Here is a 72,089-nt window from a genome sequence, read left to right on the forward strand (position 1 = left end):
GGTCCGCGCCGACGAACAGAGGAGCCTCACCTGCGACACCACCGAAGATGAGATGCGGCGCATCGCCACCAGGGCGGAAGAGGCGGCGGCGGCCGCTGCCGCGGGCGAGTTTGGGTTTACCGTGGAGGAGGCAGAGGCAGCCGAGGTGGCAAGCCTTGCCGATCGAGACGAGCTTGCCGGAGAGATTGCCGGCGAGGGAGAGCCTGAAGCCGAATCGAGCGAGCCCGCCGAGGGTGCAAGCGGCCAGCCATCTTCAAGCAACTTGCCGCAAGCAGAGCTCCTAGTGCAGCCCCCAGTTCCACCAAGAAGGCGCCTACGCAGGGCCGGGACGTAGCAGGGCGGCAGACGGGTCAACAGCCGCCGCGCCGCGGGACACGCTCCACCGTGACAAGCACTGTTGCCGTGGGAGCGTCTCATGCCGCCGCGGCAACTGGAGCGGGGTCTTCCCGGACCGCCGGTTCCGATCCTGCCGCTGCCCCCGCCAAGCGGGCGAGGAAGCCTACTCCTTCGCCTCGTCGCGCCGAAAGAGGGCCGGAGTTCGACCTCTCCGCGCTCAGCTTCGACGAGGAAGAAGAAGAGTAAGATTCTTTGCTGTACTTGTAATTCTTCAATTCTTGCTGTTTTTGTCTTGCATCTGATTTGCTTTACTCTGAACTTCTCAGGACCCTGGCCCAGAGAGCAGCGAAGAGGGCCAAGGCTCCGGTGATTATCATCGAGGACGAGCCCACCTCGACAGCAGGGGGCGCGCCCGAGACCACCTTGCCGGACCCGGCAACTACTCCCCGAAGCAGCCCCCAGTGCAGCCCCCAGCGTAAGTATCTGTTTACTTCCTGTTGTTGGGCGCGCATGGGTGCTCTTCATTTGCTGATACCTGTCTATTGATTTGTGTAGGAGCAGAGCAGCCTCACCAGGAGCAACCGGAAGCCGCCCCTGAGATGCTATCTGCTTCAACTACGCCGCCAAGGGAGGATTCCCCGGCAAGGGAGAGGTCTCCGGCAAGGGACAGTTCTCCGGCAAGGGACGGCACCAGCGACCCCCCGGTGGTGGAGCCCATGACTGCAGATCCCAGTACAGGTACCCCTTCTTGCTTGAAAAACTTCCCTTGGGTTCTTCTTCTTCTAATTTTCTTTTTGGGTATTTACTTGACTTTTTCTCCCTCTTCCTGCCTTCAGATCCACTATCCACGGAGCCGATGGAGACCGAGGCCACCGGCGAGGAGAACACGCGCGGTGACACCAGCGACGCCGCTGCCACCAAAGAGAAAGCCGGCGCCGCTGATCCTGCCGACGAGGAGGCTGCCAAGGCTGCCGCCGCAGGAGCTGGCGAGGGGTCTGGCGATCGTACGGACGGCCCCGAGGCCGCAGGAGCGCAAGGCGCTACACCGATCGTCGATCCCTCCGCCGCTGCCGCGGCATTAGGCTCCGAAGAGCCCCAGCCCGGTGCCTATCTCAAGGCCGGCGATGGCGTCTTCATCAAACTCCCCTGGGCTTCGAGCTCCAGGGCGCTGATCGAAGGAGAAGCTTTTGACGGAGAAGTGCTCGCCTCCGCCGGGCTGACACTGGTTGACGCGCTGAGCAGCAGCAGCGGCGAGCCTGAGGAGGAACAGCTGGTGCGGAGGCTGCTGTCACTCTACCGCGCCCGACAAGCCAAGGTAGAATCCCGGGAAGCGCTTGTCGCGCAGGAGGGAGTGGATATCGAGAGGCGCGCGGAGGAGCTCCGGGAACGCAATCAGGAAGCCCTCCGGTCCATTGCAGAGGAGCGGGCGCAGCTTGTCGAGGCGCGGAAGGCCTTCCTCCTCGAGAAGGCTGAAGCCGAAGAGCCACAGCGGCTTGCCGCCGAGGAGCTGTCCGTGCGGGAAGGCGAGTTGACGCAGCGGAAGGTCAATCTGGACAGCTATGAGGAGGAGCTTGCTGCACGCGAGCAAACACTTGGCGGGGCTCTCAAGGAGGCAAAGGATGCTGCCGCAGCTGCCGAGGCCGCCAAGAAGGAGCTGGAGGTGAAGGTGGCGCAGTTAGAGGCCGATCTTAAGGCGAGGAATGAAGGGCTTGCCGCGCTCCAGCGCGAGCGCGAGAAGGACGCCCTTGCCCATGGTGAGCTACAGGGACGTCTCCTCGAGAAGGGCAAAGAGCTAAGCGCCGCCAAGGACTCCAACGCTGATCTTGAGTTGAAGCTGGCTACTTTGACCGAGACGCTGGACGGTGCCAAGGAGCGGGAGGAGGCATTGAAGAAGGAGATCAAGGCCAACGAAGCGCTGCTGACGACGGCCGCCGAAACCCAGAACACCTTCAGGGAGACTGTGGAGCTCTGGACAGAGGGCCTCGTAAACATTGCCACAGTCATCGACGAGGAGCTGGCGCAGCTGGGAATGGAGGGTTTCGGGTACTCCTCCGATGAGAACCTCCAGCCCAGCGCCAAGCTCACTCTGTTCTTCAAGGGCGTGGCGATGGCCCTCCAGCAACTCCGGGAAAGGATCCCGAAGCAGCTGGCCGACGAGTCGCACACAATCTGCACGAGAGTTCTTCAGAAAGTGTTGGTGAAGGTGGCCTTCCGCAATCCAGGCCTCAACCTCACCAACGTCCTCAGGAAGCTGCCTCCGGATGCTGATCTGAAAGAGCTCAAGGCCCTTGTCGCACCCATTGTGGACAAGGTGAATGAAGTCAGGAGGGTTGACGGCGATCGCGTGGATTAGGCCGCCTGTTTTCTCCTTTTCTTGCCACTGCTAGTCATGTTACGAGAACACTTTATTAGATCTTGCGACAAGTTATCTTTGTAACATAACTTTTATTTTGGGTATCGAATGCTATGTTATTTCCTTTACTTGATTCCTTCCTTTCTATGTTTTTGCCCTACGCTTTTAGGGAACTTGCCGGCGTAGGCACCTTTGCCGCGAGCGCTGAGTGCGGAACATCAGCAGCCTGCTGGCGGTGCCGCTACCGACAAGAAACCTTGTCGCAACTAGTCGTAGCACACTTAAGTTGTTGAGCGGACTCGAAACAAAGTAAGGGCGCAACTAGCTACGAGTTGGTTCCTTCGCTCACAGGTTTTCCATACAAAGCACTGTCGTTCGAGGAAAATAACTTAAAATTTTTAAAACTGATTGCTCAAACTTTGGCAACTTAGCTTTTCTATCGTTCGCGTCCCAGCAAGGCGAAACTTTCTTGAACGACGCCTGGTCCACACCATTATCTCCTCCTTCCCCCCCCGGCAAACTTGTGGGCGAGGGAACCTTCCTTTTGAGAAAAAGAAAGAAGAGAAAATAAAGATATGGAGCCTTAAGGCTCGTTATTGCTTACCGGGGGTAAGTGCTGCACAAAGTGTCAGATAACACATGCAAAGAATAGAAAGCATGAAATTGACAAGATGCGCGGAGCATATGAACTTTATTTATGCACGGGGTCTATGCCCGGCTTTGTACAAAGGATTACATGCAACGGCGGCAAGACTTGTACAAAAGGTGGTTGCCGGAACAGGTTCCGGCAACCGCACCTTACGGGTAAAACTTACGAAGATGTTCAATGTTCCAGGAGTTGCTCACCGGAAAGCCATCTTCGGTCTCAAGGGGGACATCGCCGGGCCTAGTGACTCGCTTCACCCGATAAGGGCCTTCCCACTTCGGCGTCAACTTGTTGGAATTCTTGGCGGACTGAACACGCCGAAGAACAAGGTCGCCTTCCTCGAGACTTCTGGCATTAACTTTGCGGCTATGGTAGCGGCGCAAAGCTTGCTGGTATCGAGCAGCTCGTACAGCAGCCTGAAGACGATCCTCCTCAAGGAGCAGCGCGTCATCTTGTCGCAGCTGCTCTTGCTCAAGCTCATCATAAGCGAGCACTTGAGGCGATCCGTATACGAGTTCCATGGGGAGAACTGCCTCTGCTCCATAGACTAGAGCGAAAGGTGTCTGGCCAGTGGCTCGATTTGGTGTCGTCCTGATCAACCAAAGAACCACTGGCAGCTCCTCGATCCAGTTCTTTCCGCACTTGTGCAGCCTGTCGAAAGTCCTGGTCTTGAGCCCGCGCAGCACTTCAGCATTTGCCCTCTCCGCTTGACCGTTGCTTCTCGGGTGAGCAACAGAAGCGAAGCAGACCTTGGCGCCAAGATCTTGGACGTACTGCATGAAGGTGCGGCTCGTGAATTGCATGCCGTTGTCGGTGATGATCCTGTTAGGGTCTCCGAAACGGCAAACAATCGACCTGAAGAACTTGACTGCTGACTGTGTTGTCACCTTCCTCACTGCTTCCACTTCCGGCCACTTTGTGAACTTGTCGATCGCAACGTACAAGTACTCAAAGCCCCCGACATCTCGGGGAAAGGGGCCGAGTATGTCGAGCCCCCAGACCGAAAATGGCCAGGATAAAGGGATTGTCTGGAGAGCTTGAGCTGGCTGGTGTATCTGTTTGGAATGGAACTGGCATGCTTCACACTTGGTTACTTGCGCAGTTGCATCCTGGAGGGCTGTTGGCCAAAAGAAACCTTGCCGGAATGCTTTGCCGGCAAGTGCTCTTGCGCCAATGTGGTGACCACATATGCCTCCATGTATCTCCGCCAACAGCTTCTGTCCGTCTTCCCGGGGAATACACTTCAATTTCACACCGTTGAATCTTCTTCTGTACAGTGTGTCGTCGACAAACTGGTACATACTTGATTGCCGGGTTACTCTTTCCGCTTCTTCTTGCTCTTCGGGAAGTTCTCCTGTCTGAAGGAAACGGACGATCTGCTGTGCCCATGCTGGAGCTTGTGGCTCGACAACAAGGACTAAAGGCACATATGCTGCCGCGGGAACATCCGCTTCTACGGCGAGAACCTGCGGCTCAGCCGGAGCTTGATGTTCCCCGGCAAGCTTGCCGGAGCAAAACTTGTCGGGAGCGTCTTCTTCAACGGAACAAACCCTAGGGCTTGTCGGAGCAGACTGCTCCTCAGCACTCTTGGCGTTGATCTTAGGGACCTTCTTGGCGGCGGCTTCGGGGAGTTCTGCCGGAAAATAGTCACCAGAAATCAACTTCCTCTTCTTGCTCTGTCCAGTTGATGGTGTTACGGATGGTTGAGTCAGCTTGAGCACAAAAATCCCTGGTTCCACAGGTAACTTAAGTGCGGTCTACTTTGACAGGCCATCAGCAATGTCGTTCTGAGCTCTCGGAACATGTTCCATTTGCAGGCTGTCAAAGTGCTCTTCTAACTTTCTCACTTCATCAACGTAAGCTTCCTTCAACGGACTCTGATAATTCTTGTTCACTTGGCGGACGACAAGCTGTGAGTCACCCCTGACAATGAGCTTCTTGATCCCCAGGTCTGCTGCGATCCTGAGACCGGAAAGCAAACCTTCATACTCTGTAGTATTGTTTGTTGCTTGCTCCTTGGGAAAGTGCATCTGGACTACGTACTTGAGGTGCTCTCCGGTGGGTGCAACAAGCAGCACGCCCACACCGGTGCCTTGTAGCGAGAAGGCACCATCAAAGTACATCAGCCACTCTTTTGTTTGCCTCCTTGACGGGGATGCTCGTTTCTGGAGTTTCTTCATCTAGTGTTGGCGTCCATTCTGCTATGAACTCTGCCAATGCTCTGCTTTGGATAGTTGAAGTGCTCTCAAACTTAAGGACAAAGCTTGACAGTTCCAGTGCCCACTCGACAATCCTGCATGTTGCTTCTGGATTCTGCAGTATCCTCTTCAGCGGAAAGCAAGTGACAACTGTGATCTCATGTGCTTGGAAGTAATGGCGCAGCTTTCTCGAGGCCATGAGAAGGCCGAAAAGCAATTTCTGCACACTAGAGTACCTTGACCTAGCCCCCTGTAGAAGGGAACTGACAAAGTAAACTGGGCGCTGCACCATTTTCTTCTGTTTCTCCTCCTGTGCCTGCGCAGACCCATCCTTGTCGGGACCAGAGCTTGTCGGGGAAGCCCCCTGCTTGTCGCTGGATGCACTTGCCATGGTCGCTGGCTCATCATCCGCCTCCCTCTCCGCTACTAACGCAGCACTAACCACTTGATTGGTTGCCGCTAGATACAGCAGCAACTTCTCTTGTGGCTTAGGTGCGACAAGTATTGGAGTGGAGGACAGATATCTCTTCAAGTCCTGCAGCGCAACCTCCGCTTCCGGAGTCCATTTCATTGGACCTGCCTTTTTCAATATTTTGAAAAATGGCAGGGCGCGCTCAGCAGACTTAGAGATAAACCTGCTGAGAGCAGCCACGCAACCGGCAAGCCTTCGTACATCCTTGACGCGCTTCGGTGCTTCAATCTGCTCAATGGCCTTGATCTTATCGGGATTGGCTTCAATTCCCCGCAGAGACACAAAGAACCCGAGAAGCTTGCCGGAGGGGACTCCGAACATGCACTTCTCAGGGTTGAGTTTGAGGTTGATCTTGCACAGATTTGCAAAGGTCTCGTCTAAATCTTGAATCAGAGTTGCTTTGTCCTTGCTCTTGACCACTATGTCATCCATGTAGGCTTCCACATTTCTGTGCAACTGTGGCTCAAAAGCGTCATGGACTACTCTTGCAAACGTTGAACCAGCATTCTTCAAACCGAAGGGCATCCGTACGAAACAGTATGTGCCACATGGAGTGATGAATGCGGTCTTCTCCTCATCCTCTTCTGCCATGAAGATCTGATGATATCCTGAGTATGTGTCAAGAAAAGAAAGCAAATCACATCCGGCCGTGGAGTCAACAATCTGGTCAATGCGCGGCAAGGGAAATGGGTCTTTGGGACAAGCTTTATTAACATCAGTAAAGTCAATACAAAGCCTCCATTTCTGTTTACCTTGCGCACGACTATAGGATTGACCAACCACGTAGGATGGAGCACTCCTCTGACAAGGCCTGCTGCTTCCAACTTCTTGATTTCTTCTGCAATGAATTCTTGGCGCTCCACTGCTTGTTTCCTAACTTTCTGCTTGACGGGCCGCGCGTGAGGACAGACGGCAAGGTGGTGCTCAATTACTTTACTGGGAACACCGGGGATGTCAGACGGTTGCCACGCAAACACGTCGACGTTCGCCCGCAGGAAAGCAACGAGCGCGCTTTCCTATTTGGGGTCGAGAGTGGCACTGATGGTGAAGGTACCACCAGTGCCGTCCTCCTTGGCGGGCACCTTCTTGGTCTCTGGCGGAGCTGCCTTCGTCTTCTGACACTTGCCGGTGGAGCTCGATGGTGCGTCCTCGACGGTAGTGCAGCACTCCGAAGAGGTGCACTTGCCGGAGTGGGCATCAGAGCTCTTGCCGGACTTGTGCTTCTTCTTTCCCCCGGGAGCTTCAGCGGCAAGTGTCTTGCGTTCTGCTGCGGCTGCTGCTTCCCGGTAGATCTTGTCGGTGCAGATAAGAGCATCTTTCTTGTCGCCAGGGACAGAGATGACACTTATCGGACCGGGCATCTTCAGTACGTTGTAGGCATAGTGAGAGGCTGCCATGAACTTGGCGAGCGCTAGACGGCCGAGTATCCCATTGTAAGGTAATGGGAAATCAGCAACGTCAAAAGTGACCCTCTCAGTCCTGAAGTTCAGCTCGCTGCCAAATGTTACCGGCAACGTGATCTTCCCCTTCGGCTTGCTCCTTCCCGGGTTGATTCCTTGGAATGTGCCGGTCTCTTCGAGCTCGCTGTCAGGGATCTGGAGTTTTTGAAGTACCGCGGAGGAGATCAGGTTCAAGCCGGCCCCGCCGTCAACTAGCATCTTAGTGACCTTGAGGTTGCGGATAGTTGGTGAGACCAACATCGGCAAGCACCCGACCGCAGTTATGCGATCAGGGTGGTCCTCAATATCAAAGACGATAGGCGTGCTGGACCATCTCAGAGGCTTGCGTGACTCAACGGGTGGTTCTGCTGCGTTGACTTCCCGCACCCACTGTTTGAGCTGGTGGTGTGAAGTATGCAGAGAAGCGCCGCCGTCAACGCACAGGACCTCTGTGGCTTTCTGAAACTCCTGCTCATCAGCCTCATCATCATCCATATCTTTGTTGTCATCTTCATCTTCATCCTTGTCGCGGCCGCAGAGAGGCCTGTCTCCTTGCCGCTGCATGGCCTTGCCGCGGCGTCCTCCCCGGCCGGGACGCTTCTTGCTGGGTCCTCCAGTACCTTCCTGGGCCTTCTCCTTGTCGCGTCGCTCGTACTCAGCCTTTTGCTCCTCGACAAGCTGCTCGACCTTCTTGCAGCTCTGGAGATCATGACCCTTGGTGCGGTGGATCTTGCAATACTGCTTGTCGGAGCCGCCCTGCTTGTCGGCGGCCGCCACAGCCTTGCCGGAACTACCAGCTTTGGCTTTGTCGGCGCCACCTCCGTTGCCGGACTGCTCAACAACTAGCACGTCTTTGCCTTTCCTCTTCCTGTTGTTCCGCCGCCGGTTTGTCCTTGCCGGGGCGGCATCCTCGCTGTCAGATCCCCCTGCTCCTGTGTTCTCTCCGGGGAGTTTCCTCCCCTCCTCAGCACGTGCACACTTGTCGGCCAGGGCGTATAGCTCACTAACGTCTCTTATCTTGCACATCGCCATCTCCTCCCGCATCCTGCGGTTACGCACGTTCTGATGGAACGCACTGATGACCGCGGCAGGGTGGACGTCTGGGATGTTGCGCTGTACTTGGCTGAATCTCTGAATATACTTGCGCAGAGTCTCTCCTTCCTTCTGGGCGAGCAGATGCAGATCGCTTTCTTGGCCATGAGGCTTGTGGCCGCCTGTGAAGGCGCCAACAAACTGATGGCACAGATCCGCCCATGAGGATATGGAGTTGTCCGGCAAGTGCATGAGCCAGAATCTGACGTTGGGTTTGAGAACCAGCGGGAAGTAGTTGGCAAGGATCTTGTCCTCGCGCCCCCCGACAGCTTGCACCGCGATGGTGTAGATGCTGAGGAACTCCGACGGATGCAACCTGCCGTCATACTTCTCTGGCACATCTGGTTTGAAATTCTTTATGCTGGGCCACTGGACTTGCCGCAGCTCACGAGTGAACGCCGGGCAACCTACCGCGTACGGCAAGTCGCCTGGTTCCCCTGGCGCATGCATGTCGACAGTGGGCCCAGCGCGCTGGTCTAACTGACGCCGCGCTTCTCTTTGACGCTCGATGCGAGTACGGGCGTCCTCTTGCTGTCGTTTTTGAAGAACTTGGCGCTGATCGCGACGAGGTTGTGGATCTGATGACGCTATGGAGTCAGTGTCGAGGTTGACCCGGCGAGTCAGCGATCTTGGCCTTCGGGGTGGAGAGTGCACGGTGGTTGCACCTCCACTAGTCTTGTCGCCATCGGCTCGCGTCCGGCAATCTTGCCGCGGCTGCGACGCATTCGGCTGCCGTGGAGTGTCGCCGTTGGCGAAGCCGATGAGACTCTGAATGGTGGCCCTCCAATCGTCGATCTTGTCCGCCGCTGGAGGGTAATCCAGGAGCAGTTGGGCTCGAGCCGACACTTCTTCTGGGGTCTTCGGTGGCGGTGGCGAACGGTGCGAGGAGCGGGATATGCTCAGACTTCTAACTATGTTAGAAGGAGCAGGATCCCGTCCAGGCGACCGTGTGTTGCTCGTGCCAGCAGGTTGGCGTGCATGCTGGTCTTGAGCACCTCGAGATCCGCCAGCTCGATCTCGGTCCAACGAACGTATGGTACCGCGAGTACCATGACGCTGTTGGCCCCGCACCTCCTGAGACGGGCGCGGTGCGTGTACGGACGCCGAGGTTTGTGCAGCCTTGTCCTTGGACCTGGCGGCAGCGTGAGCTCCCTCGTCGGCGCCCGTTCCTCCGCCGGCGTCTACCCCACCACCCGTTTGCTCCGGTGGCGGTGGGATCAATGTGGACGGAGCAGCCACCTCCGAAGCCTTCTTCTTCGGTGGCATTTCGATGAAGATGATGAAGAAGATGAAGATCTGGCTCGCGTGAACGCCGGATCGGGTTCACACAACCTCGACGCCCCCTACCTGGCGCGCCAAAGATGTCGTGGGAACGAACACCTATGGGACCGGAGCCCCTTTTCGGTCCGGAGAGGGGCGGAGATCGCACGAAGAGCGGATCGAGGCGAGGCACGCGAGCGATTTTACCCAGCTTCGGAGCTCTCCGGAGAGATAATACTCCTACTGCTGCTTTGTGGTTGTATTCGGTTCTTGCTCAAGAGCGTGGGTGTTCTCTGGTTTTGAATGTTCCGAACCCCCTCTACGTTGCACATGGGCCTCCTTTTATATGCTCAAGGGGTCACCGACAGGTGGCAACGTAGGCGAGGGCAAAAATGTAAATGCTGTGGTTGGTAGACCTACTTGTACAGTGTATCCTACCTAACCCTGACGGCAGGGGACAAAGGCATTAAATGCCCGTCTGTGTCGCCCAAACAGTGCAGAAAAGGACCGTTAGGGGCGTCACTGCTCGCCACGATGGCGGTCTTGTCATCGCCGCTTGCCACCTCGCACCGCTGGCTGCACAGCCTCCCGCCACGCACGCCTGGAAAGGTCCCGTGGCGACACGTTGACGGATGCGCTGGAGCGTGAGTACAGAGTGGTGGCCTGCCACGGCAAGCGCCTTGCCGCGGTCGTTGTCTTGTCGCGCGCGGAAGCTTGTCGCTCGCCGGGCCTTGCCGGGACGCGTAGCGTGTCGCGGCAAGTTCCTTGAAATGCCTCGGTTAGCCTTCCCGGCAAGCTCCTCTTGCCGGGGCATTGTCTCCTTCCCGGCAAGCTCCTCTTGCCGGGGCCTTATCTCCTTGACTTGAACACTTTGTTCTTGAATGGCTCCAAAGGAACCACGGAGGACCTTGGCAGGCACCCGGCAAGCCTTGCCACGGGGCGCTGCGACTTCCCGTGCACCAGTTCGGGATACTAGGGTACCCCTACTCTAGTACACCGACACACCACTAGAGGAAAGACAACATACATCTCATCAAAATATCAAACGAATACCAAATTCACATGGCTACTAATAGCAAGACTTCACCCATGTCCTTAGGAACAAACGTAACTACTCACAAAGCATATTCATGTTCAAAATCAGAGGAGTAATAATATGCATAAAGGATCTGAACATATGATCTTCCACCAAGTAAACCAATTAGCATCAACTACAAGGAGTAATCAACACTACTAGCAACCCACAGGTACCAATTTGTGGTTTTGATACAAGATTGGATACAAGAGATGAACTAGGGTTTTGAGAGGAGATGGTGCTGGTGAAGATGTTGATGGAGATTGACCCCCTCTCGATGAGAGGATCGTTGGTGATGACGTTGGTGGTGATTTACCCCTCTCGGAGGGAAGTGTCCCCGGCAGAACAGCTCCGCTAGAGCCCTAGATTGATTCCGCCAAGGTTCCGCCTCGTGGCGGCGGAGTTTCTTCCCGTAAGCTTGCCCATGATTTTTTCCAGGGTAAAAGTGATGATATAGTAGAAGATGGACGCCAGAGGCCCACCAGGGGGCCCGGGAGATAGGGGGCCGGGCCCTACAGGGGGGCGCGCCCTCCTGTCTCCTGGACAGGGTGTGGGCCCCCTGGCCTATTTCTTTCGCTCATAAATTATTATTAAATCCAAAAAGTTGTTTCATGGAGTTTCAGGGCTTTTGGAGTTGTGTAGAATAGGTTTCCAACGTTTGCTCCTTTTCCAGCCAGAATTCCAGCTGTCGGCAATCCCCCTCTTCATGGTAAACCTTGTAAAATAAGAGAGAATAGCCATAAGTATTGAGATATAATGTGTAATAATAGCCCATAATGCAATAAATATTGATATAAAAGTGCTACGTCTTGAGCTTGCGTTGGTTTTCCTCAAAGAGGAGAGGGTGATGCAGCAAAGTGTAGCGTAAGTATTTCCCTCAGTATTGAGAACCAAGGTATCCATCTAGTAGGAGGCTCCTCAAAAGTCCCACGCACCTAGACAAACAAACTGAGAACTCGCAACCAATGCAATAAAGGGGTTGTCAATCCCTTCACGGCCACTTGCGAAAGTGAGATCTAATAAAGATAGTACGATAAGATAAATATATTTTTGGTATTTTATAAGATAGATGCAAAAAGTAAAGATGCAAATAAAGGTAGATTGAAAGCAAATATGATAAGAGATATACCCGAGGGCCATAGGTTTCACTAGAGGCTTCTCTCAAGATAGCATAAGTATTACGGTGGGTGAACAAATTACTGTCGAGCAATTGATAGAAAAGCGCATAGGTATGAGATTATCTAGGCATGATCATGTATATAGGCATCACGTCCATAACAAGTAGACCGACTCCTGTCTGCATCTACTACTATTACTCCACACATCGACCGACTCCTGCCTACATCTAGAGTATTAAGTTTATAAGAACAGAGTAATGCATTAAGCAAGATGACATGATGTAGAGGGATAAACACGTGCAATATGATATAAACCCCATCTGGTTATCCTCGATGGCAACAATACAATACGTGTCTTGCAACCCTTTCTGTCACTGGGTAAGAACAGCGCAACATTGAACCCAAAGCTAAGCACTTCTCCCATGGCAAGAAAGACCAATCTAGTAGGCCAAACCAAACTGATAATTTGAAGAGACTTGCAAAGATAACTCAATCATACATAAAAGAACTCAGAGAAGATTCAAATATTATTCATAGATAAACTTGATCATAAACCCACAATTCATCGGATCTCGACAAACACACCGCAAAAAGAGTTTACATCGAATAGATCTCCACAAGAGAGGGGGAGAACATTGTATTGAGATCCAAAAAGAGAGAATAAGCCATCTAGCTAATAACTATGGACCCGTAGGTCTGTGGTAAACTACTCACAACTCATCGGAGGGGCAAGGATGTTGATGTAGAAGCCCTCCGTGGTTGATTCCCCCTCCGGCAGAGTGCCGGCGAAGGCTCCAAGATGAGATCTCGCGGATACAGAAGGTTACGGCGGTGGAAATTGTGTTTCGTGGTGCCCCTGGATGTTTTCGGGGTACGTAGGTATATATAGGAAGAAGAAGTACGTCGGTGGCCACCCGAGGGGCCCACGAGACAGGGGGCGCGCCCTATAGGGGGGGCGCGGACCCCTATCTCATGGGGCCCCCGGGATCTTCTTGACTTGCACTCCAAGCTCTCTGGATTAGATTTGTTCCAAAAATCACGCTCCCGAAGTTTCATTCCGTTTGGACTCCGTTTGATATTCCTTTTCTTCGAAATAATGAAATAGGCAAAAAAAACAGCAATATGGGTTGGGCCTCCGGTTAGTAGGTTAGTCCCAAAAATGATATAAATGTGTAAAATAAAGCCCATAAACATCTAAAAGGGGTAATATAATAGCATGGATCAATCAAAAATTATAGATACGTTGGAGACATATCAAGCATCCCCAAGCTTAATTCATGCTCATCCTCAAGTAGGTAAATGATAAAAAGAGAATTTTTGATGTGGAATGCTACCTAGCATAATTCATAGTGTAATTTTCTTTATTGTGGCATGCATGTTCAGATCCAAATGAATACAAAATAAAAGTTCATATTGACATAAGAAATAGTAACACTTCAAGCATACTAATCAAAGTAATCATGTCTTCTCAAAATATCATGGCAAAAGAAAGTTCATCCCTACAAAATCATATAGTTAGGTTACGCTTCATTTTCATCACACAAATATGTTCCCAACTTCTCTACCCCGATGACAAGCCAAGCAATTGTTTCATACTTAAATAATCTCAACCTTTTTCAACCTTCACGCAATACATGAGCGTGAGCCATGGATATAGCACTATGGGTGGAATAGAATATGATGATGGGGATTGTGTGGAGAAGACAAAAAAGGAGAAAGTCTCACATTGACGAGTATAATCAAAGGGCTATGGAGATGCCCATCAATTGATGTCAACATGAGGAGTAGGGATTGCCATGCAACGGATGCACTAGAGCTATAAATGAATGCTCAACAAAAGAAAACTAGTGGGTGTGCATCCAACTTGCTTGCTCACGAAGACCTAGGGCATTTGAGGAAGCCCATCATAGGAATATACAAGCCAAGTTCTATAATGAAAAATTCCCACTAGTAAGAAAAAGACAACTTATGAGACTCACTATATGAAAAACATGGTGCTACTTTGAAGCACAATATATGAGACTCACTACATGAAGAACAAGGTGCTACTTTGAAGCACAAGTGTGGAAAAAGAGATAGTAACATTGCCCTTTTTATTTGTTTTCTTTTTTTTCTTTTTTTCTTTTTCTTACTTTTTTTGGGCCTTTCTCTTTTTTTGGCTTTTCTTTTTTTTTCTTTTTTTTCTTTGTGCAATGTTCTAATAATGATGATCATCACACTTCTATTGATTACAACATAGGAATTACAACTCAAAACTAGAACAAGATATGACTCTATATGAATGCCTCCGGCGGTGTACCGGGATGGTGCAATGAATCAAGAGTGACATGTATGAAAAATAATGCTTGGTGGCTTTTCCACAAATACAATGTCAACTACATGATTATGCAATGACAATATGACAAAAGTAAAATATGTCATGAAAATGATGAACGGAACGGTGGAAAGTTGCATGGCAATATATCTCGGAATGGCTATGGAAATGCCATAATAGGTAGATATGGTGGCTGTTTTGAGGAAGATATAAGGAGGTTTATATGTGATAGAGCGTATCGTATCACGGGGTTTGGATGCACCAATGAAGTTTGCACCAACTCTCAAGGTGAGAAATGGCAATGCACGGTACCGAAGAGGCTAGCACAGGTGGAAAGGTAGAAGTGAGTATAATCCATGGACTCAACATTAGTCAAAAGAACTCATATACTTATTGCAAAAATTTAGAAGTCATCAAAAATCAAGTACTCCGCGCATGCTCCTAGGGGGATAGATTGGTAGGAAAAGACCATCGCTCGTCCCCGACCGCCACTCATAAGGATGCACAAGCCAAGTACACTTCATGTTTCAAATTTGTTACACAACTTTAACCATACGTGCATGCTACGGTATTTCCTAACTTCAACACAAGCATTCTTTGAATTCATAATCACCAAACTAGCATGACTTTAATATCACTACCTCCATATCTCAAAACAATTATCAAGTATCAAATTGATCATGGCATCCAATTCACTTTTCTATGATAGTTTTTATTATACCCAACTTTATGACCATAACAAATACCATGCTGTTCTAAAAGACTCTAAAAAAGATATAAGTGAAGCATGAGAGACTAGCAATTTCTTCAAAATTAAGACACCATCGTGCTCTAAAAGATATAAGTGAAGCACTAGAGCAAAAACTATCAAGCTCAAAAGATATAAGTGAAGCACATAGAGTATTCTAGCAAATTCTAATCAAATAGGCTTCTCCCAAAAGGTGTGTACAGCAAGGATGATTGTGGTAAACTAAAAAGCAAATACTAATATAATACACGACGCTCCAAGCAAAATACATATCATGTGGCGAACAAAAATATTGCTCCAAGTAAAGTTACCAATGAACGGAGACGAAAGAGGGGATGCCTTCCCGGGGCATCCCCAAGCTTAGGCTTTTGGCTATTCTTGAATATCTTGGGGTGCCATGGGCATCCCCAAGCTTAGGCTCTTGCCACCCTTTATTCCATAGTCCATAAAAGCTTTACCCAAAACTTGAAAACTTCACAACACAAAACTCAACAGGAAATCTTATAAGCTCCGTTAGTGAAAGAAAACAAAACCACCACATAAGGTACTGCAATGAACTCATTCTTTATTTAATTTGGTGTTAAACCTACTGTATTCCAACTTCTTTATGGTTCATAGACTGAATTACTAGCCATAGATGCATTGAAATAAGCAAACAACACACGAAAAACAGAATCTGTCAAAAACAGAACAGTCTGTAGCAATCTGTAACTAATGCAAACTTCTGGAACTCTAAAAATCCTACCAAAATAGGAAGTCCTGGAAAATTTGTCTATTGAACAGAAGTAAAACGAATCAACGCAAAAGCACGTTCCTGTGATTTAACAAAATTATATTCGTGCGCGCAAAGTTTCTGTTTTTCAGCAAAATCAAATCAACTATTATCATAGGTTATCCTATAGGTTCTACTTGGCACAAACACTAATTAAAAGATAAAAACACATCTAAACATAAGGTAGATGCAAGATTTATTACTAAACAGGAGCAAAAACAAAAAACATAAAGAAAAATTGGGTTGCCTCCCAACTAGCGCTATCGTTTAATGCCCCTAGCTAGGCATAAAAAAGAAGATAGATCTAACGAGTGCCATCCTTGGCACTAAATTCATAAGTAGCATGCATGATAGATTCATAAGGTAATTTGAATTTCTTTCTTGGAAAGTTCTCCATGCCTTTCTTTAAATTAAATTGGAATCTAATGTTCCCTTCCTTCATATCAATAATCGCACCAATCGTTCTAATTAAAGGTCTACCAAGAATAATAGGGAAGAAAGATTGCAATCTATATCAAGAACGATAGAATCTACGGGCACCAAATTTCTATTTTCAACAATAAGAACATCATTGATCCTTCCCATAGGCTTTTTAATGGTGGAATCCGCAAGGTGCAAATTTAAAGAGCAATCATCAAGATCATGGAAACCTAGAATATCACATAAAGTTTTCGGAATCGTGGAAACACTAGCACCCAAATCACACAAAGCAAAACACTCATAATCCTTAATTCTAATCTTTATAGTAGGTTCCCACTCATCATTAAATTTTCTAGGTATAGAAACTTCCAAATTAAGTTTTTCATCATAAGATTGCATCAAGGCATCAACAATATGTTTGGTAAAAGCTTTATTTTGACTATAAGCATGAGGAGAATTAACAACCGATTGCAACAAGGAAATACAACCTTTTAAAGAGCAATTATCATAATCAAATTCCTTGAAATCCGAGATAGTAGATTCAATATTATTAGAAGTTGAGGATTCTCCAATCTCTCTTTTACCAAATTTAACATCAAGATCTAAAGATTCCGAATTTTTGGGACGCTTTCTAGGCAAAGTTGATTCATCATCACTCCCATAATCATCAAAATTCATATTGCAAAACATAGATCTAATCGGAGACACATCAATAACTTTAAGATCCTCATCATTATTTTCATGGAGACTAGAAGAACACACTTTTATAAAGCTTTCTTTTTTAGCACGCAATCTAGCGGTTCTTTCCTTGCACTCGTCAATGGAAATTCTCATTACTTTGAGAGACTCATTGATATCATGCTTAGGAGAAGAAGATCCAAGTTTAAGAGAATTAACATCAAGCAGAAGTCTATCAACGTTCCTAGCCAAATCATCAACTTTGAGCAATTTTTCTTCAAGCAAAGCATTAAAATTCTTTTAAGAAATCATAAATTCTTTCACACTATTCTCAAAATCAGAGGGCATCTTATTAAAATTACGATAAGAATTATTGTAGGAATTTCCATAATTATTAGAGGGATTACTAGGGAACGATCTAGCATTAAAATTTCCTCTATAAGCATTGTTTCCAAAACTATTCCTACCAACAAAATTCACATCCATAGATTTATTATTATTCTCAATCAAGGAAGACAAAGGCATATCATTGGGATCAAGGGGAGTATTTTTAGTAGCAAACATTTTCATAAGTTCATCCATCTTTCCACTCAAAACATTGATTTCTTCTATAGCATGCACTTTTTTACTAGAAGATCTTTCGGTGTGCCATTGAGAATAATTAGACATAATATTATCAAGCAATTTTGTAGCATCTCCTAACATAATTTCCATAAACGTGCCTCCCACGGCCGAATCTAAGAGATTTCTAGAAGCAAAGTTCAATCCGGCATAAAAATTTTGTATGATCATCCATAAATTCAAGCCATGAGTAGGGCAATTACGAAGCATCAATTTCATTCTTTCCCAAGATTGGGCATCATGCTCATGATCAAGTTGTTTAAAATTCATAATATCGTTCCTAAGAGTGATGATCTTAGCGGGAGGAAAATACTTAGAGATAAAAGCATCTTTGCACTTGTTCCAAGAATCAATACTATTTTTAGGAAAAGACGAAAACCAAACTTTAGCACGATCTCTAAGTGAAATCGGAAATAACTTCAATTTGACAATATTGGTATCCGTATCTTTCTTCTTTTGCATATCACACAAATCAACAAAATTGTTTAGATGAGTAGCGGCATCTTCACTAGGAAGGCCGGCGAATTGATCTTTCATAACAAGATTCAGCAAAGCGGTATTGATTTCACAAGACTCAACATCATTAAGAGGAGCAATCGGAGTACTAAAGAAATCATTATTATTGGTGTTCGAGAAGTCACACAATTTGGTATTATCTTGCGCCATGGCAACAAGTAATCCAACACACAAGCAAACAGAAAAACGGCAAATGAAAAAGAGAGGAGGAGGTTGGGAAAGAGAGGGCGAATAAAACGGCAAGGGTGAAGTGGGGGAGAGGAAAACGAGAGGCAAATGGCAAATAATGTAAATGCGAGGGAGATGGGTTTGTGATGGGTACTTGGTATGTCTTGACTTGAGCGGAGACCTCCCCGGCAACGGCGCCAGAAATCCTTCTTGCTATGTCTTGAGCTTGCGTTGGTTTTCCTCAAAGAGGAGAGGGTGATGCAGCAAAGTGTAGCGTAAGTATTTCCCTCAGTTTTGAGAACCAAGGTATCAATCCAGTAGGATGCTCCTCAAAAGTCCCACGCACCTACACAAACAAACTGAGAACTCGGAACCTACACAATAAAGGGGTTGTGAATCCCTTCATGGCCACTTGTGAAAGTGAGATCTAATAAAGATAGTATGATAAGATAAATATATTTTTGGTATTTTATAAGATAGATGCAAAAAGTAAAGATGCAAATAAGGGTAGATTGAAAGCAAATATGATAAGAGATAGACTCGGGTGCCATAGGTTTCACTAGAGGCTTCTCTCAAGATAGCATAAGTATTACGGTGGGTGAACAAATTACTGTCGAGCAATTGATAGAAAAGCGCATAGTTATGAGATTATCTAGGCATGATCATGTATATAGGCATCACATCCATAACAAGTAGACCGACTCCTGCCTGCATCTACTACTATTACTCCACACATCGACTGACTCCTGCCTGCATCTAGAGTATTAAGTTCATAAGAACAGAGTAACACATTAAGCAAGATGACACGATGTAGAGGGATAAACACATGCAACATGATATAAACCCCATCTTGTTATCCTCGATGGCAACAATACAATACGTGTCTTGCAACCCTTTCTGTCACTGGGTAAGAACACCGCAAGATTGAACCCAAAGCTAAGCACTTCTCCAGTGGCAAGAAAGACCAATCTAGTAGGCCAAACCAAACTGATAATTCGAAGAGACTTGCAAAGATAACTCAATCATACATAAAAGAATTCACAGAAGATTCAAATATTATTCATAGATAAACTTGACCATAAACCCACAATTCATCGGATCTCGACAAACACACCGCAAAAAGAGTTTACATTGAATGGATCTCCACAAGAGAGGGGGAGAACATGGTATTGAGATCCAAAAAGAAAGAAGAAGCCATCTAGCTAATAACTATGGACCCATAGGTCTGTGGTAAACTTCTCACAACTCATCGAAGGGGCAAGGATGTTGATGTAGAAGCCCTCCGTCGTTGATTCCCCCTCCGACAGAGTGCCGGCGAAGGCTCCAAGATGAGATCTCGCGGATACAGAAGGTTACGGCAATGGAACTTGTGTTTCGTGGTGCCCCTGGATGTTTTCGGGGTACGTAGGTATATATAGGAAGAAGAAGTACGTCGGTGGCCGCCCGAGGGGCCCACGAGACAGGGGGCGCGCCCTACAGGAGGTGGCGCGGCCCTCTATCTCGTGGGGCCCTCGGGAGCTTCTTGACTTGCACTCTAAGCTCTCCGGATCAGATTTGTTCCAAAAATCACGCTCCCGAAGGTTTCATTCCGTTTGGACTCTGTTTGATATTCCTTTTCTTCGAAATACTGAAATAGGCAAAAAAACAGCAATATGGGCTGGGCCTCCGGTTAGTAGGTTTGTCCCAAAAATGATATAAATGTGTAAAATAAAGCCCATAAACATCTAAAAGGGGTAATATAATAGCATGGAACAATCAAAAATTATAGATACGTAGGAGACGTATCAAAAAGCATGATGCAAAATGGATGTATCAGAGTCCCTCCAAGATTGGATCTGTCTATCTGTCTCTCTCTGTTTCTGCGTTCTTAGATTCTGCCCTTTCACCGTTTCTTATATATCCGGAGATCCGTAACTCCGATTGGGTTGAAACCTTCGCCCAGATTTTTCTCCGAAAATTAGCTTTCTTGCGACCAAAGAAGAGCAGTAACCGCCTTACGGGGTGCCCATGAGGGTCAGGGGCACGCCTGCCCCCCTAGGGCGCGCCCCCTGCCTCGTGGCCCCCTCGGGCACCGACTCGCGTTGATTCTTCTTCCCAAAAATCACAAATATTCCAAAAATATTCTCCGACCGTTTTTATCCCGTTTGGACTCCGTTTGATATGGGGTTTCTGCGAAACATAAAACATGCAACAAACAGGAACTAGCACTGGGCACTGGATCAATATGTTAGTCCCAAAAATAGTATAAAAAGTTGCCAAAAGTATATGAAAGTTGAATAATATTGGCATGTAACAATCAAAAATTATAGATACGACGGAGACGTATCACCCCCCGGGGAAGTAATGGGCCTTATTGGGCCATGAGAGAGAAGAGGAGGCAGGCCAAGGGGAGGTGCCCCCCCCATGGAGTCTGAATTGGACTAGGGGAGGGGGCGGCGCCCCCATGCCCTTTCCTACTCCCTCTCTCTTTCCCTCTTTCCCTCTCTCCTACTTCGAAAAGGAAAGGGGAATCCTACTAGGACAGAACATGGAGGTGCCGTATGTTCCATACTTGGATCGTTTGGATCGTGAAGACATTCGACTACATCAACCGCTTTACTAAACGCTTCCGCTTTCGGTCTATGAGGGTACGTGGACACACTCTCCCCGCTCATTGCTATGCTTCTCCTAGATAGATCTTGCGTGATCGTAGGAAATTTTTTGAATTACTATGTTCCCCAACAGTGGCATCCGAGCCAGGTCTATGCGTAGATGTTATATGCACGAGTAGAACACAATGAGTTGTGGGCGATAATAGTCATACTGCTTACCACCAACGTCTTACTTTGATTTGGCGGTATTATTGGATGAAGCGGCCTGGACCGACATTACATGACCACGTTCATGAGACTGGTTCTACCGATGTGCTTCGCACACAGGTGGCTGGCGGATGTCTGTTTCTCCAACTTTAGTTGAATCAAGTTTGACTACGGTCAATCCTTGTTGTTTAAAACAGCACACTTGACGAAAAATCATTGTGGTTTTGATACGTAGGCATGAACGGTTCTTGCTAGAATCCCATAGCAGGCACGTAAAACTTGCAACAACAAAGTAGAGGACGTCTAACTTGTTTTTGCAGGGCATGTTGTGATGTGATATGGTCAATAGGTGATGAGATATAAATTGTTGTATGAGATGATCATGTTTTGTAGAAGTTATCGGCAACTGGCAGGAGCTTTATGGTTGTCGCTTTATTGTATGAAATGTAATCGCCATGTAATTGCTTTACTTTTTATCACTAAGCGGTACCGATAGTCGTAGAAGCAATAGTTGGTGAGACGACAATGATGCTAAGATGGAGATCAAGGTGTCAAGTCGGTGACGATGGAGATCATGACGGTGCTTTGGAGATGGATATCAAAGGCACAAGATGATGATGGCCATATCATGTCACATATTTTGATTGCATGTGATGTTTGTCTTTTATGCATCTTATTTTGCTTAGTACGATGGTAGCATTATAAGATGATCCCTCACTAAATTTCAAGGTATAAGTGTTATCCCTGGGTATGCACCATTGCGACAGTTCGTCGTGCCGATACACCACGTGATGATCGGGTGTGATAAGCTCTACGTTCACATACAACGGGTGCAAGCTAGTTTTGCACACGCAGAATACTCGGGTTAAACTTGACGAGCCTAGCATATGCAGATATGGCCTCGGAACACTAAGACCAAAAGGTTGAATGTGAATCATATAGTAGATATGATCAACATAGAGATGTTCACCATTGAAAACTACTCCATCTCACGTGATGATTGGACATGGTTTAGTTGATATGGATCACGTGATCATTTAGATTACTAGAGGGATGTCTATCTAAGTGGGAGTTCTTAAGTAATATGATTAATTGAACTTTAATTTATCATGAACTTAGTACCTAATAGTTTTGCATGTCTATGTTGTTGTAGATCAATGGCCCATGCTACCGTTCCCTTGAATTTTAATGCGTTCCTAGAGAAAGCTAAGTTGAAAGATGATGGTAGCAATTACACGGACTGGGTCCGTAACTTGAGGATTATCCTCATTGCCGCACAGAAGAATTATGTCCTGGGAGCACCGCTAGGTGCAAGACCCGCTGCAGGAGCAACTCCGAGCGTTATGCACGTCTGGCAGAGCAAAGCTGATGACTACTCGATAGTTCAGTGTGCCATGCTTTACGGCTTAGAATCGGGACTTCAAAAACATTTTGAACGTCATGGAGCATATGAGATGTTCCAGGAGTTGAAGTTAATATTTCAAGCAAATGCTCGAGTTGAAAGATATGAAGTCTCCAACAAGTTCTATAGCTGTAAAATGGAGGAGAATAGTTTTGTCAGTGAGACATACTCAGAATGTCTGGGTACCATAACTACTTGACTCAGCTGGGAGTTAATCTTCCTGATGATAGTGTCATTGATAGAGTTCTTCAATCACTGCCACCAAGCTATAAAGGCTTCGTGATGAACTATAATATGCAAGGGATGGAAAACACAATTCCCGAGCTCCTCGCAATGCTAAAGGCTGTGGAGGTAGAAATCAAGAAGGAGCATCAAGTGTTGATGGTTAACAAGACCACTAGTTTCAAGAAAAATGGCAAAGGTAAGAAGGGGAGCTTCAAGAAGAATAGCAAACAAGTTGCTACTCCCGGGAAGAAGCCCAAGCTTGGACCTAAGCCTGAAACTTAGTGCTTCTACTGCAAAGGGACTAGTCACTGGAAGCGGAACTGCCCCAAGTATTTGGCGGATAAGAAGGATGGCAAAGTGAAAGGTATATTTGATATACATGTTATTGATGTGTACTTTACTAATGCTCGTAGTTGCGCCTGGGTATTTGATACTGGTTCTGTTGCTCATATTTGCAACTCGAAATAGGGGTTACAGATTAAATGAAGATTGGCTAAGGACAAGGTGACGATGCGCATTGGAAATGGTTCCAAAGTCGATGTGATCGTCGTCGGCACGCTACCTCTACATCTACCGTCGGGATTAGTTTTAGACCTAAATAATTATTATTTGGTGCCAGCGTTGAGCATGAACATTATATCTAGATCTTGTTTGATGCGAGAACGTTATTCATTTAAATAAGAGAATAATGGTTGTTCTATTTATATGAGTAATATCTTTTATGGTCAATGATACGTCTCCAACGTATCTATAATATTTAATTGTTCCATGCTGTTTTATCTTGGATGTTTTATAATCATTTTATATAATTTTTTGGTACTAACCTATTGACATAGTGCCAAGTGCTAGTTGTTGTTTTTTTCCATGTTTTTTACATCGCAAGAAATCAATATCAGACGGAGTCCAAATGCGAGGAAACTTTACGATGATTTTTTATGGACCAAAAGGAAGAAGTTGGGCCCTGGTTGCACCTAGGGGGAGTCCCGAGGAGGGGACAACCCACCAGGGCGCGCCAGGAGGCCCAGGCGCGCCCTGGTGCGTTGTGCCCACCTCGGGTGCCCCCCGGACCACCTCTTTGCTCTATAAATACCCAATATTCCAGAAACCCTAGGGGGGTCGACGAAATATTCATCCAGCCACCGCAGAGTCCAGAACCGCCAGATCCAATCTAGACACCATCTCGGATGGGGTTCACCACCTCCAGTGGTGCCTCTCCAATGATGCGTGAGTAGTTCTTTGTAGACCTTCGGGTCCATAGTTAGTAGCTAGATGGCTTTCTCTCCCTCACTGAATTCTCAATACAATGGTCTCTTGGAGATCCATATGATGTAACTCTTTTTGCGGTGTGTTTGTTGGGATCCGATGAACTTCGAGTTTATGATCAGTTATATCTTTTTATATCCATGAAAGTTATTTGAGTTTCTTTGATCTCTTATATGCATGATCTCTTATAGCCTCGTATTTCTTCTCCGATATTTAGGTTTTGTTTGGCCAACTTGATCTATTTATCTTGCATTGGGAAGAGGTGCCCGGTAGTGGGTTCAATCTTACGGTGCTTGATCCCAGTGACAAAGGGAAACGACACGTATGTATTGTTGCTACTAAGGATAAAAAGACGGGATCTATATCTACACAATAGATAAACGGATCTTGTCTACATCATGTCATCCTTCTTATTGCATTACTCCATTTTTCCATGAACTTGATACACTAGATGCATGCTGGATAGTGGTCAATGTGTGGAGTAATAGTAGTAGATGCAGGCAGGAGTTAGTCTACTAATCTTGGACGTGATGCCTATGTAATGATCATTGCCTGGATATCGTCATAATTATTTGAAGTTCTATCAATTGCCCAATAGTAATTTGTTTACCCACCATTTGCTATTTTTCTCGAGAGAAGCCACTAGCGAAACCTACGACCCCCGGGTCTTCTTTCTCATATATTTGCTTGCAATCTACTTTTCCTTTGCATTTTATTCAGATCTATTAAACCAAAAATACAAAAATACTTTGCTGCACTTTATTTTATTTGCGATCTATTATTTCAATCTATTATAAATTTCTGGCATCGTTACCCAAAAGGGATTGACAACCCCTTTAACACGTCGGGTTGCGAGGTGTTGTTATTTGTGTGTACGTGTTGTTTACGTTGTGTTGCTTGGTTCTCCTACTGGTTCGATAACCTTGGTTTCTTCACTGAGGGAAATACCTACTATCGCTGTGTTGCATCATCCCTTCCTCTTTGGGGAAAAACCGATGTAGTCCTAGCAGACAGGAGCTTTTCTGGCGCTATAGTCAGAGAGCAATCAAAAGGAATTTCTGGCGCCGTTGTCGGGGAGGATCTTCAACATAACCAGGTTCCTAATCATAAATCTTATATCCTCGCAATTTACATTATGTGCCATTTGCCTCTCGTTTTCCTCTCCCCCACTTCACAAAAATTTGCCGTTTTATTTGCCGCCCTTTTTCCGTTCACTGTTTTCTCGTCAGATCTATTCTCTGCTTGCAATCATGAGTGATTTCGGTATGGCACCAACAGATGATGGCCTGACTCCTAAGATTGGACGTATAGGCAATCTGGATGCTAAAACTTTTATCTTGGGGCAAGGGAACATTATGGGAAAAGAACGTATCCAAGAATTTTTCAATTGTGTGGGAAATCTGAGTCTTGATGATGCTCCTATACTTAAAACTACTATATCTTATGTGGATGCTATTTCAACACTAGTTCTGAAACTTGAAAGTAAATTTATCCGCACTCATCCTACCTTGCAAAGATTGTTCTTTGAGCTTCCGGAGATAAAGAATCCGAGGGCTAAAAACTTAGCCACTCTCGTTCTTATGAATGAGTTTGACTACATAATACGGGAAGCTAGGGAAATCTTTGACTTTTATGGCATGAATCGTGAAAAACCGATAATAGATGAAATTCTGTACAATAGTGATTATGCATTGAGGCATTTGCTCGGGGATAATAAGATCTTTGATGAGAATCTTAAAAAGGAAGTCCCCGTTCTAGATATAATCCAACAAGTTTTCAATAATGTCAATCAACATTACTCTTGGATTGTTGGGGGAAATCAAAGGGGTTACGATGCAAAACAAACTAAGGAATGCTAAAGTTTCCATGGATAATATGTTTTATGTTGTGTTTACAAAACCCCATGATGAAAATACCTCTAAGAAAACTAAGAAGAAGAAACATGACAAAACTTAGATCCTTGCCTTACGCCTAGCTAAGGGCGTAAAACTATAGCGCTTGTTGGGAGGCAACCCAATGAATAAAATTTGTTTTTGCTTTTTACTTTCTGTTCTTGTGTGTTTGCACAATTATGATACTGTTATGATTGTGTTTTTTATGTTTCAATTAGTGTTTGTGCCAAGTAGAAGCCTTTAGGATCTTCTTGGGTGATAGTTGTTTGATCTTGCTGAAAAAGACAGAAACTTCGCGCTCATGAAAATAATTTTCATAAATCACAGAAACGAGCTTTTTCCCTGATTCATTTTTCAGAAAATCAATATACAAATTATCCTGGTTCTCCTAATTTTTTAGAATTTTTGGAGTTCCAGAAGTATACGAAAGTGTCAGATTACTACAGACTGTTCTGTTTTGACAGATTTTGTTTTCTTTGTGTTGTGTGCTTATTTTGATGGCCCTATGGTTTTCTTTGATGAGTTTTTGCCATAGAGAAGTTGGAATACAGTGATATAATACAAAAAATATGAATAGGTTTGATACAACACTTATAGTAGTGGTTTGCTTTCTTACACTGGCGGATCTCACAAAGGTTTTGTTGAGTTTTGTGTGATTGAAGTTTTCAAGTTTTGGGTTATCTTACGATGGATGAAAGAAGGATAGAAGAGCCTAAGCTTGGAGATGCCCCGGCATCCCAAGCTATTATCCAAGAATGAGCAACCAACTAAGCTTGGGGATGCCCTGAGTGGCATCCCCTCTTTCTTATAACGACCATCGGTATTTTACTCGGGACTATATTTTTATTCGTCACATGATATGTGTTTTGCTTGGAGCGTCTTGTATGATATGTGTCTTTGCTTGTTTTATTTTGTGTTTTAAGTCATCCATCCTTTCTGGACACACCTATTTGAGAGAGCCAAAATTATATCATGACTTGTTAGAATTTCTCTCTGTGCTTCACATAAATCTTTTATGAGCTAGGACTTGCTCTAGTGCTTCACTTATATCTTTTTGAGCACGGTGTGCTTAGTACTTTTGAAGAAATTCTCTCTTGCTTCACTTAGATTTATTTGAGAGTTAGTAAAATTTTGAAGAAATTCTCTCTTGCTTCACTTAAATTATTTTGAGAGAAAAACAATTATGCTCATGATCTTCACTTATACTTGTTTGAGCTTATGAAAAGCAACATATGAAAATTAGCCCCAAAGTGATAGATATCCAAGAAGGATAAAGAAAAGAAAAAATGTCATGAAGATCATTGGACAAAATAAACTTGATTCTTAGTAATAGTTTTGAGATATGATGATGTGATATGTGAGTTATGTTGATGAGTAATTGTGCTCTAGTAAGAATATTGGTGTTAAGGTTTGTGATTCCCTATGCATGCACGAAAGTCAATAATCATGCAATGAAAATTATATCCAACTTGTGGTGCATTATTCGGTGTTAATTATGCTTAATGCTTGCATATGAGATTATTCTTTTCTTGGTTGGTCGCTTCCCAGTCTTTTGCTAGCCTTCATTTTGCACTAAGTATGACCTCTACTTGTGCATTCAAAATCCTTTAAACTAGTTTTGCCACATGAGTCCACTATATCTACCTATATGTAGTATTCTTTTGCCGTTATAAGCAAATTTGCATGTGCCATCTCTAATTTTCAAAATAAACTTTTCTTTTGTGTGTTTGTTTCGCTCGTGGAACGGTAACGGGTGGCTAATATTTTCCATGCTGGATATGTTATTCTCACGATGAGTGTTTATTCACTTGTCATTGCACGAGAGTAAGGCAAAGGTCTTAGGGATGCACAGTCCCAAAATGCAAAATTGAATTTACTTTATGTTGTCAAATAATAAATTCCTTGGAAAGTGTTGGTATGGAGGGCAACCGTGGATACAGCTAGCCATGGAAGTGAAAGTATGGTTGAAAAAGGAATAAACTTTATTTTCTGTTTGGGAACCGCCTATGATATATCAAGCATGAAAAGTGTTGGGAGCTCTAAGTCATTTTCATTGGTGGGAAAAGTATGCCACTCAAAATGTTTTTATTTCTCAATGTTTGCTTTGAGCTCTAGCACCTCTACAATTCCCTACTTCCCTCTGCGAAGGGCCTTTCTTTTACTTTATGAATTTTTTATTTTAAATTTGAGTCTCCATCTTCTCTTATAAAGCACCAAATAGGGGGCACTATGATCGTACTTGAGCATTGGGTGTAGCTAATATGCGAGTGTGTTTCATGAATGGATCAATGATTGAGCATGATGGGCTAGAGATAACTTATTTTAGCGGTGAGATTTGAAAGAGATGGTTGCTTGTTGGTATGCTTGAGTATTTAAGTCTCATGTCAAAACTAAACTATTGCTTTGAACTATATAAAAGTCCAAATGTCCATGCTATAAAGAAAAGAATATGAGATGACATGTTAGGCAGCATTCCACATCAAAAATTCTGTTTTTATCATTTACCTACTCGAGGATGAGCAGGAATTAAGCTTGGGGATGCTAATACATCTCCAACGTATCTATAATTTTTTATTGTTCCATGCTATTATATTATCATTCTTGGATGTTTTACAATCATTTTATATCATTTTTTGGTACTAGTGCCCAGTGCCAGTTGTTGTTTTCTGCTTGTTTTTTTACATTGCAGTAAATCAATACCAGACGGAGTCCAAACGCAGCGAAACTTTTTGTGGTTTTTTTGGACTAGAAGACATCTAGTGGGCCAAAGAAGTACCAAGGAGAGGGCTCGAGGTGAGAACAAGACACCAGGGCGTGCTAGGAGGCCCAAGCTCGCCCTGGTGGGTTGTGCCCACCTCGGTGGCCTCCCGCACCGCCTCTTTCCTCTATAAATACCCCAATATTCCAGAAACCCTAGGGGAGTTGACGAAATTTTCATCCAGCCACCGCAGAGTCCAGAACCACCAGATCCAATCTAGACACCATCACGGAGGGGTGCGTCACGTCCATTGGTGCCTCTCCGATGATGCATGAGTAGTTCTTTATAGACCTATGGGTCCGCAGTTAGTAGGTAGATGGCTTCCTCTCTCTTGTTTGATTCTCAATACAATGGTCTCTTGGAGATCCATATGATGTAACTCTCTTTGCGGTGTGTTGTTGGGATCTGATGAACTTCGAGTTTATGATCAGTTATATCTTTTTATATCCATGTTATTTGAGTTTCTTTGATCTCTTATATGCATGATCTCTTATAGCCTCGTATTTCTTCTCCAATATTTGGGTTTTGTTGGCCAACTTGATCTATTTATCTTGCAATGGGAAGAGGTGCCCGGCAGTGGGTTCGATCTTACGGTGCTCGATCCCAGTGATAGAAAGGGAAACAACATGTATGTATCGTTGCTACTAAGGATAAAAAGATGGGATCTATATCTACGCAATAGATAAACGGATCTTGTCTACATCATGTCATCGTTCTTATTGCATTACTCCGTTCCATGAACTTAATACACTAGATGCATGCTGGGTAGCGGTCGATGTGTGGAGTAATAGTAGTAGATGCAGGCAGGAGTAGGTCTACTAATCTTGGACGTGTTGCCTATGTAATGATCATTGCCTAGATATCATCATAATTATTTGAAGTTCTATCAATTGCCCAACAGTAATTTGTTTACCCACAGTTTGCTATTTTTCTCGAGAGAAGCCACTAGCGAAACATATGGCCCTCGGGTTTTTTTTCTCATATATTTGCTTGCAATCTACTTTTCCTTTGCATTTTTATTTAGATCTATGAAACCAAAAATACAAAAATACTTTACTGCACTTTATTTTATTTGAGATCCATTATTTCAATCTATTATAAATTTGTGGCATCGTTACCCGAAAGGGATTGGCAACCCCTTTAACACGTCGGGTTGCGAGGTGTTGTTATTTATGTGCAGGTGTTGTTTACGTTGTGTTGCTTGGTTCTCCTACTGCTTCGATAACCTTGGTTTCTTCACTGAGGGAAGTACCTACCGTCGCTGTGCTGCATCATCCCTTCCTGTTTGGGGAAAAACCGACGTAGTCCTAGCAGATAGGAGCTTTTCTGGCGCTATAGTCAGAGAGCAATCAGTCATGCACCCCTGATGAGTGGTCTATTTCTATTGAATGTTGATTGTAATGATACACATATTCATAATATTGAAGCCAAAAGATGCAAAGTTAATAATGATAGTGCAACTTATTCGTGGCACTGCCGTTTAGGTCATATTGGTGTAAAGCTCATGAAGAAACCCCATGCTAATGGGCTTTTGGAATCACTTGATACTTGTGAACCATGCTTTATGGGCAAGATGACTAAGACTACGTTCTCCAGAACATTGGAGCGAGCAACTGACTTATTGGAAATAATACACACTGATGTATGTGGTCCGATGAGTGTTAAGGCTCGCGACAGGTATCGTTATTTTCTGACCTCACAGATGATTTGATCAGATATGGGTATATCTACTTAATGAAACGTAAGTCTGAAACATTTGAAAAGTTCAAAGAATTTCAGAGTGAAGTAGAAAATCATCGTAACAAGAAAATAAAGTTTCTACGATCTGATCGTGGAGGAGAATATTTGAGTTATGAGTTTGGTCTTCATTTGAAACAATGTGGAATAGTTTCGCAACTCACGCCACCTGGAACACCATAGCATAATGGTGTGTCCGAACATCGCAACCGTACTTTATTAGATATGGTGTGATCTATGATGTCTCTTACTGACTTACCGCTATCGTTTTCAGGTTATGCTTTAGAGACGGCTGCATTCACGTTACATAGGGCACCATCTAAATCCGTTGAGACGACACCATATGAACTGTGGTTTGGCAAGAAACCTAAGCTGTTGTTTCTTAATGTTTGGGGTTGTGATGCTTATGTGAAAAAGCTTCAACCTGATAAGCTCGAACCCAAATCGGAGAAATGTGTCTTCATAGGATACCCAAAGGAGACTATTATGTACACCTTCTATCACAGATCCGAAGGCAAGATATTCGTTGCTAAGAATGGATCCTTTCTAGAGAAGGAGTTTCTCTCGAAAGAAGTGAGTGGGAGGAAAGTAGAACTTGATGAGGTAATTGTACCTTCTCCCGAATTGGAAAGTGGTTCATCACAGAAATCAGTTCCAGTGATGCCTACACCAATTAGTGAGCAAGTTAATGATGATGATCATGAAACTTTGGATCAAGTTACTACCGAACATCGTAGGTCAACCAGGGTACGATCCTCACCAGAGTGGTACGGTAATCCTGTTCTGGATGTCATGTTACTAGACCATTACGAACCTACGAACTATGAGGAAGCGATGATGAGCCCAGATTCCACAAAATGGCTTGAGGCCATGAAATCTGAGATGGGATCCATGTATGAGAACAAAGTGTGGACTTTGGTTGACTTGCCCGATGATCGGCAAGCCATAGAGAATAAATGGATCTTCAAGAAGAAGATTGACGCTGATGGTAATGTTACTGTCTACAAAGCTCGACTTGTTGTGAAAGGTTTTCGACAAGTTCAAGGAGTTGACTATGATGAGACCTTCTCACCCGTAGCGATGCTTAAGTCTGTCTGAATCATGTTAGCAATTGCCGCATTTTATGATTATGAAATATGGCAAATGTGAGGCGTTGGCTCTAACTGAACCCGGGCGAGGCGTTGGCTCATACCAATTGAAAGGATCGATATAGTTGACTAGAGGGGGGGTGAATAGGCAACTAACAATTTTTAGCTTTTATTTACCAAATTAAACTTTGCATCAAAATAGGTTGTCTAGATATGCAACTAGGTGAGCAACCTATATGATGCAATAACAACAAGCACACAAGCAAGCAAGGGATACAACACAAATAAGCTTGTGCAAGTAAAGGCACGAGATAACCAAGAGTGGAGCCAGTGAAGACGAGGATGTGTTGCCGAAGTTCCTTCCTTTTGAGGGGAAGTACGTCTCTGTTGGAGCGGTGTGGAGGCACAATGCTCCCCAAGAAGCCATTAGGGCCACTGTATTCTCCTCACGCCCTCACACAATGCGAGATCCCGTGATTCCACTATTGGTGCCCTTGAAGGCGGCGACCGAACCTTTACAAACAAGGTGGGGGCAATCTCCACAACTTAATTGGAGGCTCCCAACGACACCACGAAGCTTCACCACAATGGACTATGGCTCCGCGGTGACCTCAACCGTCTAGGGTGCTCAAACACCCTAGAGTAACAAGATCCGCTAGGGATTAGTGGGGGGAATCAAATTTCTCTTGGTGGGTCGGGGCCTTCTCAACCAATCTCGAGCGAATCAACAAGTTTGATTGGCTAGGGAGAGAGATCGGGTGAAAATGGAGCTTGGAGCAACAATGGAGCTTGGGGGTGGAAGAGGTAGTCAACTAGAGGAAGAAGACACCCCTTATATAGTGGAGAGAAAAATCCAACCATTATTCACTTAACCAGTCCGCGACATGCGGTACTACCGCCCCAGACAAGCGGTACTACTGCAAGGGCTCACGGTACTACCGTGGCGGATCGCGGTACTACCGCTGCTATGGCAGGAGCTAGCCCAGGCCTGGACCACAAAGGCCGAGGGCGGTACTGCCGCTGACGCGGTACTACTGCTCCCCCTTGTGGTACTACCGCAAGGCAGGATTGGACTAGCCTGGGAAGGGCGCGGATGAATAAAAATACATCCGTGCCAACTTCCGCTGAAAATTGAACAATGCAAAAGTCTGACATGGTACTACCGCACATGGCATGCGGTACTACCGCGCAGGGAGCGGATGTAAAAAATTACATCCGCCCCTACTTCTGCTCATGTTGCTGTGCCAGACCAGGACTCATGGTACTACCGCGTGCATGGGGCGGTACTACCGCGTAGGGCGCGGATGTAAAAAATTACATCCGCCCCTACAGCCGCACGAGCGGCTGAGTCTGGTCTGAGGCCACGGTACTACAGCTCCTTAGGAGTGTTACTACTGCAAGGGCGTGCGGTACTACCGTGGGGACCTGCGGTACTACCGCTCCTAAGAGCAGTAGTACTGTATGCCTTAGAACAGCAACACTAGGAATCCTTATCTTTGCATATATATGAAGAAAATGGAGGATGACCCAAAGCGCAAAGGGAAAGGCGGTGCAGAGGGAGTAAATGTGTATGTGATGATTCCACCCGAAACTTTCCAACGCGGACCCCCTCTTAATAGTATGGCTTTCCTACGACTCAAATCCACCGAAAAGAAACGTAGAAAAACGTCGTCCTCAATAGTCTTCGAGGGGCACGAAACCGTCTTGTGCCTAGTAACGAAACGTCTGAAATACTCAAGGCACACGATTAATCCGCAAAAGCATTGTCATCAATCACCAAAACACCTTAGGGATAAATATGCCCTTACAATTTCTCCCTTTTTGGTGGATTGATGACAATACGGGATTTGCACAAGGGGACATAATATAGAACATAAGCAAAACCCCACATCTCTAAAATATAGACGGGCTCCCCCTAGATGTGTGCTATCTAGATAAGTGCTTTGGACTGCACGACACGTATACTAGGATCAACACTCCCCCTATATTTTATAGACAATGCATATCTTGCAACAATAAGGCTAACACTAAACAAGATAGTAAATATGAGCATAACATAAATAGCACAATATATCATGAGCTCAATAAGGTACGATATAGTGCATATGTCTTACACCATATGATAGAACAAGTCTCACGAGCAAACTAAACCAAAGCAAGCAAGGTTCAACGGAACAAACGCGAGCAAAGCAAACACAAGCACAACACAAGACTCGCAAATCCCTACACTCTCTCCCCCTTTGGCATCAAGACGCCAAAAAGGCAGAGAGGACACCTACAACACAAGTGATGGCTCAAGCGGAGTAATCACTCGCACGCTCCTCATCAGACTCGGCAGCGGGAATGGTCTCCTTGTTGTCCTCCTCAGAATCAGTCCACTTGAAGCCTTGTTTTGCCATCCACTCAGCCTCTGGAGTGATGTGCTCCTCAGAACCGCCAGAAACATCCTCTCCAAAAAGCCTCATAATCTTCTTGTCGTGGCGGCGACTCTCCTTGGAGACAACATGAGTCCAATATTACCCCTTTGCTTGCATACAGAATAGGGCCTTCATCTTGTTCTTCAGCCTCTTAGCCCAAGATGGCTCAGAGGTGGGAGGGATGTAACCCTCAGAGCTGTCCTCGTCCACTTCCTAATCCTCATCCTCATCTGCATCCACATCCATGGCAGCTGCGGCCTTAGCACGAGAAGTGGTGTTAGCCCACTGAGTCTTGACACGAAGCCTGATGGAATCATGTCGAATCCAACCAGGGGCCTCAAACTCATCCTGAGGGTAGAGCTTCTCACAAGTGGCCGAGATCAAATGAAACAGATAAGGTCCATAGATGGGGACCTTGCGGTTGTATACCGCAAACCGAAGCTCACACCACATGATATGTGAGACATCAAGTGGTAGCGTTTGAGAGTTGTGCACTTCCTCACACGGGAGCATCATGTCCACAAGATAAGCATGCACCTTGTCCTTGTCACCAATGCATGGAAAGAGAGTGTTGCGGAAGATCCGGTACATGATGTCAAGGAAGGAGTTGAGCACCCAAGATGACTTGCCACTAGAGAGCTTCTTCTCAACATAGAAGGGCTGAATCTTGTTTTGTTGGCTGACTCGGGATTGGCATGAGGACGAACACCTTGGGGTGTGGTGAGCCCCTCATCCTGAACACCAAGCAAAGTCATGAACTCCTTCCACGTAGCAGTCAACTGCTGACCATTGGTCATCCAAGTCATAGTCCGTTCCTATTAGGATGAAAGTGCACCGAAGCAAAGAACTGAGCCACAATCTCAAGATCAAAGTCTTTGTGAAAAGAGATGATGTGCTCAATGCCAAATTGCTCCACTAGATCCAAAGCCTCACCAAAGTAGTCCCGGTGCTTCTCTTGCCTCATATGATGCATGTCAATCCAGTGCACATCCACATAGATGTTTTGCTTGGCCTTGATCACATCCAGATAAATGAGATTCTGCTGCTTGGTCCAGAACAGGTCATTCCCTCAGAAGTTGGCATGAGGATGCACATAGGGATTGATCTTCCTTCGAGAGATGAACTCAGCAAGTGGCATCTCATCCATGCCCATGGAGGGTTCCTTGTCCTTGGTGGCGGTGGTCTTGGTCCTGCGTTGGGGGGCATTGGAGCCCCCCAGAGCTTCATCTTGATTTCGCAGACGCTTGGAGCCCGTGTCACGGCTTGGATTGGAACGGCGTGCAGGAGCACCTGAGCCACCACCTAAAACACACACCACAAAACAAACACACAAGAGATGCGAGAAGGATTAATGCAAAGACCACAGCAAAACGGTGAAACTAGTAGAACTCGCACTTGATAATTGCCACATGAGAGGTTTGACAACAACGGTAGTACTGCGTGCGGTACTAAAGTTTTAGTGCCACTCCTAGTCACGGTAGTACCGTGCGGGCGGTAGTACCGGACTGGAGGTGCGGTAGTACCGCACTGTTTCAGATCCGAAACTGCAAGTGGATCTGAGTACAACCATGACAACAAAGCGGTACTACGGTCGATCAAATCTACCACGGGGCAACATATCAAGTACTATCTCTACGCATTACTACTCTCCTACATCCTACTCTTGCAAAGATTTAGCCTAAAATCTCAAGAACAACATGCATCTCCCCAAAAACCTAGAAGCAAAAGAACGAACCAAAAAGAGAGGGATTTGGGGAGAAACCTTGTTCCATGGCAAGAGGAAGTGGTGGGGAACGATCCCACCGATCGGAATCCGAGGAGAGCGGCCAGAGATGGAGATCCGGCGAGGGCCTCCGGCGCCGTTCTTGGGCAGGAGAGAGAGAGGCGGCATGGGGAGAAAGAGTGAATGGGTATGGGGGAGTTGGAACTCCCCCTGCCCGCTCTTAACCCCCACGCGCTCGCTACTCCATAGTAGTACCATGCGTCCTTGCGGTAGTACCGCCCGGGTGGAAGTACCGTGCCGTGGGCGGTAGTACTGCTCCACCAGTGGCAGTAAAAAATTAGTGTCGTGCTGGTTGCGGTAGTACCGTGTCCTTGCGGTAGTACCGTGGCAGGCCACGGTAGTACCGTGAACCCAAGAAAATGCAGTTTCAAACAAAAGGAAGAAACACCTTTGCACGGAACCTTTAAGCGAACGAACACACCAACGAGCTAACAAACGAGACACCACAAGCACAAGCTCGGCAGACAGAAAGAAAAGCAAGAGACAACAAGGACAAAAAACGAGACACAACCTCTCCAAGGAGAAGGCGGTGGCCGGAGCCACCTATGTTTGAGTCGATTGGTATGGCACCGCGAAGAATTATCCTTGGGCCCATGACCAAACCTCGTCTTTGAAGCACAAGTACCATAAAAATGGCTAATGTGAAAGAGTTGATCAATTTATGCATAATGGGGGAGGGAGAGTTCATTGAGAGAACAACACTCCCCCTATGTCTATGCCTACACCTAAACAAGATAACAAGTTGAGTATGGTGGGGTGTGCAAGGGTTCAAACAACATTGCTCGAATCAATGATATTTAGCTCATGCCTTAACTCGCAAAATCTTGCTTCGTCCAAGGGCTTCATGAAAATATCTGCAAGGTTATCATGGGTGTTGACATACTTGAGCTTGATCTCCCCTCGCATAATGTGATCCCGGATGAAATGATACCGAATCTCAATATGCTTTGTCTTGAAGTGTTGCACCGGGTTGAGAGAGATCTTGATGGTACTTTCATTGTCACACCAAAGAGGCACTTCGTCACACATGACACCGTAATCCTTCAAAGTTTGCCTCATCCATAGAAGTTGAGCACAGCAACTACCGGCAGCCACATACTCTGCTTCGATGGACGAGAGAGATACACAGCTTCGCTTCTTGGAAGACCAACTCACTAAAGAGCAACCAAGTAATTGGCACCCTCCCGAGGTGGACTTCCTATCCACTTTGTCTCCCGCCCAATCTGAATCTGTATAGCCCAAAAGATCAAAGTTGTCTCCTCTTGGGTACCATAAGCCAAAGTTTGGGGTATGAGCCAAATATCGAAAGATTCACTTGACCACCACAAAGTTACTTTCCTTAGGTACAGCTTGAAACCGTGCACAAATTCCCACACTCAACATGATATCCGGTCTAGATGCACAAAGATAAAGCAAGGAGCCAATCATGGAGCGATATACCTTTTGATCCACTGCTTTACCATTGGGATCAATGTCAAGTTGGCACTTGGTGGGCATTGGAGTGGTAGACGGCTTGACATCACTTAGCTTGAATCTTTTTAGCATGTCTTGAGTGTATTTAGCTTGGTGGATGAAGGTACCTTCTCTTCTCTGCTTGATATCGAAACCGAGGAAGAACTTCAACTCTCCCATCAAAGACATCTTGAACTCAGAGGTCATGAGAGCGGCAAATTCCTCATTAAAAGCTTTGTTAGGGGAACCAAAGATAATATCATCAACATATAGTTGGCACACAAACAACTCCCCTTTGACCTTCTTAGTAAAAAGAGTGGGATCGATTTGCCTGACTTCAAACCCACGATCTTGCAACAACTCGGTAAGGTGGTCATACCACGCACGTGGGGCTTGCTTGAGGCCATAGAGTGCCTTATCAAGTTGATACACATGATCGGGGAAGTAGGGATCCTTGAACCCGGGGGGTTGCTTGACATATAATAACTCATTAATAGGACCATTATGAAAAGCACTCTTCACATCCATTTGTTGCAACTTGAAATTATGATGAGAAGCATAGCAATCAACAAATGAATGGATTCAAGGCGAGCAACGGGAGCAAAGGTTTCACCGTAGTCGATACCCTCGACTTGGGAGTAGCCTTGTGCTACCAACCTTGCCCTGTTGCGAACAATGATCCCATGAGCATCTTGCTTGTTCTTGAATATCCACTTGGTTCCAATGACATTGTGGTTCCCCGATGGTCTTGGTACCAATATCCACACCTTGTTGTACTCGAAGTTGTTGAGTTCTTCATGCATGGCATTGAGCCAATCCGGATCTTCGAGCACCTCATAGACCTTTTGAGGTTCAACATAAGAGACAAACGCGTGATGTTCACAATAGTTTGCTAATTGTCTACGAGTTCTTACCCCCTTTCTTAGGCTTCCAACCACATTCTCCATGAGATGACCTTTGGTAGTGAGCTTGGAAGCAATCTTCGCGGCACGACGCTCTAATTCCTCCTCAGATGTGAAAAGAGGAGGGGTAACTTGATCATCTTGAGCGTCGTCTTGAGCTTGTTCTTGATCTTGAGCTTGCTCTTGATCTTGAACTTGCTCGAGGGGGAGAACTTGACCTTGGGAATCATTTGGTGGTTCACCACCATCTTGAGGTTGATCTTGCCCTTGATCTTGTTCATGAGGTTGAGGGCCTTCACTTTGTTCTTCAGAAGCGTGTGGGTCTTGGGTTGGTGATGGCTCCACTTGAATGGAGCATTGTCCTTCTCCTTCGGCCACAAGGGGTTCCTCAATGGGTAGGATATGACGCACACCCATTCTTCTTATGGCTTGGGGGGAATTTCATCACCTACATCACAAGTACCACTTTGCTCCACTTGGGAGCCGTTATTCTCGTCAAACTCTACGTTACACGTCTCCTCAATGAGTCCGGTGGACTTGTTGAGGACACGGTAAGCATGAGAGTTTGTAGCATAACCAACAAATATGCCCTCATAAGCTCTAGCCTCAAATTTAGACAAACAAACACCTTTCTTGAGAATGAAACACTTACACCCGAACACCCGGAAGTACTTGAGGTTGGGCTTGTTCCCGGTAAGTATTTCATAAGGAGTCTTGTTCAAGCCTTTGCGGAGATAGAGCCGATTGGATGCATGACATGTTGTGTTGATGGCTTCGGCCCGAAAGTTCTATGGAGACTTGAACTCTGCCATCATGGTCCTTGCCGCATCCATCAACGTCCGGTTCTTCCTCTCCGCGACACCATTTTGTTGAGGGGTATATGGTGCAGAATATTGATGCTTGATCCCCTCATCACTAAGAAACTCATCCAAGGTGTAGTTCTTGAACTCGATGCCGTTGTCACTCCTAATTGTCAAGATCTTTGCATCATGTTGACGTTGAGCTTCATTGGCAAAGTCGATGACGGTTTGTTGAGTCTCACTCTTCCTCTTGAAGAAATATACCCAAATGTATCTTGAATAATCATCCACAATCACCAAGCAATACTTTATACCCCCAAGACTATAAAAGGATGGAGGCCCAAAGAGATCCATGTGAAGGAGCTCCAAGGGTCTCTTCGAGTAGATGATAGTCGTGGGAGGGTGAGCCTTCTCATGAAGCTTTCCTTCGATACAAGCACTGCAAGCACGATCTTTGGCAAAACTAACATTTGTTAGTCCACGGACATGGTCCCCCTTGACAAGACTTTGCAAAGATCTCATATTGACGTGGACTAAATGGCGATGCCAAAGCCATCCCACATCAACTTTAGCCATTGGGCATGTCGTGGTCTTAGTGGGTCTCTCCGGAAAGTTAATCACGTAAAGACCGTTCTCGACATGCCCAACAAAGGCTACTTTAAGATTCTTGCTCCACAGGAGGCCACGGTATCAATATCAAAGAAAGTGGCAAAGCCCATGAGTGCAAGTTGACGAACGGAAAGTAGATTGTAAGCAAGGGACTCAACAAGCATGACTTTCTCGATTGTTAGATCATGAGAAATGACAACCTTGCCAAGACCCAATACCTTAGATAAGAAGCGTCACCCCACTCGATGTTGGTGGGCATAGAAGGGATCTTGTGCACGTCCACCACCAAGTCCTTGCTTCCGGTCATATGATTTGTTGCTCCACTATCAAGCAACCATTATCCCCCACTAGAAGCAAACACCTACAAGAGATCAATGCTTGGTTTTAGGTACCCATTTTGTAATGAGTCCTTTGAGGTTAGTAACAAGGGTCTTAGGAACCCAAATAGACCATTCAATGTACTCATAGGGAGAACCAACAAATTTAGCATAAACATGCCCATCACTAGCACGGCACAACACATAAGAAGGGTTAAAGTCGCCGGCTTTGTTGGAAGGGGTGGCATTGCCCTTTTTGACATCACCACCCTTCACATTGTTCTTCTTCTCCTTGGGAGCACCCTCTCCCTCCTTCACAAAATTTTGCTTGAGAGGGGGAGGTCGTTTGGTCTTGTCATTCTTCTTCTTGTTCTTGGACTTGGGTGTGAACCCAACTCCCTCCTTGGACACAACTTCCTTTTGATTACTCAAAAGATCATTGAGGTTCTTCTCACCTTGTATGCACGTCACAAGGCCTTTCTCAAGTTGCTCCTTCAACTTGGCATTCTCCTCCACAAGATGCACATGCTCACAACACGGATTAGTGGCATTTGCATTATCAATTAATACCATATGAGGAAAGGTGACTTTTCCTTGGTTAGCTTCACTGGGAGTTGATCATGAGACTCCTTGAGGCTAGCATGAGCACCCTTCAAGACATTGTGGGCCTTGTCGAGTAAATTAAACTCCTCCTTGAGTCTAGCATGGTCAACCCCAAGTTTAGCCTTCTCGGAATTTAGCATACGAGATACAACAAGAGCATGATCAAGATATTTCTTTAATTTAGCATGGTCATCATTGTGTGACTCCTCAAGAGCCAAACGATGCCCATACTCTTCCTCAAGAGCATTAGAGAGATCAGATATCTCATCGACATAGTCATGACTATGACCTTCCATCTTAGAGATGGTTTCTTCATGAGTCTCGATCATGTCATTGGCTTCACCAAGTTGTTCCAAGAGAGCAACAAAGTGCTTCTTGGATTTGCCCTTGAGCTTACTCATAAAATACTCAAATTCATTCACTTCCTCATTAGACCCCTCACTTTCATCAATGCCATCCGTCAAGGAGGGATTAGTAATGATGGTGGTTTTGATGTTGGGAGTTACCTTATTGGTGGCTTTAGCCATGAGACACTTGGCGGTGATGTTCTCACTGGGTGAGTCGAAGAGGAACACCCGTGGAGTTGTGGCAATGGCAACGGAGGCCATGGCCATGGCTTTGATAACCCACAAGTATAGGGGATCACAACAGTTTTCGAGGGTAGAGTATTCAACCCAAATTTATTGATTCGACACAAGGGGAGCCAAAGAGTATTCTCAAGTATTAGCAGCTGAGTTGTCAATTCAACCACACCTGGAAACTTAGTATCTGCAGCAAAGTGTTTAGTAGCAAAGTAATATGATAGTGGTGGTAACGGTAACAAAAAGTAAAGACAGCAAAAGTAATGTTTTTGGTATTTTGTAGTGATTGTAACAGTAGCAACGGAAAAGTAAATAAGTAAGAACCAGTATATGGAAAACTCGTAGGCACCGGATTAGCGATGGATAATTATGCCGGATGCGGTTCGTCATGTAACAGTCATAACATAGGGTGACACAGAACTAGCTCCAGTTCATCAATGTAATGTAGGCATGTATTCCGTATATAGTCATACGTGCTTATGGAAAAGAACTTGCATGACATCTTTTGTCCTACCCTCCCATGGCAGTGGGGTCCTATTGGAAACTAAGGGATATTAAGGCCTCCTTTTAATAGAGAACCAGAACAAAGCATTAGCACATAGTGAATACATGAACTCGTCAAACTACGGTCATCACCGGGAGTGGTCCCGATTATTGTAACTTCGGGGTTGCAGGATCATAACACATAGTAGGTGACTATAGACTTGCAAGATAGCATCAAGAACACACATATATTCATGAAAACATAATAGGTTCATATCTGAAATCATGGCACTCGGGCCCTAGTGACAAGCATTAAGCATAGCAAAGTCATAGCAACATCAATCTTAGAATATAATGGATACTAGGGATCAAAACCTAACAAAACTAACTCGATTACATGATAAATCTCATCCAACCCATCACCGTCCAGCAAGCCTATGATGCAATTACTCATGCACGTCGGTGAGCATCATGAAATTGGTGATGGAGGATGGTTGATGATGACGACGGCGACGAATCCCCCTCTCCGGAGCCCCGAACGGACTCCAGATCAGCCCTCCCGAGAGAGATTAGGGCTTGGCGGCGGCACCGTATCGTAAACACGATGATTTCTTCTCTCTGATTTTTTTTCTCCCCGAAAGCCAATATATGGAGTTGGAGTTGGTGTCGGAGGGCCACCAGGGGGCCCACGAGGTAGGGGGGCGTGCCCAGGGGGGCGCCCCCCACCCTCGTGGACAGGGTGTGGGCCCCCTGGCCTTCTTCTTTGGCAATGATTTTTCTTTATTTTTTCTAAGGTGTTCTGTGGAGTTTTAGGTCATTCCGAGAACTTTTATTTTCTGCACAAAAAACAACACCATGGCAATTCTACTGAAAACAGCGTTAGTCCGGGTTAGTTCCATTCAAATCATACAAGTTAGAGTCCAAAACAAGGGCAAAAGTGTTTGGAAAAGTAGATACGACGGAGACGTATCAACTCCCCCAAGCTTAAACCCTTGCTTGTCCTCAAGCAATTCAGTTGACAAACTGAAAGAGAAAAAGAAAAACTTTTACAAACTCTGTTTGCTCTTGTTGTTGTAAATATGAAAAGCCAGCATTCAAGTTTCTTATGAACTAACCATACTCACAATAACACGTAGGTCTCATAATTACTCATATCAATAGCATAATCAGCTAGCGAGCCATAATAATAAAACTCGGATGACAACACTTTCTCAAAATAATCATAATATGATATAACAAAAATGGTATCTCGCTAGCCCTTTCTGAGACCGCAAAACATAAATGTAGAGCACCTTTAAAGATCAAGGACTGACTAAACATTGTAATTCATGGTAAAAGAGATCCAGTCAAGTCATACCCAATATAAACCAATAATAATGAATGCAAACGACAGTGTGCTCTCCAGCGGGTGCTTTTTAATAAGAAGGGTGATGACTCAACATAAAAGTAAATAGATAGGCCCTTCGCAGAGAGAAGCAGGGATTTGTAGAGGTGCCAGAGCTCAGTTTTGAAATAGAGATAAATTATATTTTGAGCGGCATACTTTCATTGTCAACATAACAACTAAAAGACGATGATATCTTCCATGCTAAACAGATTATAGGCGGTTCCCAAACAGAATGGTAAAGTTTATACTCCCCTTCCTCCACAAGCATCAATCCATGGCTTGCTCGAAACAACGAGTGCCTCCAACATTCAACGGGTCCCAAGGGAAGTTTTGTTTGCAGTTATTTTGATTTAGTTTGCACGAAGCATGGGACTGGGCATCCCGGATACCAGCCATTTTCTCGTGAATGAGGAGCGGATTCCACTCCTCTTGAGAATAACCCGCCTAACACGGAAGATAAGGGCAGCTCTAGTTGACATATGAGCTATTCGAGCATGCAAAATAGAATGTTTATTGGATGGTTTAGAGTTTGGCACATACAAATTTACTTGGAACGGCAGGTAAATACTGCATATAGGTAGGTATAGTTGACTCATATGGAATAACTTTGGGGTTTAAGGAGTTTGGATGCACAAGCAGTATTCCCGCTTAGTACAGGTGAAGGCTAGCAAAAGACTGAGAAGCGACCAACTGAGAGAGCGACAACAGTCGTAAACATGCATTAAAATTAATTTACACCGAATACAAGCATGAGTAGGATATAATCCACCATGGACATAAATATCATGAAGGCTATGTTGATTTGATTCAACTACATGCGTGAACATGTGCCAAGTCGAGTCACTCAATACATTTAAAGCAGGATACCATCCCATCATACCACATCATAATCATTCTAATAGCATGTTGGCACGCAAGGTAAACCATTATAACTCATAGCTAATTAAGCATGGCATAAGCAACTATAATCTCTAATGTCATTGCAAATATGTTTATTTCAAAATAGCTGAATCAGGAATGATGAATCATCATATTTACAAAAACAAGAGAGGTCGAGTTCATACCAGCTTTTCTTATCCCAATAAGTCCATCATATATCATCATTATTGCCTTTCACTTGCATGACCGAACGGTGTGTATAATAATAAGAGTGCACGTGCATTGGACTAAGCTAGAATCTGCGAGCATTCAACTCAAGAGAGAAGACAAGTAATATGGGCTCTAAGTTAAATAAACAATCATGCATATAAGAGCCACTAAACATTTTCAATAAGGTCTTCTCAACCCCCAAAGAAAAGAAAAGAAACAAAAACTATTTACACGGGAAAGCTCCCAACAAGTAAAAGAAGAACGAGAAATATTTTTGGGTTTTCTTTTTAACTCTACTACAAGCATGGAAAGTAGACTAACTAATTTTTTTTGGTTTTTTCTTAAGGTTTATCAAACACACAAGAAGAAAGTAGGAAAAGAAAATAAACTAGCATGGATATTACAGTGAAAAAGTATGAGCACCGACATCTAGCAATGAGTGTGTGTGAACATAAATGTAATGTCGGTGGGAAATACGTACTCCCCCAAGCTTAGGCTTTTGGCCTAAGTTGGTCTATTGCCAGGGATAGCCTAGCGGATACCCGTAGGTGAAGCTGGGGTCGTACTGCGATGAAGAAGACTCCGGCTGCCACTGGCTAGCAGCCTCCTCTGGATCCCAAGAATAAACAGATAGTCATGGAGGCTCATCTTGTGGATCCGGCTCCGGGGCTGGTGCAGGGTTCCGATAGGCTTGAACAGCCGACCACGGAACGATGTGAGGTTCTGCAGACAAGTTAAACAAAGAAGGAGCAGGCAAAGTAATAGTCTCAGGGTGATGTTTATCAAAGTATAATTTATATTTAAGCTCCCCATCGCGACTCTTAACAAGAAAATCATGCGCTATCATACTCTTATAATCTAAATAAGCACGGGGTAGTGTTGTTTCTTCTTTCTCCACATGCCTAATAGGTATTTCAAAATGTTCAGCTAGGCGTGAAGCATAAATGCCTCCAAAGATGGGGCCCTTAGTACGGTTCAGACTTAACCGTCTAGCAACAATTCCACCCATACTAACAGAGTTATTGCGGTATAAACCATGGAGCAAAATAATAATATCAGGAATACTAAGGTTCCCATAGTTCCCGCGTCCAATCAAGCAACGACTAGCAAATAAGGCAAAGTAGCGTAAAACAGGATAATGTATGCTAGTGATCCTTGCATCAGAAACCTTCCTGGTTTCTCCCACAGTGATAGTGTTAATAAAAGCTTCTACTTCATTACAGTGGGGTTCATCTAAGGTGCCCTCAAAGGGTATTCTGCAAACCTCGCAGAATTCAGCTAATGTCATCTCTTTAACAATGTCATATAAATGAAACTCTACTGTCGGAGGTGATTTCTTAGGGAAAAAGTAGAAGTTTTGCACAAAAGTATTTGTGAGTAAGAGATACTGATGACGTTGGTCGTGGAGGAAGTCGGTGAGGCCGGCGTTCTCAATCAATAAATAGAAATCCTCATAAATCCCGGCTCTCCTCAAGAAGTCATCGGAAGGCCATTCACACGGCCGGACCTCCGTGGTGCAGGGCAAATTGAATTTGGGCTTCTCCTCTTCTTCCTTTTGTTTTTCCTTAGAGCTTCGGCTCGATGAGCCCCTCAAAAGTCTCTTCATTATTTCTGAAACAATCTGAAATTTTTAGTAACTTCAAATAAAAGTGAACCAACTTCAATAAAATTGGTAGTAACAACTCCCACAAGTGCCTAGAGCCTATATAAAGCATTAGAGCTACTTGGAACCATATAAATTTGACATGCAAGCTCAAGAACATGGTCACCTATGCAGCAAAAATTTGCAATGAATAAAGCACTAGAACAAAAACTAATTGGACCAATGGAGGAGTCACATACCAAGGAACAATCTCCCCAAGCAGTTTTGCAAGAGGTGCTTTGAGCAAGGAGATCAAAAATCACAACAACGGGGGCTGGAACTCATGCTTGAGTTGGTTTTTCGTGTTTGTGGGAAGCAGAGGAAGAAGATGGGTGCAAGAATAAGTGGAGGAGGGCCACCGTGGGCCCACGAGGCAAGGGGAGCGCCCAGGGGGGTAGGGCGCGCCTTCCACCCTCGTGGCCAGGTGACAGCTCCACCCGTGGTAATTTTTGCACAGTAAATCCTCAGATATTCCCGAAAAAATCATATTAAATTGGCATGGCATTCCGAGGACTTTTATTTTCGGGTTATTTTTATATTGCACGGATAAGTCAGGAGACAGACAGAAAAATACTATTTTACTTTATTTCTACTAAATAACAGAAAATATAAAGAGGGTACAGAAGGTTGTGCTTCTAGTTTCATCCATCTCGTGATCATCAAAATGAACCCACTAACAAGGTTGATCAAGTCTTGTTAACAAACTCATTCCGAATAATCACGGGGCCGGAGAAATTTCGAATAACACTAAGTTACCTCAACGAGGATATGAAAATCCCCAACAATAACAATATCATACTTTTTCTTTACAGTAGGGAGAGGAAATTCAAAACCTCCAAATATAATCGATGGAATTTTTCCAATAGAGTTGATACTATAAACTTGAGGTTGTTTTCTCGGAAAATGTACCATGTGCTCATTGCCATTAACATGAAAAGTGACATTGCCTTTGGTGCAATCAATAACAGCCCCTGCAGTATTAAGGAAAGGTCTTCCAAGAATAATAGACATACTATCATCCTCGGGAATATCAAGAATAATAAAGTCTGTTAAAATAGTAACGTTTGCAACCACAACACGCACATCCTCACAAATACCGACAGGTATATCAGTTGATTTATCAGCCATTTGCAAAGATATTTCAGTAGGTGTCAACTTATTCAAATCAAGTCTATGATATAAAGAGAGAGGCATAACACTGACACCGGCTCCAAGATCACATAAAGCAGTTTTAACATAATTTCTCTTAATGGAGCAAGGTATAGTAGGTACTCCGGGATCTCCAAGTTTCTTTGGTATTCCACCCTTAAAAGAATAATTAGCAAGCATGGTGGAATTTCAGCTTCAGGTATTTTTCTTTTATTAGTAATGATATCCTTCATATACTTAGCATAAGGATTTGTTTTGAGCACATCAGTTAATCGCTTACGCAAAAAAATGGGTCTAATCGTTTCAGCAAAGCGCTCAAAATCCTCATCATCCTTTTTCTTGGATGGTTTCGGAGGAAAAGGCATGGGTTTCTGAACCCATGGTTCCCTTTCTTTACCATGTTTCCTAGCAATGAAGTCTCTTTTATCATAACGTTGATTCTTTGATTGTGGGTTATCAAGATCAACAGCAGGTTCAACTTCTACATCATTATCATTACTAGGTTGAGCATCAACATGAACATTATCATTAACATTATCACTAGATTCATGTTCATCACCTGATTGTGTTTCAGCATCATAAACAGAGATGTCATTTGGATTCTCAGGTGGTTCAGCAATAGGTTCACTAGAAGTTTGCAAAGTCCTATCATTTTTCTTTTTCTTCCTCTTAGAAGAACTAGGTACATCAATATTGTTTCTCTGAGAATCTTGCTTGATTCTCTTAGGGTGGCCTTCAGGATACAAAGGTTCCTGAGCCATTCTACCAGTTCTAGTAGCCACTATAACAGCATAATCATTTTTCTTACTATTAATTTCATCAAGCACTTCTTTCTGAGCTTTAAGTACTTGTTCTACTTGAGTGGTAACCATAGAAGCATGTTTGCTAACAAGTTTAAGTTCACCTCTAATATCAGCCATATAATCACCCAAGCGTTTAATCATAAAGGTATTCTGTTTTAATTGTCTACCAAAATAAGCATTAAAGTCATCTTGCTTAAACATAAAGTCATCAAACTCATCCAAGCACTGACTAGCAATTTTAGTAGGAGGGACTTCAGCTTTATCATATCTATAGAGAGAATTTACCTTTACTACCTGTGTTGGGATATCGGGAGGTTCTTCATTAAATAAGTAGTTGAGATCATATACTTCTTCAACAGGTGGTAAATTAAGACCATGTATTTCTTCAATAGGAGGTAAATTCGTAACATCTTCAGCTTTAATACCTTTTTCTTTCATAGATTTCTTTGCCTCTTGCATATCTTCGGGACTGAGAAATAGAACACCTCTCTTCTTTGGATTTGGTTTAGGAATAGACTCGGTAATTGGCTCTGGAACTGGCTCAGGAGGTGGCTCAGGATGTTCCCGATTATTTTCATTTGCCAACATATTATTCAATAGAATTTCAGCATCATCCGGTGTTCTTTCCCTGAAAACAGAACCAGCACAACTATCCAGGAAATCTCTGGAAGCATTAGTTAGTCCATTATAAAAGATATCAAATATTTCAGGTTTCTTAAGAGGATGATCAGGCAAAGCATTAAGTAACTTGAGAAGCCTCCCCCAAGCTTGTGGGAGACTCTCTTCTTCAATTTGCACAAAATTGTATATTTCCCTCAAGGCAGCTTGTTTCTTATGAGCAGGGAAATATTTAGCAGAGAAGTAATAAATCATATCCTGGGGACTTTGCACACAACCAGAATCAAGAGAATTAAACCATATCTTAGCATCACCCTTTAATGAGAACGGAAATATTTTGAGTAAATAAAGGTAGCGCGATCTCTCATTATTAGTAAACAGGGCAGCTATATCATTTAACTTAGTAATATGTGCCACAACAGTTTCAGATTCATAGCCATAAAAAGGATCAGATTCAACCAAAGTAATTATATCTGGATCAACAGAAAAATCATAATAATCCTTATCAGGAACACAAATAGGTGAAGTAGCAAAAGCAGGGTCGGGTCTCATTCTATCTCTAAAAGATTCTTTACTCCATTTAACTAGCAACCTCTTAAGTTCCTGTCTATCCTGGCAAGCAAGAATAGTTGCTGAAGATTCAGCATCAAAAAGATAACCCTCAGGAATAGCAGGCATAGTGTCATCATCACTAACATCATCGTGTTCAGGTTCAATAATTTCTCTTTCTCTAGACCTAGCAATTTGCTCATCAAGAAATTCACCAAGGGGCACAGTAGTATCAAGCATAGAAGTAGTTTCATCAAAAGTATCATGCATAGCAGAAGTGGCGTCATCAATAACATGCGACATATCAGAATTCATAGCAGTAGTAGGTTTAGGTGTTGCAAACTTACTCATAACAGAAGCAGAATCTAGTGCAAGGCTAGATGGCAGTCCCTTACCTCCCCTTGTAGTTGAGGGCAAAATAGTAGTTCAATCATCTTTCAAGTTCTTCATAGTGTCCAGCAGATATAAATCCCAAGTGACTCAAAGAATAGAGCTATGCTCCCCGACAACGGTGCCACAAAAAGGTCTTGATAACCCACAAGTATAGGGGATCGCAACAGTTTTCGAGGGTAGAGTATTCAACCCAAATTTATTGATTCGACACAAGGGGAGCCAAAGAATATTCTCAAGTATTAGCAGCTGAGTTGTCAATTCAACCACACCTGGAAACTTAGTATCTGCAGCAAAGTGTTTAGTAGCAAAGTAATATGATAGTGGTGGTAACGGTAACAAAAAGTAAAGACAGCAAAAGTAATGTTTTTGGTATTTTGTAGTGATTGCAACAGTAGCAACGGAAAAGTAAATAAGCAAGAACCAGTATATGGAAAACTCGTAGGCACCGGATTAGCGATGGATAATTATGCCGGATGCGGTTCGTCATGTAACAGTCATAACATAGGGTGACACAGAACTAGCTCCAGTTCATCAATGTAATGTAGGCATGTATTCCGTATATAGTCATACGTGCTTATGGAAAAGAACTTGCATGACATCTTTTGTCCTACCCTCCCATGGCAGCGGGGTCCTATTGGAAACTAAGGGATATTAAGGCCTCCTTTTAATGGAGAACCGGAACAAAGCATTAGCACATAGTGAATACATGAACTCCTCAAACTACGGTCATCACCGGGAGTGGTCCCGATTATTGTCACTTCGGGGTTGACGGATCATAACACATAGTAGGTGACTATAGACTTGCAAGATGGATCAAGAACACACATATATTCATGAAAACATAATAGGTTCATATCTAAAATCATTGCACTCGGGCCCTAGTGACAAGCATTAAGCATAGCAAAGTCATAGCAACATCAATCTCAGAACATAATGGATACTAGGGATTAAACCCTAACAAAATTAACTCAATTACATGATAAATCTCATCCAACCCATCACCGTCCAGCAAGCCTACGATGCAATTATTCATGCACGGCGGTGAGCATCATGAAATTGGTGATGGAGGATGGTTGATGATGACGACGGCGACGAATCCCCCTCTCCGGAGCCCCGAACGGACTCCAGATCAGTCCTCCCGAGAGAGATTAGGGCTTGGCGGTGGCTCCGTATCGTAAAACACGATGATTTCTTCTCTCTGATTTTTTTCTCCCCGAAAGCCAATATATGGAGTTGGAGTTGGCGTCGGAGGGCCACCAGGGGGCCCACGAGGTAGGGGGGCATGCCCAGGGGGGCGCCCCCCACCCTCATGGACAGGGTGTGGCCCCCCTGGCCTTCATCTTTGGCTACGATTTTTCTTTATTTTTTCTAAGGTGTTCCGTGGAGTTTCAGGTCATTCCGAGAACTTTTATTTTCTGCACAAAAAACAACACCATGGCAATTCTGCTGAAAACAGCGTCAGTCCGGGTTAGTTCCATTCAAATCATACAAGTTAGAGTCCAAAACAAGGGCAAAAGTGTTTAAAAAGTAGATACGACGGAGACGTATCATGCTTCACTATCTTCTTCATCATCGTCATCCTCATGATATTCTTCTTGAACCACCAACCCTCAAGTAGGAGTCTTTTTGGTGAAGTTGTTCTTGTTGGGGAAGGACTTGGCTTTATCTTTTCGGATGAGCTTGCCACCATTGTCTTCCCGCTTCTCGTAAGGGCAATCCACAACAAAGTGGCTCACATTGCCACAATTGTAACATGTTCTCACACGTTGCTTGACCTTGCTTGAGTTGTTCTTGTTTAAGTTGGGCCTTGTGTTCTTCTTGCTCCAAAATTGCCATGAAGCAAGAGCCATGTGCTCATGATAATCATATTTTGTATCTTTGGGGTTGCACTCCTCATCTTCCTCTTCTTCCACAATGACCTTGGCCTTCAAGGCAAGGTTGGGCTTCTTTGCCCTTTGAGAATGCAACACCGCATTGTCGGCGGTCTTGTCCAAGATCCTCATTGCCACAAACTCATCCAACACTTCATTTGAGGTCAAGGAGTGGAAGTCCGGTCTTTGACGGATGACGGAGGACATGGCCTTGTGGTAAGGCATCATTGCTTTGAGGAACTTGCGCTTGATCCAATTGTCATCTGTGTCCTTGCTCCCATGATCTCGGAGTGAGACCGCGAGTTTGGCTACTCTTCGAGAGAGCTCACAAGGTTCTTCATCTTCTTTCATTGCAAACTCATCGGCTTCATCTTGCACCACTTCATAGTTGGAGCGTTGAATGCTAGCGCTTCCCTTATAGAGGGAAACAACACAATGCCATGCATCTTTGGCCATGGCGAAGGTTCAAAGATGAGGGAGATCTTCAGGTGGAACTACATCTTGGATGATGAAGAGAGCATTCTCATTGAATTGATTATCCACGGCTTCTCTAGGGGTGAAGTTGCTTCGGTCATGTGGATAGAAACCTTCTTCAATGATTCTCCAAAGATTAGTATTCACATGATTTAAATGACGCTTGAAGCGATAAACCCAAGAATCAAAGTCCTCATTTTTCACAATCTTAGGAGGAGGGCCGGCATAATTTAAATGAGTAGAGGGAATCGGTCCTCCATAAATTGGAGGTTCCACATGGGCAAAGATGCCAGTGCCATTTCTACCACTAGTAGAAGGACCCTTTTCACTAGTAGCTTCCCCCTTGTCGGAGTTAGCATCCATCACCTTGTTAGTGGGATCACCCACTTTCATTGGCGAGGTAGATAGTTTAAGTCCTTCTAAGAATTTATTAAACATGCTTTCAACCTCGGTTGTCATGGAGGTTTTCAATGTGTCCAAAGCCACATTGAATTCCTCACGAGAAACCGCGGTTCCCCCATCGGCCGTAGACGAGCTCGGATTCACACCAGAGTGCTCCTCCCCACCGTCTACGGTGTCAACCATACTCTTCGGACGGCAAAGTCCTTAATAAAGAGATGAGGCTCTAATACCAATTGAAAGGATCGATATAGTTGACTAGAGGGGGGTGAATAGGCAACTAACAATTTTTAGCTTTTCTTTACCAAATTAAACTTTGCATCAAAATAGGTTGTCTAGATATGCAACTAGGTGAGCAACCTATATGATGCAATAACAACAAGCACACAAGCAAGCAAGGGATACAACACAAATAAGCTTGCGCAAGTAAAGGCACGAGATAACCAAGAGTGGAGCCAGTGAAGACGAGGATGTGTTGCCGAAGTTCCTTCCTTTTGAGGGGAAGTACGTCTCTGTTGGAGCGGTGTGGAGGCACAATGCTCCCCAAGAAGCCACTAGGGCCACCGTATTCTCCTCACGCCCTCACACAATGCGAGATCCCGTGATTCCACTATTGGTGCCCTTGAAGGCGGCGACCGAACCTTTACAAACAAGGTGGGGGCAATCTCCACAACTTAATTGGAGGCTCCCAACGACACCATGAAGCTTCACCACAATGGACTATGGCTCCGCGGTGACCTCAACCGTCTAGGGTGCTCAAACACCCAAGAGTAACAAGATCTGCTAGGGATTAGTGGGGCACTACAAAAAAGACACATCCGTGACATTTTGGGCCGAACGGATTTTTTTTCTGTCATACATATGACACTTCTATGACGATAATTGTGACAAAACCCGGTATCATCATAGATGTGGTGGGCTCCTACTTCTATGACAAAAAACATTCTTTCGGTCGTCCATGACGGAAAAAACCGTGGTAGAAGCGAGGGGGAGGAAAATTTCGGGGAGTTTCCGGTTACGGTGGGAGGTCGGGGGCCGAGCGATGGCGTTTCTCTCATACACGTACGCGTGTGTTTGGGAGGCGTTGGCTCTAACTGAACCCGGGCGAGGCGTTGGGCTCTAACTAAACCCGAGCAATTGCACTGCAGGCTACGTGTTACTGAACCCGAGCGATTGATCGATGGCTGTTAACTGAACCCGATTGAGCGATTCCTTCGCTATTGCTGCTAACTGAAGCCGATCGATTGGATGAACAGTGAGCGTTGCGGGGCGGGGGGGTGGATGAACACTGAGCGGTGGCGTCGCCTCTGGATGAATAGGACCCCGTGGTGTGGTGGAGGGCTGGATGAACAGTAGACGATGGAGGGGTGCCCATGGAGGGGTGGCTGAACAGGACCCCGTGGTGTGGAGGGCTGGATGAACAGTTGACGGTAGAGGGGTGCCCATGGAGGGGTGGTTGAATAGTAGCCGGTGGAGTAGCGCGCGGTGGAGGCTGGATGAACAGGAGCCCGCAGCGGCTGGAGGAGGTCCACGGTAGCCCGTGGAGGCTGGAGGAGGTCGACGGTGGAGATGAACAGTATCCCGTGGAGTCCCGTTTTGCGGTACGCCACACCCCTCCTGATGAACAGGACCCCCGTTTCGACCGTAGCGCTCCAACACAAGTCCGTTTCATCCGTTTTGCGGTACGCCACACCCCTCCCGATCAACAGGACCCCTGTTTCGACCGTAGGAGGTTCGTTTCCTCCGTTTTGCAGTATGCCACACCCCTCCCGATCAATAGGACCCCCGTTTTGACCATAGGAGGTCAGTTTCCTCCGTTTTGCGGTACGCCACACCCCTGCCGATCAACAAGACCCTGTTCCGAACGTAGGAGGTCCGTTTCCTCCGTTTCGCGATACACCAGGCCTTGTTTCCATCGCCTGTTCCGTCCAAGACCTCCCGATGAACACGACCACGCATTCCGTTCCGACCCAGCCGGTTGGCTCCCACGCGTTCTGTTGCCTCCCGATGAAGACGACGCATTCCGTTGCCTCCCCATGAACACGAGGCATTCTGTTGCCTCCCCGTGAACACGATGCATTCCGTTGCCTCCCCATGAACACGACGATGACGTTGTTTCTCCGTTTCGACCCAGCCATGTACATGAGCCCTCACCGTACGTATGCGCGAGTAGGCGTTCGAGACCCCGCCCGTATGTACACAACATGGCCGTATTTTCTTTCTTGCACCCTGGCCGCTGTACGTACGTGTACATGCTACGTGCGCGCCTCTACTATGACACATACGCGCCTCTACTACTACACGTGCGCGCCTCTACATCGACCAGTATATATGTACGTACACGTTCATGACCAGAATGACAACGCTACGTACGCTTCGACCAGGTGGGTCCCGACTGTCAGGCACTTCCTTGTGTGCGAAGATATAGCTGGTGGGTCCCAGCAGTCAGGGGGGCGAATCGTTTTTTCTTGCTCGGACACACTTCCTTGCGTGCGAAGATGTAGCCGGTGGGTCCCAGCAGTCAGGGGGCGAATCGTTTTTTTTTTGCCCGGACGCACTTCCTTGCGTGCGAAGGTGTAGCTGGTGGGTCCCAGCAGTCAGGGGGGCGAATCATTTTTTTGCCCGGACGCACTTCCTTGCGTGTGAAGATGAAGCTCCCAGCAGTCAGTGGGAAATGTTTTTTCCACGAAATACAGTGGCCCGTCCGGTGGGTCCCAGCTGTCAGGTGGAGGAATCATTATTTTCCGCGTAATAAGGAGGCACTTCCTTGCTACGGCCGTGGACCTAGCTGTCAGCCTCTCCACGTACAGTCCACGTCCGATGGAAGTAGTTCCTTGACCACGTTGACCAGGCCACGCCGAGAGCACCACGCCGGTGGACGACGGCGAGGCCTAGGAAGGGGACGACGCAGAGCCGGGGAAGACGCGGCAGTGGAAGCCCGCGCGAGAGGAGTACGAGGGTTCACTGGTTTGGCTGCGGTGTGAGGCTATCGTCGCCGCATGGCCTGGCCAGCGGTGGGAATAGTAGGGGGCGGTGAGTCCTCCGCGGCAGCACAGCCGGCCATGGGAGGCAAGAGCATGCGGCACGACTGACGCTGCCTTGGGCGGCTGGAGCAAGAAGACCAGATGTTGAAGAAGAACTACGGCCGTTGGATGGACATCGTACGTTCACTGGAGCTAGAATCGTTCATATTGACTAAATTGACAAAGCCCTCCGTCCCCGTCAACTTAGTTGGCCCACAAGTCATCCTCCCACTATGGTGGGTCCCAGCTAGCAGGGTGGTATTCATTTTTTTATGCATAATAAGGAGGCACTTCCTTTTGTGCGAAGATATAGCTGGTGGGTTCGACATGTCAGCGGGGGGAACGTCTTTTTCGCGAAATACAGAGGCCCTTCCGGTGGGTCCCAGCTGTCAGGTGGAGGAATCATTATTTTGCGCGTACAGTCCATGACCGATGGATGTCGTTCATTGACCACGTTGACCAGGCCGCGCCGAGAGCACCATGGCGGTGACGACGACGAGGCCTAGGAAGGGAACGACACGGAACCGGGGAAGACTCGGCAATGGTTGCCCACGCGGTGGGGAGTACGAGGGTTTACTGGTCCGGCTGCCGTCGTCGGAAAATAACATGAGGTGTGGGTGAGTAGAGGAATGGCCTGACCAGCAATGAAGTAGGGTGGGGTGGTGCGGCCTGTGCGGCAGCACAACCGGCCATGGGAGGCAGGAGCAGGCAGTCCCACCGGAGCTGGTTTGGGCGGCTGGAGCAAGAAGATCAGATATTGAAGAAGCAGCACGGCCGTTGGATTAACATCCATGGGTCACTGCTGCTAGAATCATTTGTGGACTAAGTTGACAAAGCCAAACTACACGTCAGCCTTGTAGACCCACAAGTCAGCCTCCAAATCTGTCCCAAACAGCATACAGCCCAAAATTTCTAGCCAGATTCAAATTAATTTTAAATCTAAATATAACTTAATTTAAATTCAATGAAATTTTACCCGCACAAAAACAATGAAATTTAAAATATCAAAATCCGAAAGAAAACAGTATTTTGGAACTAATTGCCTGTTTGCTGTATTTTTTCATTTTACAGCCCATTTATTATTACTTATAGCCCATTTCTTATTACTTATAGCCCATTTTCTGGGCAAAATGCATCCCTCCTCGTCTTGAAAGATTTCCGGCCCAGCAGGGCATAGAAAAGCAAGTAGGCCTATGTTGGTTATTCTGCAAAAACCAAAATAGCTGGCTAGCCATTTTCAGAAAGGAAAAAACAAACTAGGCTGGTCATGTGCTAAACATATGAAATAAAAGCCTGGGCTAGACGGGCCACGGGTCCCGCACAACCCAGTTGATACCCTTCTCCATCCCGAAAAAACAAAATTACTGCACGCGCTGCTGGGTCCCTACTGTCATCCTCACCATGTACAGTCATCTCCGTATTCCTCTCGGTTGTTGGCCATGATGACAACACCGGAGGGCGGCGCCGCGGCAAGCGAACCAAGGCGGAGGACGATGGTGAGGCCTCGGACGGGAACGAATAGGAGCCGGGGAAGATCACAGCCAGCCGTGGGAGGCGGGAGCAGGCGGTCCCGCCGGCGCTGGTTTGGCTTTGGCGGCTCGAGGAAGAAGAGACTGAAGAAACGCGACAGACATTGAATGTCAATCCAACGGTCAAGGTTGGCACAATCGTTTGTTGACTAAGCGGACACCAAGTAGCATACTTTTTTATATATAGGAAGAAAACTGCGAGGAAAATGCATTTGTCTGCCGTCCTCCTCACAGGGAACGTTCGCCACATAAGTGATTAGCACCCTTGGTTTTCAACCAAGAGGTCTTGGGTTCGAGTCCCAGGAACTCTCAATTTTGTCTTCTTCCTTCCTCGCAAAAAAAGGGAAAGAAAATCAAAGACCTGGGAAGGCGTACGGAACAAGCTAGTGTACCAGTAAAGAGACGTTGCCAAGTTTTAGAAAAAAGAAAGACGTGCTCCTTTAGCTGGTTCGAATCCAAACCTAGACTATGACTATATATGGTGCTATGCTACTCTGCAAGTAATGAAACTGACATATCCAACGTTCGCTTCTCCTCTTCTCTACTTACTCTGCCTAGCATCAGAAGCTCTGGCCGCAGCAACCATGTCCGCTGGCTGCTTGTCCACCTGCTCTTCAGCAGGAAACAACCAGATATGCGCCAAGTCACCACCTGTACCATCGCATGTGGGTCTCATCACACCCCCGCCGGCACACGCACTGCAGCCGATTGCTCATCACAACCCGCTGTTGTTGGTGTGGTGCCACTACTGCAAATCACGCAGTCATCCGTCGCGTCTCAACCACAATCCGCAACCCTGGCCGAGTCTTCTACAAATGCCCGAATCATGGGGTAATAATATGATTAAGTGTTGTTCTGCTGCTTTCAGTTGCTGATTTTTCTAATAGTTTGGTTGATGATCTTCCAATTTGATTCATGCAGAAAAGGGAAGATTCGTGTGATTTGTATTTCTGGGAAGTTGCTGATGTGGGGGAATGCAACTACGCTGATTATTTGGTTAGCCGAGGAATACCAATACCAGCAGGTTGGGGTGTTGGACAAGTAACTGAAGGAACGATAGAAGAGGAAGATGCAGAGCAGAAGGTTAAAGATGCAGTTCCTCTGATCATGGCCAAGCAACAGCTGCTGAACGGCCTTGACAACAATGAGGAGATGAAAGAGCTTGTGAAGATAATGGGCAAAATCGATGTGCTCTGTAGGATGATTGTCTCTTTATTTGCAGTGTATGTAGCACTCGTGATGTATTCAGTGGCTATGACATGAGCACTTTGCTGAAACTAGTAATGAATGAAACCTATTTAGCAGGCTAGGCGTAGTGTTGTGAACATCTAATGATTTCTATTAACGGAAATCAGGGGGTATCCCCTTTTTCTCATATAAATAAATAAATAGCAGAGCCCCTGTCGGGTCAGCTTTGTTCTCATTCGAAGACATTGAGCAAATTGCAGTCCAACAACAAACTATGTCATCAAATTCAAGTTTCACAGCCAAATATGAGTACAACTAAACAACAATGTCATCATGTTTTAGTTGTCATACAATCACCAAACACAAATCAGCATACATAACAAGTGATGTTCTCACACAAAATACTAAACAACATGTTCATCAGGTTTCAGTTGTCGTAGCAAACACAATTTCACATAGTAGATAAAAAACGTCTTTTGACAGGCAAATACGACAAAAGCAATGTAATCATCATCTGCAGTAGCAGCATCAACATCTTCGCCATGTGTATCAGTCTGAATCGTAATTCCCCACGGTATCATCTTCTTCGTCGTCCTCAACGTCCTCGAACATTGGCTTCTTCTTGATCAACTCTTGTATGTCCACAACACGATAGGCAATCTTTTCGCCGGCATCATTGACGTGTTGGTTCTCAAAGATATTAGGAACATCTGTGTTATCTTGTACATCAGGAGCAGTGTAAGCATCATCTTGTTGTGCAACTTCATTAAACGAATTCCTATGCCCAACCCTTTGCAATACTCTCCAGTCATCGCTATGTGCAAATGTGTCTTCAAAGAAAAAATATTTGTGTTTCTTGATTTGCCAAAATAAAAGGCTCGTTGGTCTAGTATGCCGCCTTGACATTGATGGATTTGAAATAATCATCAGCTCTGGGTTTTGCGATCCTGGAAAACAGGTTATACCAACGACAGCACAACAGAACCACACACCGATGATCCTCGAAACTGGAGATATACTGCAACTGAACAATGTCTGTTATGTTAGCATACATTTCAGTTGTCTCTTTGTCATAGTATCCGTGCTCATGATGGCACTGTTTTGTGTCTTCCTGCCTTCATTTCGTGCAAGGGTGTTGTAGCGCACATCTCCAACAACGCAAGATTCATAATGTCTTACCAGAGTATCAGGACCCATTGCTAGTGAGTAAAGGGCATCATTAACTACCTGCCCATCCTCCCGCATCTTCTTAACCTATGGTTAGAAAATAGACAAGCTGATCATCTTATGTACTCAATATATTAAAAAAACTGACAGTGCACTTCAAAAGCTTACATGGTTCTTGAACCATTTAGCAAATCCTACCATAACCTGTTTGTCAATGTTTCTTGGATTTTGCGGCAGTAACTCCTCTTTGTAGATGTTGCACAACATAGTGATCGCGTCAAACATCTAAATATATAAGAACATGCTGCAAGTTTAGTAGATTACGATGTATAAGCTGTAGTACTGCACTTACTTGATATAAGGTAGTATCTCAGGACAGTTATTCAACACATACCAAACTATTTTGTCCAAATCTTTAGGTGTGTCCTCTTGTCGACTCTTCCCTGTAACTCCAACAGAATAATCGAAAACATTGAGCCCGGGATTGTCTTCACCCACCTCTTTGCTAAGCTGATCAGCTGTTTCAATGTATTTTGAGCAGAATGTCAACGCTTCTGTAGCAATGTAGGCCTCTGCAATGGAACCCTCGGGTCTAGCTCTATTCCTAACATAGCCCTTGAAAGTGCCTAGCCGCCTTTTAGTAGGGTACATCCAGCCATACTATACTGGACCTCTAAGTAGTGCCTCATCAGGTAGATGAACAGCCAAATGCACCATCACATCAAAGAAGGCTGGAGGATATATCTTCTCAACGTCGCATAGGATAGTTGGTATCTTGTCTCTAAGATGCTCCAAAGCATGTATCCTGATATTTCTACTGCAGAGTTCCCTGAAGAATTGTCCCAACTCTGCAACTGCTCTGTATAAGTCAGGGCGGCCCAATCCTCTAAGGATAACAGGTAAAACCCTTTGAAGTAGGATGTGGCAGTCATGAGTTTTCAACCCTTGTACCTTGTTTCCATCTGCACTGACTCTCCTTTCAGGGTTGGAGGCAAATCCATGTGGGAATCTCACACGTGACAGGACCTTGCAGAATTCTTTTCTTTTTACCTTGTCCAAGACGTACACAGGTGGTGCCATATCCCGTGGTTTACCTTCATCTTGCACCTGCAAATCCTTTCTGATACCTAGGTGTGTCAAATCAATCCTAGATTTTAAGGTATCTTTCGTCTTGCCTTCAATGTTAAGAAGTGTGCCGATAATGCTGTCACATATATTTTTCTCGATGTGCATCACATCAAGATTATGCCACAGATCCAAATCTTTCCAATACTCCAAGTCCCACAAAGTGGACCTGCGGGTAAACAATAAGCTCTCTTCTACCGTGTCGTGCTTCCTTTTCCCGCTACCATTACCAGGATGGTTTCCTGGTGTAATATGTCTGGCCTTCTCTAATTCCACTTGCAACAAATCGGCGGTGAGCCTCTTTGCCGCATCACGGCTTTCATGCTTTGCATTGAACACATGTCTTCGGTATTTTCTAGGATGAGTCTTGTCCTTGGCAAGGAAACGGTGGTGTCCAATGTAATAGATCTTTCTACGTATGACAGCGGATTCCTGTCACAGCGAACACATGCATCGTAACCATGTGTCGTTCGCCCTGACATAGTGCCCAAAGCCGAATAATCATGGATGCACCAAATAACAACAGCACGCAGAAAGAAATCAGCTGGTGGGCTGCTATATAGGTCTCGAGTGAGAACACCCTTCCATAGCTGTTGAAGTTCCTCCACAAGAGGCTCCATGAACAAATCAAAATCCTTTCTAGGACTTTTTGGACCTAGGATGAGCAAGGCCATCATGTAGTTTGATTCTTTGGTGCAGACATTTGGAGGCATGTTGTAAGGGATAACAAGCACTTGCCACATGCTATATGTGGCGCTCTGGTGGCCAAATGGGTTAAATCCATCTGAAGCTAAACCAAGTCTAATGTTTCTCGGGTCAGCAGCAAACTCTTTGTGTTTATCATTGAAGCTTTTCCACTCACTACCATGAGATGGATGGCTCATTACATTTTGATCTCTGTACTCCTGGTTCCTAGAATGCCATAGTACATCCTCTCTTGTTTCAGCATCATGAAACAACTTCTGCAATCTTGGTGTAATTGGAAAATGTCTCAGAACATTATGAGGAATCCTCTTCACAACATCACCATCTATCCATGTTGATGATTTGCATTTCGGGCATTCATTTAAGTTGGCATAATCCTTCCGGAACAGAACACAATTATTCTTACAAACATGGATCATATCATATCCAATTCCAACTACATGAAGGAAATTCTTCATTTTACTGTAGGTGTGTGGCAGCTCAGACGCATCTGGGAAAGATTTGCAGAAAGCAGCCAACATCGCATCGAATGATTTGTTGGTCATCCGCTCAGATGTCTTCACCTGAAGAAAGGTGACCATAGCTGAGAATACTAACAGCTTATTTCCTGGGGTGACAGCCACGTTGCATTGTTCCAACATGCGGGCCCACCGTTTTTCTTCTGCAGGTGAAAGTTCACGGAATGCACGAGCATTTCGTAGCATTGTTTCAATGTTGGTCAAACTCACTGGCTCCGCCACCACCTCCTCCTCCTCCTCTTCCACCTGAGCATCAGGTAGATCAAGATGGTGATATGCTGCTTCCACGTAGTCAATAACATTGATGTTCACAGCTTCACCATGATGAACCCACCTAGTATATGTGACCGACATCCCATACAAGTGTAGATGATTTTGCACAGTTGACTGGGGTCTTGTAACTGAATTCATACAACTGCTACACGGGTAGAGCACATCTAATTTCGGACCACCATACTCAGCTCTGATAAAGTTCATGAAGTTTTCAACCCCCTCGACATCTGCAGCGGAGAATCTTTGAGCAGAAGTTATCCAAGTCATGTACATCTGTTAGACATACAAATTAGTTCTTCTACTAAATATTATAGGAAAAACATATATGCTTTTTTATGAAGTCCAGAAAAAAATACCTAGGTCGATGTCTAAAGCTATGGCAAGATATTTGGACGAGCAGATCTAAGTAATGAAATATATGTAAAGCTAATTCAGCAAACAGATTTGAGTGCTAAATTATGGCAGGCTGTTTCAGCAGTCAATGAGGCTGAGCACACAGCCATTGAACTATTGAAGGCCATCACAGCAACAAAGATCGAGTATAAAACGGTGTAGAGCTATTTCACCTAACAGATTGGCTACTAGACCATGGCAATCTACGTCACAATAAATATATGGCAGGATATTTTAGCAACTAATTGGCCTTGGCATGCCATCTCAGCTAAGCAGATTGAGTGCAGAATAGGGCAAGGAAGCTTCTTAAGAAGAGCATATTGACAGTAAACTACTTCGGCAAACAGTGAGATTAACAGCGTCTATCAGCTAACATTCAACGCTACACCGACATGAACGGGGCCTCAGTCTAGAATGCGCGTACCGTGGGAGAAGCTGACCACCGTGCGTCTCCACACGAACATCGCCAGCAGGGGCGGCGCTGACCGCCGTGCGCCTCCACAAGAACGTAGCCAGAGGTGGCGGCACGGCTAGAGGACGGCAGTCTACGAGAGCATAGTGTGGGAGCGAGAGGATCGCTGAACCGCGCCGCCGACGTATCGATGCGGCGGGGAGGGCGGCTTTGGCGGAGCGAATGGAGTGGAGGGGGACAGGGGGGAGGGGGTTTGGGGAATATTATTGGCTAGTTGGCCAAAGGGCGGTTGAGTCGGATTTGGGGGAAATTTTTGGGTGTGGGCGGAGGATTTTTGCACGGTGGGCGGGGGGAGTTTGGCGCATGGTCGGTTTCTCCAAGTGCAGTCCCACGTGTCAGTGAACAGGCAAGCCGAAGTGCGTTCCGTTTGCGTGAGCCGTGCGCAGGACCGAACGTGTGTGGGGTGCAATGCGACCGCGACAGGAGTGTTGTGAGTGTACCACCTTCTTTCCTTTTAAACTAGGTGCTTCACCCCCTCAAAAAAAAATGGTTGCTTCGCCCGATCCATCGATACTACTTCTAGTAATCCGGTAATCCCGACTAAAACGGCGCGGCCGGGGCTTTTCCCGCGCGATATGCTGGAGGTTGGCTTAGTTGGCTTTTTTAGGACGAGTAATGCTACACCTACGTAATCCCAGTTACGTAATTAACGTAATGTGAAATGTGTGAGCTATTGATTGTAGATTGCGGGGAGGGAGGGGCCCACCACCATGAAAATCAGGGGAGGAGAGAGAGAGGCAATTTACGTTAACCCTTTCGTAGGTTCCCGTAGATGTAGAAAGATGTGAAATGCGTGAATGTGTAGTGGACGTACTATTGGAGTGCCTAAGATAATTTGTGTATGTATAGACCCTATGTGTTTATTTTACTTCGCATGTTAGATTTGTCTTGGTTCAATAAAAAGCAGAGTTGGTGATGATGGTGTGCCTGTCATCCTGCAATATAGGTCGTCCGATCTATCTAACGGATAGGAAGGAAACTATGACAATTTACCCGCACTCCTCTCCACATGTGCAGATAAGGCTTTCCCTCGTTCATCCTTTTCTCCCACAAGATCTTGATCTTCCATGCAACGCACGGGCATCTTGCTAGTACTCCTAAAATATGTATATTATTGTGAAAGTTCATATACACCGGCCGAGATTAATGCAAACACGGCGGATTTTCATTACATTTCGAACTTTTATAGGACAGAAAAATAAAAGAAACCCGACCCTAAACCTATTCTATGGCGGCGACCGACATCCTCCATCTGCGATCTCTATGTAGGGACAATTGCATTTTTACCCCTAGTTGGTTCCTACCCACGGGTTTTGCCCTTACTTTTCGAGCTTGCTCAGTTTTGCCCTTACTTTTTCCATTGAGGTCCCTCGAATGCCCTTTGACCGTTTGACCAAAACTTTGAAAATTCATAACTAATTCATACAAACTCAGAAAAATGTAAATAAGATATCAAAATGTTTAGATAAACATTACCTTTATGGGCATATCATTTGCATTCAGGACAAAAGCATCATTTAAACTACCCGGTGTAATTAATGTTATTAACATTATTAAAAATAAATAGGTATAAACAATATTTTTCATGAATAAAAATTACATGCAAATGTAGGTGATGTTTTCTGAACATCCTGATAACTTATTTGCATTTTTCTGAGTTTGTATCAACTTGTTATGAATGTTCTAACGACTTTGACCATTATTTGAAAACTTCATAACAAGTTGATATGAACTCAGAAAAATGCAAATAAGTTATCAGGATGTTCATAAAACATCACCTACATTTGCATATAATTTTTATTCACGAAAAAATATTGTTTATACCTATTTATTTTAATAATGTTAATAACATTAATTACCTCGGGTAGTTTAAATGATGTTTTTTTCCTGAATGCAAATGATATGCCCATAAAGGTAATGTTTATCTGAACATTTTGCTATCTTATTTGCATTTTTCTGAGTTTGTATGAATTAGTTATGAATTTTCAAAGTTTTGGTCAAACGGTCAAAGGGCATTCGAGGGACCTCGATGGAAAAAGTAAGGGCAAAACTGAGCAAGCTCGAAAAGTAAGGGCAAAACCCGTGGGTAGGAACCAACTAAGGGTAAAAATTCAATTGTCCCCTCTATGTACGGGGGCGGGGTTCAAGACCTGTGAAGTGTAGGTGCGGTCTCCGGCGAGGAAGAGTAGAACACGGGATACGGACCGGCCAGTTGGCACACCATGCCCTGCCGCCTCCCATGCCCTACTCATCCTCGGATGAGTCCCCGACCTCGGAGGTGCCGGACGCTGGACGGCGGCAAGTAGGACGCATGGCTGACAGTGCTCCCGTCGTCGGCCGCCAGCGTGGCCACCGCTTGTGCGGTCGCGTCCGCGTCCGGCTACGCCGCTATTGCGTCGCGAGAGGCGAATTGAGCGAGGGCGGCGACCTCGAGCTTCAACCCCAAAGACAAGCTCTCCCGCAGAGCGTTCGCACTTGCGGTCATGGCGGATGTGGTGCCAGGTAGGAGGACGATGCGCTATGGTGTGGAGGTTAGCTAGGCGTTGCCGCTTTAAGTAGCGCATTCCGGTGAGGCCAAGCATCCGGGTGCGTCATTAAGTGGCCGGAGTTGGTTCCTCGGGCACCGAGCCTCTTAACAACGACATACAAACGGACGGCATGAATGCGGGCAACTGGCGCCAGCTGGGAACGCACCGCGCGACGGTGCGAGGGACGAGGGTTTTGGTGTGCCAGGATAGTCAGCTACGGTCGTGGCAACGTTGGAAATGCCCTTTGCTCACATGTGATCCCTGCATGTCATTGAAAAAGCAAGACGAACCGGCATGGTCTCAGGTCCAGAGGATGCAGTTGGCCGCGCTACACCACTCCGCGGACGTGTCGCGGCGCCCCGTGCATCCTCGATGAGCCGGGTGTTGGGGTGTGTTTGGATTGTGGCCAAAATGCACCTTACCAAAATTTTGGTCATGACCCAAAGATTGCTCTTTATTTGGATGGTTGCCATTTTTTGGCATGCCAATGAACTCTAGCCAACTCTAGTTCATTTTTCTTGCCAATGTCGGCCAAATAATGGGCAACCAATACCTCAACCAAAATTTTGGTCATGACCCAAAGATTGGTCTTTGTTTGGATGGTTGCCATTTCTTTGGCATGCCAATGAACTCTAGCCAACTCTAGTTCATTTTTCTTGCCAATGTCGGTCAAATCATGGGCAACCAATACCTCAACCAAAATTTTGGCTACCCAATGCTTTGATGGGGCAACCTTGCGCACAAACCAAACATACCGTTGGTCGTGCCACAGCACTAACACCACCCTTGGCACACTGAAACTGACCATGTCTAGCGACAATATGAGTGTGTCACTCACCGCGGTCGCCGTGTCCAGAGGCGGTGCTGGAGCTGCGCCCCGTTGTTGGCCCCAACGACCCACATGAACGGTTGTCGGTGGCGAGGAGGTCGTGGGCCAGCTCCTCCATTGGACTAGTCTGCGCTACGTCGTCCCGACGGGTGTGCCCCACATGTTGGTTTCCCTGTTTTCCCGGCCATATTCGAGCGTCAGTGCTCCGTGTTGCGCATTAGGCCTTTCACTATGTAGGCCAAGCGAGACAACTTATTGTTTATTTGAGCCGTTCAAGTATAATCATGTGGCGTTTGCTTATTTCTCATTCCTCTCCAACCCTCTTCTCCATCGATCATGTCGCCCTCTAGTCGAGTCCATCCTCCTGCATGCCTCATTTGAACATTCCGCCAAGTACCATTTGCATGTACCCACCCTAGTCCTCTTTCAATAGATCTCCGGACCCCGAGATGAAATCGAGAGGGAACGAGTGGGGACACGTGATACCTAAGGCAGATTCAAAATTTTGAACCGGTGATCATAGCATCCGCAAATCATATATAAAGGGTATTCAATGTTCGTTTTGTTTTTTAACGTACAATATACTCCCTCCTATCCTTTCTAGTTTACATATAAGTTTTATGTGTAGTCAAAGTATCTCTACTTTGATAAAAAAAAGGTATCATTATTCAACAACGCCCAATCAATATTATTAGATTCGTACGTACTCCTAGATTTGTACTTGAGATGGTTTCCAATTTGACTATTGACAAGATTAATAGTACATGAGATGTATAATGTGAAAATTATATCATTGGAAACTCTTTTCACATACGAATTTGACCGTATGCTTTGTGTAAGTTGCATGTCATATATTATTACTCTAACATTTGGTCAAAGTTAGCCTCGAAAAACGCATTAGACCCTGTATGCTTTGTGTAAGTTGCATGTCATATATTATTACTCTAACATTTGTGTAAGTTGCATGTCATATATTATTACTCTAACATTTGGTCAAAGTAGTATAGTGGAAGTGGATCCTCTGACGTAGGTATCCCTACCTTACCCTCCCTTTCGGTCACTTACTGGCGGACCCCATGCTTGCTAGGCCCCGCATGTCAGTTACTCAATGGGTTCGGCCACGTCAGGGGATCCTCATCCGTAGTATACCCCCTCTATTTTTATTCACTCCGCATAAAATGGAGGGAGTGGTGGTATAATAAATGATGCAGGCGGGGGAGAGGGAGGGACGTCGGTTTGCTCTCAAGTGCGGTCCCACAAGCGAGCGAAAATGCAAGACGAAGCGCCTTCCATTCGGTGAGCGACGTGGAGGGTCCAGCATGCCGGGCTGCAATGCGAACGCGACAAGAGCAATGTACAGTCAAAACTGATTGACCGGTCGTCACCGGAACCACTATTCACACCACAACCTTCGCTGCTCGGCCTACGCCAGCCACTGCCCTAAAACCACACCAAATCTCCAGCCCATTCCCCCACCTTTCGATCCCCTAGCCCGCATCAAGCGTCCCCTAGTTCGCCGGAAAGCCATGGTGCGCCGCAAGATCACTTACTAAAAGATGCTGACGCCGGAGCGCCGCGCAGAAATCACGGCGGCGGTCAACGCCACAGACCTCCATTCCCAACCTCGCTTTGCGGCGGGCCAATCCCCGAGTTCTCTGGAGCCAAGCTACGAGGAGCAGGAAGCCGATCCAATGTTCATGGCGGAGGTCGCGGCGCAGAAGGCCCCCGATGGGTATGAGACGATGGACGTCGACTTTGTGCCGGCGTCCGAGTCCCCCATGGTGCAGGCGGACCAGCGGTTCAACATGGCGATACTAAAGGAGGACCGGGAGGCAGAGGCTCAACTCGATGCGGAGCGCGTGCATGCCGCTGCCATCGAGGCTCTCCTGCAGGCGGAACCGGATGTCGTGGATGTGAACCGGGTGGCGGAGGCCCAACTTGAGGCAGAGCGCGCGGATGCTGCTGCCATCGAGGCCCTCCTGCAGGCGGAACCGGATGTCCTGGACATGAACCGGGCGGCAGAGGCTCGACTCGATGCAGAGCGCGCGGATGCCGCTCTCATCGACGCCCTCCTCTAGGCAGAATCGGATGTCTTGGACATGAACCGGGCGGCAGAGGCTCGACTCGACGCAGAGCGCGCAGATGCCGCTCTCATCGATGCCATCCTGTAGGCAGAACCGGACGTCCTGGACTTGAACCGGGTGGAGGAGGCTCGACTCGATGCGGAGCGTGCGGATGCCACTGCTGTCGGGGGTTGGGTGCGACATATGCCAAAGGATGGCTTATCATGGTGGGGGCGAGTAGAACGTCGCCGGTGCCTGGAAACGGGATGAAGCGAAGACATGCACGCCGGCGGATCTTACCCAGCTTCAGGGCTCTCCGAGGAGATAACACCCCTACTGCTGCTCTGCGGGGTCCCCGCATGGTCATTAAGGCAAAGTGAATACAAGGGTGCTCCTAGAGCTGTTTCTGGAGGTAGGAGAAGGCAAGGCTAGCTCTCTCCTCCCTGTGTGGTCTGTCTAATGCTAATGGATGCCAGCCCTTTGCATGGGTGCCCTGGGAGGTTTATATAGGCCTACCCCCCAGGGTTACAATGGCAATACCGACTGGGCGCGGGTCCCAGCCGTCTGTCTCTCAGGCGCCGTCCTCTCCGCCGACTCCTGGGGCCCGCCGACTAGTGGGTCCCGCTGACTGGCCTGGTACGAGGGCGTCAGCCCGTGTCCGCCGCGGGCGGGTCTTGCCGGCTACAGATTACTGTAGCCGTGATTCTAGTGACACAGGCTTGGTCATGGGGTCATGGCAACAGTGCCGCCGCCTGACGGGCGATCACTATTGCCATTCCCATGTCGCGTCTGGTTAATGGCGTGTGGGGCCCGTAGGAGGGGCCGGCCGACTCCAGGGGGCCGACTCCCAACGGGTCCGACTCTCGGCGCTCTCGCCGTCTTCAGTACTCTCGCTGACTGGTAGGCCCCGCTGTCTCCGGGCCGTACAGACAGGTGGTCGCGGGCACAGGGCCCTGCCCCAAGGGCTGATGTCAGGGCTGGCATGGCCACAGTGCCGCGCCGGGCGGAGATCTCCGTGGGTACGGCGCGCTGTGGCCATACCTGCCCATAATTAGCGGGTGGTTGGAAGTCGCGGGCCGACTCCCCATAGTCGGCTCCCTGGGAGTCGCCTCTGGGACTCGGCTTAACTGGAAGTCGCCTCTGGTGACTCGGCTCATCTTGGAGTCGCCTTTGTGGACTTGGCTTTGTCTTGGAGTCGCCTCTGGGGACTCGGCTTGTCTTGGAGTCGCCTCTGGGGACTCGGCTTGTCTTGGAGTCGCCGCAGGTACTTGAGGGGCGCGGTCTGCCCCGATGTCTTGAAAGGTTCTGGGGCTCGGGTTAGCCTACCCGTGGCCCATTACTCCGATAGTATTCCCCGAAGCTGGTGAGGCTCCGAGGGTGATACGTCGTGCGCCTCAACAGTTTCATTCTTCTGGTGGGGGAATGCAGGCCTTGATGGCCGTCTTCCTTCGGGTCGGCTGGATGGAGTCTGATCCACCGAAGGCCGTCTTGCCTCTCGAGGAGTTTCAAACGTCGCGGCGGGAACCAGGCGGCGTGTCTGATACGCTTCCCGCAGTCGCCCGCCGCGGCCCCGTCGCGCGGCGCCACGTGGCAGGGGCAGTCTGCCTGCCCACGCGCGCGACGGGACAGGCCGTCAGGCGGGGCCCGCCACTACCGCGCCTCGGCACGCGAATGGATCCGCTGTGGCCGTGCGGGCGGTTGGGTTCCCCACATCGTTACTGCGCGCAGTAACTTCGTGGCTTTAATCGTGGGGGCGTGGGGTCTCGCGCGCAGTTAATCCCATGCCGCCGCATCGGCTTCTCAGCCTACGGGCTTATAAATAGGCGGGGGGAGCGGGACGGCGAAGTGCGCGCTCGTTCTTCCTTGCTTCCCCCGCTTCCTCCTTCTTCTTCTTCTTCTTCCTGCCTTCGCCGCACCACGCCGCACCGCACCGCAGTGATGAGCTCCTCCTCCGCCGCGGCTCCTGCCGTTCGCTCCGGCGTATGGGACGGCTCTACGGTGGACGATGACGCCATCGAGCACCTCCGCAGGACGCGCCGGCTCCCCGGCGCGCACCTGGTGCGAGCCCGCGCCATGCCGGAGGGGAGATAAGGCCGGCGCCGGAGGAGGGCGAACGGGTCATATTTCGCTCGCACGTCATGCGCGGCATGGGCCTGCCGGCGAGCGGCTTCCTCCATTCTTTCTTGGAGTTCAACGGACTCCAGCCGCACCACCTCACCCCGAACACGGTGGTGCTGCTGGCCGCCTTCGCCGCCCTGTGCGAGGGTTTTCTTGGCGTTCTCCCCACCATCGAGCTGTGGGGAGAGTTCTTCCAATCGAAGCTCGGCACACACGTCGCCGGCATACCGGCTCAGTGCGGCGCCTTCAACGCAATGCGAAGGTCGACCGCCGACAATCCATTCCCCTCCATCGCGCTGATCAAGTCGGTGAAGATGTGGCAGTGGTCGTACTTCTACGTGAAGAACGTCGCCACGGAAGGCGACTGGGTCAACCTGCCGCACTATGAAGCCGGCGCGCCGGCTGGGAGGCTTCCCAGCTAGTCCAATCGGGCCAAGACGCTGACTCCTACCGGTGCCGCCGCCGTCGCGCGACTCTGAGTGCTGACACAGCCGGAAGGCCTGGTCGGAGCCAACTTGCTGGCCGCCTTTGTGGCGCGCCGAGTCCTCCCACTCCAAGGCCGACCTCATCTGATCTGTCAGATGAGCGATCACCGGGACCCGAGCCGGATGTGCACCAGGGAGATGCCCCACGCGGAGGTGGCGAACATGGTGAACCACATCGCGAACTGCGAGCTTACGGAAGACTGGCAGTTCGGCAAGGAGCCGTACGCACGTGCCAACCCTCCGCCTGTGGTAAGTCAAATCTTTTGTCTTCTGTTTTTCTTTGTAGCCGAATCCGACTTCTGATCTTCTTGGTTCTTCGAGTCAGAACCCCCTCATCCAGCCTACAGCCGGCGCCACAGGGCCGCCCCGCGAGTTCGCTCCAGACCGAGCGGAGAGCGACATCGACGACCCCGACTTGGGGGCGGCGACGATGGAGGCCGACGCCGAAGGCGGAGGAGGAGGAGCGGAAGGCGGCTTCCGGCCCTCGGCGACCTTCGCCGACTAGCCAGAAGACGAGGTCGAAGGGGAAGTTGTCCCGCGCCGCCAATCGAAAGCCGGCCATCCAGGTGCGAGTTCCTCCGCCGGCTTGGCCGGTCAAGTCGGCGCGAAGAAGCGCCAGGCCGTGCCGAGTTCGCTCGGCGGTCGGCCGAAAAAGTTCAAGGGGGCGGCTGCCGCAACCAAGCGGGAGGAGGCGATCGCGAAAGCCAACCGCTTCCGCAAGGAAGTGAAGAAACTGCCGCTAGTCTCTGCGTAAGTGTTGACTGTCTTTGTCTTGTTTTCTTTGAAGGATCTTTTCCGAGTCTTTTTCATTCCGTTTTCTGCTTCAGGGCCCCTATTTCTCTTGAGAGGGTCGCCGTACCCTCTGTCATGGGGTCGGCCGAGACGTCCGCCAATACTCGGCGGATTGAGCCCGCCGCCGACCTCCGGGAGGCGACGGAGGGCAACGCGTGGGAGAAGCACGACGAGGAAGAGGCCAACCGTCTGGAGAAGGCGGAGGCCGAGAAAGCAGCGGCCTCCGCCCTGAAGAAGCTGGAGGAGGCCGAAGCCGCCGCTGCAGCAAAACAGCGGGCGGAGGAGACCGCGCGCCGCCAATCGGCGTTGCTTGTCGTCTCGCTGAACTCCGCGCCGCCGCCCCCGAAGTTCACGGGGCAGACTGGAGAAGTCGGCAGGGAGCACTCCATCGTGGAGAAGGACGGTGGCGAAGCCTCCGCGTCGGGCACGGCCACGCCGCCACCGCCGCCTCCGCCGCATGGCAAGCAGCCGGCGGGCCCTCTAGTGTCGCCGACTGAGGATGAGGTGGTGGTGAGGCTGCTCCTTCAAGTCGCCTCGCCATCGCGCCGCCGTCTCGAGAAGGCGGTCTCGGTGCCACGCCCCTTGGAAGCCGGCACCGCCAGCTCAGCCATTCCAGATGCTGAGGCATCAAGCGCTGCGCTTCCTGGATGGGTGCGAGGAGGCGGCAATGGTCCGCTGAACCAGGCGCTCCTGGATGTGCAGGCGAAGCTGCGAGCTGAGGGCGAAGCCATCCAAGGCTGCACCAGGGCGCATCTGGCATCACGAGCGTCTATCTGGGTACGTTTTCTTTTTTGACTTTGTCTCTTCTCGTTCTTCTCTGTGGCGCGCCCCCACTGGGTGTAGTCCCCAAGTTTCGGGCCGGCTACTGCGCAGGCGGCCCGGAACTCATTATGGCGAGTTCCTCATCTTTGTCTTTGTCTGATTGCTTATCGCAGGAGTATCACAACCTCCGTGTCACCGCCTTCAACCGCAACGTTGAGCAGCTGGGGAAGCGGACTGCCGACTTGTCGGAGAGCCGGAGTAAGTTCTTCTTCTTTTTTCGCGGGGGCGCACTGGCGCACCCGCGGGCTGTAGTCCCCGAGATTCGGGCCGACTGCTGAGCAGTCGGGCCGGATCTTCTTGGCGACCTTCCTTGTTGACGACTTAACGTCTTTATTTTTGTTCTTCAGAG

The sequence above is a fragment of the Triticum aestivum genome, chromosome 7B (assembly GCF_018294505.1).
Source record: "Triticum aestivum cultivar Chinese Spring chromosome 7B, IWGSC CS RefSeq v2.1, whole genome shotgun sequence".
Taxonomy (NCBI): Eukaryota; Viridiplantae; Streptophyta; class Magnoliopsida; order Poales; family Poaceae; genus Triticum; species Triticum aestivum.